The sequence below is a fragment of the Nerophis ophidion genome, linkage group LG02, assembly GCF_033978795.1.
Source record: "Nerophis ophidion isolate RoL-2023_Sa linkage group LG02, RoL_Noph_v1.0, whole genome shotgun sequence".
Classification (NCBI taxonomy): Eukaryota; Metazoa; Chordata; class Actinopteri; order Syngnathiformes; family Syngnathidae; genus Nerophis; species Nerophis ophidion.
The window spans coordinates 9,479,446-9,551,534 of NC_084612.1; the positions used below are offsets into that span (position 1 = coordinate 9,479,446).

Below are 72,089 nucleotides of genomic sequence, written 5' to 3' on the forward strand. Positions count from 1 at the left end.
GCCGTCGGAAACTGGCGGTGAAAGCGAACACGTGACCAGACGACCACAGGCGCTCCACAGCAGCCAAGCGGCCTCACTTCCTCAGAGAGCCGGCCTGCGGGGGAGAGAGCGAGCCGACTTATGGAGGGAATAAAGTGCAGAGAATACAAATACCTTTATCTTCAAAGGGCGCCATTATGAATTCCGATTATTTTCAGCAGGCTTATTTCTTTTGGCTGTAAGGAAATGGACTCTCTTTATGCCTAAATACACGGCTTTTCATTTCATAGATCATAAAGATTAGGCCCTACAACAGGGGTGTCAAACGTACGGCCCGAGGGCCGGATCAGACCCGCAAACAGGTTTTATCCGGCCTGAGGGATGAGTTTGCTAAGTTTAAAAAAATTACCTGACATTTTTTCATGGAAGAAACTGCTGTTCTACATGTGTCCACTGGATGTCGCCATAGCAATTCTTTGTATCTTTGTAGATGATGCTACATATTAGAGATGCGCGGTTTGCGGTCTCATCTGCGGAGTCCGCGGATGACATGACGAAAAAATTGATTTTAATTAATTTCGGGCGGGTGGCGGTTGAACCATCCAGTAATATTTGATATACATGGTTCTGGAATCGGTATCCTTTGCCATTCAAAGAGCCATATAAGACCCGTGTCACAAAGCAAAGAAGACAATAGGAGACGCTAATATTCTCTAGAATGACTGCAGGCAGTCACCCAGATAATAAGTATTAGGGCGTGCTATGAAGCCATTGGCTTTGTCACCTTCTACAACATGTACGATCTGCTTGTCAGTCCAGCATCATGTTGTGTGTGGCTTCCGCGGCGACACGCACACAACTGCAAGGCGGACTGGGTGACACAGAGTACACTAATGGTTGTGATATAAACAATTTTAACACTCTTAGTAATATGCGCAACGCTGTGAAGCCACACCAAACAAGATTGACAAACACATTTCTGGAGAACATCCTCCCAGTAACACAACATAAACGTAACACAACAAATACCCAGAATCCTTTGTATCCATGACAATTCTTGACTATTTTATACACCCCGCTAGCAGCAAACCCCGCCACTTCCTGAATATATTTGCGTCGGTAAGGTGGGCGGGGTTGGGGGAGCGGGGGTTATATCATGTATTCCGAAAATATTTTCGGAATACATGATAATGTAATATTTTGATAATTGTTTGTTAAAATAAAGATATGTACTGTACTTAAATATCTGCCTGAATTATGATTTCAAAATAAATTATCATTTAAATTGTAGACTGTAAAATTTACAATAGATTTTACGGTTAAATTTCGCCGACTGAGTTTTTTAAGTTTTTTACCGTACAATCAACTTTGGTACTGTTTTTTTTCCATATACAGTAAGACATCCATCCATCCATTTCCTACCGCTTATTCCCTTTCGGGGTCGCGGGGGGCGCTGGCGCCTATCTCAGCTACAATCGGGCGGAAGGCGGGGTACATCGTGGACAAGTCGCCACCTCATCGCAGGGCCTACAGTAAGACACTCAAACATTAAAAAACTAACAAAAAAAACATTAAAACAAGATTTCATGGTAAAAAAAAATAAAACTGGCAGCTTTGTTACTTGAATTTTACTGCTAAAAACAGTAGTATTATCTCTCCATTCCATTGCATTTATTGAAATTTTTATATGCTGTTAAAAAAAACACAGATTTTACTGTAAAATGATGATGACTGAGCTGGCAGTTATTAAAGTAAAATGTTAATATATTTTTTTCCGCATTTTATTTTATTTTATTTCATTTTTGTCATAAAAATTGAGTTTTTTGGGGGGTTGGTGCACTAATTGTAAGTGTATCTTGTGTTTTTTTATGTTGATTTAATAAAAAAAAAAAAAAAATAATAATAATAACAAAAAATTATTCTGCAGCCAGGTACCAATCAAGCCGCGGCCCGGTGGTTGGGGACCATTGACGTACAGGATTTTTGAATATCGTTATACGTGGCTCCTCAAAATCTTGTCGTATGAAAGATCTTTAATGCATGTTTATTCTTATAAGATCCTTAAAAACAGATTCCTAGCTGGCAACAGAAATACTAATCGCTAGCTGAAAAAAATAATTGCAAGCTGGCAAATAAGATGCCAATCGTTAACTGTCAACTAGAGCGTTATTCGTTAGCAGAAAACTAGTGTGCTAATCGCAAGCCGGCAACTAAAACGGCAATTGCTTTTTTATCGCTTGCTGACAACTACAGCGCTAATCAGTATCCAGCAACTGGGGTGCTAATAGCTAGCTGGAAACTAGAGCACTAGTTGCTAGCTGATAACTAGTACCCTATTTGCTAGCTGGCAAATAGTACCCTACTCGCTAGGTGGCAAATAAGGTGTCAATCGTGAGGTGACAGCTACTGTACGGTTGTATTCGCTAGTTGACAACTAGAATACTTATCGCTATCTGGAAACTAACGCGCTAATCGTTAGCTGACAACTACAGCACTATTTCTCGCTAAAAACTAGGACGTAAATCGTGAAATAACACTGACAAATAGCTAATATGAATATAATAATATAATGACCTATGTTATATGTTAGCATTTATTGGACTACATAATAATGTGATGGTTCAAATCTCATGCATATTTAAAGTTATTCATGGAAAAATATAAAAATATATTGTGACAGGTCTACAGCTGTCATCGTGTGGGTTGCAGTGGCGATCGATGCAAGACTTATGGTAGCAGGGTTGACTCTCATTTATTATTTCAATCAATGAGTTTTCTTGCCGGTCGGTCGCGCCCTCTCCTACTGCTCGTCGCAGCGCACCTTTCGGTGGCCGGTGGCTGTGTCTTTCGCGGGGGCTCATCTCGCTCTGGGTCGATCTAGTCGCTCTCGTGGTCTTCGTTGTCCGTAGTTTCATCTCCTACTTCTGCCCCGATTGTTCCTCCTTCTCCCCTTTTATGCTGCAGGAGAAGATGCAGGGATTGAGAGCAGGTGTGTAATCTATGCACCTGACTATAATGGCTGAAGTGTCGCTCCAGTTATGCCCCGCCTCTCCACTCTCCTGCATGCTCCGCCTCCTGGCCGCCATCTTGGGCAGGACCACTGTTTATCTTAGCCTGCTGTCGGCTCCGTCTCTCCACATATATATTTTTAAAAAAACATTTCAGTGCTCCCCTGCAGTACCTCTGCGGACCCCCTGTTGAAGACCTCTGCTGGGGAGGGTCTTTGGACAATTGCTCTTAGTGAAGTTAATTGTTTATATAGCGCTTTACATTGTGAAACCCAATATCTAAGTTACATTTAAACCAGTGTGGGTGGCACTTGGAGCAGGTGGGTAAAGTGAATTGCACAAGGACACAACGGCAGGGACTAGGAGGGCGGAAGCGGGAATCGAACCTGGAACCCTCAAGTCGCTGGCATGCCCACTCTACCAACCGAGCTATGCCTCCCCTATGCTCTTAACACAACAGTGCAGAGGAAGTGAGTACCAGGTGTCACTCACGTGTCACTTGGTCAATACCTAGGAAGTCAGAACAATCTGACATCTTAATAAAAGGGGGATCGAATCAAATATCGGATAAAAAGTGTCCTCGGACTTGCTTAACTTGGTGATGGAGTGAGTATAAGGGCGTTGGGAGGCTGCAACGTGTATGGATACATTTGGAGCCAAGTGCTGAGTTCCTGTCTGCAACCACGACCTGACACAGTAAAAAGCGGTTGCTGCTCAAAAAGCGTTCACGGTGTTACATAAACGCCAAACTTCCTACTGCTAATTAGATCGCCATGTTTGCCTGAGCTCAAGATGCACTTGTGTGAAGGTCACAGGGAGCGTGGCCCGAGAGAAGTTCCAAATCGGAGTTTTACTGACAGCTCACGGCGTGTCGTCCAGATGACTTTAAGTGCTATGGGCGCCGAGGGGCTGTGACAAACTGTCGCTATTTGACGACTCTGGCTCTGCCTCTTACTCCCGGGGACGCATGCGGTGCTGAGAAAGATCCAGTTCATGGCCCCGATTACTTTCAGCCTTTATAATTCCTAAAAACAATATTAATATATCACCGGGATAGCATTAAAGTGAGGGATGTGAGGGTGTTGGAGGCGCCAGCAAGTGTGAAGAAAAGTTCAAGAAGGGCAACACTGCCGGGTGTTGATGAGACACATCCTGACTTTTATCACATCAGGCCGCAATCTGTCAGCCCGCTGATGGCAGGTTTGACTTTTCTTTTTTACAATATAATAACTATTGCTAGGGTGAGATTTAATAATGATAATATTAATTTTAATAAATATATATAATACATGTATATATATATATATATATATATATATATATATATATATATATATATATATATACTGTATGTATAAGTGTATATGTCATAAAATACCTTTGATAAAAACATTTAAATATATATATATGTATGTATTTATATATGTATATTTAAATATATATATGTATTTATATATATACAGTATATATATGTATGTATATATATATATATATATATATATATATATATATATATATATATATATATACATAGCTATATATATATATATATATATACATATATATATATATAGACGGCGTGGTGCAGTTGGGAGAGTGGCCGTGCGCAACCCGAGGGTCCCTGGTTCAATCCCCACCTGGTACCAACCTCGTCACGTCCGTTGTGTCCTGAGCAAGACACTTCACCCTTGATCCTGATGGGTCCTGGTTAGCGTCTTGCATGGCAGCTCCCTCCATCAGTGTGTGAATGTGTGTGTGAATGGGTGAATGTGGAAATAGTGTCAAAGCGCTTTGAGTACCTTGAAGGTAGAAAAGCGCTATACAAGTACAACCCATTTACCATTATATATATATAAATCCATCCATCCATTTACTACCGCTTATTCCCTATATATATATATATATATATATATATATATATATATATTAGGGCTGGGCAACGATTAAAAATTTTAATCGAGGTTAATCGCACTATTTCTCAGATTAATCGCGATTAACTGTATTGTATACGCAAAGCCCAATAATGAATTCAAAAGTAGTGTGTTGTGCACCTTTATTGGAATATTCTCCCACATGAACAAAAGCGCCAAAACATTTGTTGTGCAAACACAATTCAAATCAGTCCTTGTTAAACAGTAGCAGTTAAATAGCATATTTTATGAAAATAAACTCAAAAAATGTGAATACAAACATTTAAGCTTATTGCCACTGCCAGGGTATTTAAGTTATCCTGTTTGTTATGGAAAATAAATATAATCTACATACAAATCTCTGAGCCACAATCATAACATCTGAACAGGCAATTTCTGAGGTAACAGCAGAAACATTTTTTTTATCAGGGATCTTATGTTTAAAAAACCTATATTACAAGTAGTGGGCTGTTTTAGGGAATTTTTGATCAAATTATCCGTAGTAGCAATATTAATAATGTTGTGTTTATTCTGCGTAGTGCACTTAAAACAATCATGACCATATCTAGGAATTGATATGATGGGAATTTTCCGATTGTTTGCTTGGTGCTTTGATAAACTGAACGCATATACATGGTACTATTTGTGATGTTATGAGCCAGGGAAAAAAAGAACTACCCTACCCAGCATGCAACAGGAGTGACGAGCATGCGCGGTAGTCCGGTATAGGTTGTGTCGCCATGACGGCATCTTGTATGTTGTGATATGCACGCTCTGAAAGCAAACGTTAAGAACTCAGCCAACACTCCTCGTCTGCAATATTCATAAATAGACAGACAACACATATACTCCGCTGCTTCACAGGCCGCTGGATGCACCCGACAAAGTAGTCCCATGCTAGCTAGCCGGTCTAGCAAGCACGCGTCATTCAGTCCAATACGGCCCGATTTATCCACATTCAGAATTGTCTGGCGGTCGTAAGTGATCCCGGAGTGACCACGCTGTATTTTTGCCAAATGTTCCATCTTTACCAAGAGCCCCTCGACGTCCGGGCGTCGCCATCTTGCTAAGAAAAAGCGTTAACAAAATAAAAGCATGTAAACAACATACGCAAATGTGCGATAAAATAATTGTCGGCGTTAATAGATTGATGAGTTAACTTGTAATTAACGCATTAATTTGCCCACCCCTAATATATATATATACATATATATATATATAGTATTTTTAATGAACTTGTAATTAACGCATTAATTTGCCCACCCCTAATATATATATATATATATATATATATACATACATACATACATATATATATATATATATATATATATATATACATATATATATATATATATATATATATATATATATATACATATATATATATACATATATATATAGTATTTTTAATGAATTGTACTCTTTCAAAATTTTACTAATCTGGATATATGTATATACTGTACTGTATATATATATATATATATATATATATATATATATATATATGTCTTAATTGGATTATCCAGAGAACCGTGCTTGATACCGTGGTAGAGCGCAATATGTATGTGTGGGAAAAATCACAAGACTACTTCATGTCTATAGAACTGTTTCATGAGGGTTTCCCGCAATCATCAGGAGAGTTTAATGGACGAATTCACATACAATGGTTTATATAGAACACAGAGTGGGTAGGTACAGGCAGGCATAGGGGCGTGATGATTGGCTCATGTGTTACCTAGAAGGTATTTCCGTCTGTGACGGCATGCTGATATGATTTCACTGCGCTTGTTGAGTGATGACAGGTCTGGGTGATATATAATAAACAGTTTCTCTTTTAAGCGTAGGTTGCATCTTTTATTACCACTGTTGTAAGGTGTGCTGGATGCAAGAATTTGCCATGTTATGGAATATTCAACATTATTGTCTTTGAGATTCCAAATGTGCTTACTGAGTTCTGTAGAATTCCGCAAGGTTTGGTTTCTAAAGGAGGCCTTGTGATTAATCCATCAGGCTTTAAACTCTCCTTCGGTTAATCCTACGTACGTATCGGATGTGTTAATGTCCTTGCGTGTTACCTTTGCTTGGTAAAACGACTGATGTTTGTAAGCATCCCCTGTTGCATATACAGTATTTTTAATGAATTGTACTCTTTTTCATAATTGTATTAGTCTGGATATATTGGATTTAATTTTGTTGTACAGTACTGTATATGATTAGTAAGAATAATTTTAATAAGTTTTAATTAATATTTCAATATCAACCTGTTTTTCTTAGATTTTGACAAAGTTATGACATTTTGTCCCCCATCCTTTCAGTATAATCATAAGAAAAGCATTTTTAATGTTGATTGTTTTGTTGTATAATGTTGTGTGGCAGTACTGTATACCTGATGATATATGTTGTGGTTGTCTACAACCCTGCATTCAACTTGCAGGGTTCTGTCGATTCTCCCAGCAAACTTTCCCAAGCCCGGACGAAAGAAAGCCGCACTGTGAATGTAATTCCTCCTATTTTACACACTTGGATCAATCATGCAATTTATTTTATCTGCAAGTTATTTTACCTAAACCGCTATACCAGGGGTCGGGAACCTTTTTTACTGAGAGAGCCATACAAGCCAAACATTCTGTCAATAAAAGTGTGTTTCTGTACATATGTTGGGGTCCTAATTAATTAATCATTATCTGGCAATTAATTAATTATGCAAGCGAGTAATCACTTGTGATTAATCATGATTAATCCAAATTCAAAAATTTTAAAATTAAATTAAAAAAAAAAACAATAATCTGGCATATATTATATATATATATATATACATATATATATACATATATATATACACACACACACATGTGTGAATGTGGAAATAGTGTGTATATATATATATATATATATATATATATATAGGCGTGGTTCGTTTGGTAGCGCGGCCGTGCCAGCAACTTAAAGGTTCTCGTTCGATCCCTGCCATCCAAGTCATGTCTATCGTAACCTTTAGCAAGACGCTTTACCCTTGCTCTTGATGGGTCAGGGTTAGGAATGGGTGAATGTGAATGGGTGAAGGTGAATGTAGAAATAGTGTCAAAACGCTTTGAGTACCTTGAAGGTATATAAATACATATATATATGTATACATACAGTACATATGTATATATATATATGTATATACATGTATATATACATATATATGTATATATATACATTTATTTTTCTTAATTTAGTTTTTTTGTTTGTTATTATTCAAATTACAATTTGAATAATTAAATACAATTATTGAAAACAAATACTAAAATAAAAGTGGCGATTGTAACACCCTATAATAAAATAGATATTTTTAAATGAGGTTTATTAAAGCTTACACATGTGAGTGTTTTCCCCCTGCAGTCCTGTGTTAGCAATGCATTTTGTGAGGAAAGAGCTAACCGAGTAGGGGAAGAGGGGTTTTGGGGTCTTCCGTGTGTAATGAGGAAACATGTGGTGTGTAAGTATTGGAAGTCATCAACAGCAGAAAATAATAATAAAAGTGCAGGAGGGTGTAAAAAGCAAAGCTGTCTTCTTGCGGCTGGGAGACCACTGCCATCATGTCTCAGGAATTAGGCAAACATATGCCGGTCTGCTGCTGTTGAAACCGAGGCGCCTCGCTCAGGCTGCGGTTTGGGAACATGAAAGACTTTGTGGGATGAGCAGGAGAACTGGCCCTCGTTCAGGGGGCCTCCTTGCCAGGGACGCTGGCAGCTCGCTCCCATTGTGGGACTGAGGAAAGGAATTTGGTTCCATGTTCCAGAAGAGGACCGCAGTTCCAAACAAAGGCAACAGGCTGCTGAGCAGACGCATTCAAAGCGCCCTCAGACCCCTCCGTCCTACCTGACTCGACCCCCAGAACTGGACCCGAGCCTGGTTGGGATCCCATCTACGTTCCTTAGGAATCTGCCAGACTTTGTTTTGGAATGTTTTGGTAAACAAAGCAGACGCTGGGTTTTTGCTAAATTTGACATCTCTATTTTGGAGGATGCACAGAGGTCAAGAACCTCCCAAGCTGCCGGCCTCAAGCACGACTGTCCCCATTTTGTGCTGCTTTCCCAGCCACTGCACACACGACCCAACCAGACCTCCGATGCGCTCCAGACATTTTTTTGGTGCGTCTTCGACAGGCAGGGATTAGCCTTGTCATGTCTGCGCGCAGGAGCACATGTGATTATGGTCGACTGTTTACAAGCTGCTCCTGCCAGGACACCATGGCAGAGCCCATATTCATTCTTCTTCGGGGGGGGGGAAACTCAGCTAAATCACTGGAAAAATCCTGGTGACAGAATAGTGGCACTTGCTTCAGAGTCATGTCGACTGACTCTTCAATAAATGTCTCATTTGTAGAACTTGGTGGAGCTGGGTGGAAGCGCCCGGCGTGGTACGGTCGATAAAACGAAGGGTATGTAGAAGGACCAGAGCACCCTGACACCAGTAGACATTCCAACAGCTTCGGAAACAGATAGCTTGCCGCTATATGGTATTTATAAATCTATATGTAGCAGCAAGTTATGTTTAATTTTCACTTTTGCATCTCATAGTACATAATTGTGGTGCATTCAAGGACCCTTCATTACAACCAGAAGCGTCACTAGGTTTTAAAGAGAGGGGAGGCTTAACCCCCAGTAGATGCACTAATAATAACAGATATTATTATAAATAATGATGTATCATTATCCACTGAAGAAAATCGCATATGACTCAAATCATCTCTCTTTTACTCTATGATGTAAAGAGGAACTTGACAGATTTATTAAATGTATTTAAAGGCCTACTTAAATGAGATTTTCTTATTCAAGCGGGGATAGCAGGTCCATTTTATGTGTCATACTTGATCATTTCGCGATATTGCCATATTTTTGCTGAAAGGATTTAGTAGAGAACATCTACGATAAAGTTTGCTACTTTCGGTGTTAAAGCCCTGCCTCTACCGGAAGTCGCAGACGATGACGTCACACGTGTGGGGGCTCCTCACATATTCACATTGTTTTTAATAGGAGCCTCCAACAAAAAGTGCTATTCGGACCGAGAAAACGACAATTTCCCCATTAATTTGAGCGATGATGAAAGATTCGCGTTTGGGGATATTGATAGCGACGGACTAGAAAAAAAAAATGATGAAAAAAAATAATTAAAAAAAATAAAAACGCAATTGTTTTTAGAGACATTTACTAGGATAATTCTGGGAAATCCCTTATCTTTCTATTGTGTTGCTAGTATTTTAGTGAGTTAAATAGTACCTGATAGTCAGAGGTGTACGTCTACGGGTGTGTTGACGCGCAGTGTCTCAGGGTAATCGACGGCAGCTGTACGGACGGCACAAGCTCAGCTGATATCCGGTAAGTGGTGACTTTTTAACCACAATTTTCTCACCAAAACCTGCTGGTTGACATTCGGTAGGGATCCATGTCCACTTGACCGCGCTCTGATCCATAGTAAATTTTCACCTCCAGGAATTTTAAACAAGGAATCACCATGTGTTTGTGTGGCTAAAGGCTAAAGATTCCCAACTCCATCTTTCTACTGTGACTTCTCCAATATTAATTGAACAAATTGCAAAAAATTCAGCAACACGGATCTCCAAAATACTGTGTAATTATGCCGTTAAAGCAGACGGCTTTTAGCTGTGTGTGTGTGCAGCGCTCATATTTCCTTAAAACCCGTGACGTCTTGCGTACACGTCATCATTACACGACGTTTTCAAGACAAAACTCCCTGGAAATTTAAAATTGTAATTAAGTAAACTAAAAAGGCCGTATTGGCATGTGTTGCAATGTTAATATTTCATCATTGATATATAAACTATCAGACTGCGTGGTGGGTGGTAGTGGGTTTCAGTAGGCCTTTAAGTGAATAAAGACAGGTTGTGTAATTATCAAAACTCACATTCTGACCACTTTTTTTCTAAAAATGAGACCAAAAAAGGTGAACTTTTGGAGAAAAAAAACCCAACACCAAGTAGTGCGGGTTTAGGCAAGAATATAAGACGGCAATGGTCTTAGTCCTAACATAAATAATAAATATAAATCGTTTGAGGTGCTTACTATGAGGTCTGTCACACCGCTGCCTCTACACCTGGCTGTTATCTACCGCCCCCCAGGGCCCTGTTCGGACTTTATCAATGAATTCTCAGAGTTCGTTGCTGATCTAGTGACACACGCCGATAATATAATCATAATGGGGGACTTTAATATCCATATGAATACCCCATGGGACCCACCGTGCGTAGCGCTCCAGACTATAATTGATAGCTGTGGTCTCACACAAATAATAAATGAACCCACGCATCGCAACGGTAATACGATAGACCTAGTGCTTGTCAGGGGTATCACCGCTTCCAAAGTTATGATACTCCCGTATACTAAAGTATTGTCCGATCATTACCTTATAAAATTCGAGGTTCAGACGCATGTTCGTCAAACTAATAATAATAATAACTGCTATAGCAGCCGCAACATTAATACGGCCACAACGACAACTCTTGCTGACCTACTGCCCTCGGTAATGGCACCATTCCCAAAGTATGTGGGCTCTATTGATAACCTCACTAACAACTTTAACGACGCCCTGCGCGAAACCATTGATAACATAGCACCGCTAAAGTTAAAAAAGGCTCCAAAAAAGCGCACCCCGTGGTTTACAGAAGAAACTAGAGCTCAGAAATTATTATGCAGAAAGCTGGAACGCAAATGGCGCACGACTAAACTTGAGGTGCACCATCAAGCATTTAATAACTTATAAACGCATGCTTACCTTAGCTAAAGCTAATTATTACTCAAATCTCATCCACCGTAATAAAAACGATCCTAAATTTTTGTTTAGTACGGTAGCATCGCTAACCCAACAAGGGACTCCTTCCAGTAGCTCCACCCACTCAGCTGATGACTTTATGCAATTCTTTAGTAAGAAAATTGAAGTCATTAGAAAGGAGATTAAAGACAATGCGTCCCAGCTACAACGGGGTTCTATTAACACTGACACGATTGTATATACGGCGGATACTGCCCTCCAAAATAGTTTCTCTCGTTTTGAGGAAATAACATTAGAGGAATTGTTACAACGTGTAAATGGAATAAAACAAACAACATGTTTACTTGACCCTCTTCCTGGGAAACTGATCAAGGAGCTCTTTGTATTATTAGGTCCATCAGTGCTAAATATTATAAACTTATCACTTTCCTCGGGCACTGTTCCCCTAGCATTCAAAAAAGCGGTTATTCATCCTCTTCTTAAAAGACCTAACCTCGATCCTGACCTCATGGTAAACTACCGACCGGTGTCTCACCTTCCCTTTATTTCAAAAATCCTCGAAAAAATTGTTGCGGAGCAGTTAAATGAACACTTAGCGTCTAACAATCTATGTGAAACCTTTCAATCCGGTTTCAGGGCAAATCACTCGACGGAGACAGCCCTCGCAAAAATGACTAATGATCTATTGCTAACGATGGATTCTGATGCGTCATCTATGTTGCTGCTCCTCGATCTTAGCGCTGCTTTCGATACCGTCGATTATAATATTTTATTAGAACGTATCAAAACACGAATTGGTATGTCAGACTTAGCCCTGTCTTGGTTTAACTCTTATCTTACTGATAGGATGCAGTGTGTCTCCCATAACAATGTGACCTCGGACTACGTTAAGGTAACGTGTGGAGTTCCCCAGGGTTCGGTCCTTGGCCCTGCACTCTTCAGCATCTACATGCTGCCGCTAGGTGACATCATACGCAAATACGGTGTTAGCTTTCACTGTTATGCTGATGACACCCAACTCTACATGCCCCTAAAGCTGACCAACACGCCGGATTGTAGTCAGCTGGAGGCGTGTCTTAATGAAATTAAACAATGGATGTCCGCTAACTTTTTGCAACTCAACGCCAAAAAAACGGAAATGCTGATTATCGATCCTGCTAGACACCGAACTCTATTTAATAATACAACTCTAACATTTGACAACCAAACAATTAAACAAGGCGACACGGTAAAGAATCTGGGTATTATCTTCGACCCAACTCTCTCCTTTGAGGCACACATTAAAAGCGTTACTAAAACGGCCTTCTTTCATCTCCGTAATATCGCTAAGATTCGCTCCATTCTGTCCACTAAAGACGCTGAGATCATTATCCATGCGTTTGTTACGTCTCGCCTCGACTACTGTAACGTATTATTTTCGGGTCTCCCCATGTCTAGCATTAAAAGATTACAGTTGGTACAAAATGCGGCTGCTAGACTTTTGACAAGAACAAGAAAGTTTGATCACATTACGCCTGTACTGGCTCACCTGCACTGGCTTCCTGTGCACTTAAGATGTGACTTTAAGGTTTTACTACTTACGTATAAAATACTACACGGTCTAGCTCCATCCTCTCTTGCCGATTGTATTGTACCATATGTCCCGGCAAGAAATCTGCGTTCAAAGGACTCCGGCTTGTTAGTGATTCCCAAAGCCCAAAAAAAGTCTGCGGGCTATAGAGCGTTTTCCGTTCGGGCTCCAGTACTCTGGAATGCCCTCCCGGTAACAGTTCGAGATGCCACCTCAGTAGAAGCATTTAAGTCTCACCTTAAAACTCATTTGTATACTGTAGCCTTTAAATAGACTCCCTTTTTAGACCAGTTGATCTGCTGTTTCTTTTCTTTTTCTTCTATGTCCCACTCTCCCCTGTGGAGGGGGTCCGGTCCGATCCGGTGGCCATGTACTGCTTGCCTGTGTATCGGCTGGGGACATCTCTGCGCTGCTGATCCGCCTCGACATCTCTGCGCTGCTGATCCGCCTCCGCTTGGGATGGTTTCCTGCTGGCTCCGCTGTGAACGGGACTCTCGCTGCTGAGTTGGACCCGCTTTGGACTGGACTCTCGCGACTGTGTTGGATCCATTGTGGATTGAACTTTCACAGTATCATGTTAGATCCGCTCGACATCCATTGCTTTCCTCCTCTCTAAGGTTCTCATAATCATTATTGTCACAGACGTCCCACTGGATCATCATTGTCACCGACGTCCCACTGGGTGTGAGTTTTCCTTGCCCTTATGTGGGCCTACCGAGGATGTCGTGGTGGTTTGTGCAGCCCTTTGAGACACTAGTGATTTAGGGCTATATAAGTAAACATTGATTGATTGATTGATTAACACTATAGGTATAGGTATCGTTGCAAATATTAAAATGACCCTGGCATTTGTTTTTGATGGCTCGTTTGTGCTGTTACAGTTTTAAAGTCATTCTAAAATATATTTTCTGGCTAGTGACGTCATCCAGCCCCCCCATTGTCAAAATCTGTGTCCCAATCATTTCTGCAGCAAAATATTTGGTTTGTAGGTGGAAATAGCCTCTATGTTTTTTCCTGACCTAAAGTATATTCCGCTTTACCCCGATATTGAGGACTATATAACGTATAAACCACAGTAACCGCGACAATATATATATATATATACATATTATATATATATATATATACATATATATATATACATACATAAATATATACATACATATATATATATGTACATATGAATTGTATATATATATATATATATATATATATGTATATATATATATATATATATATACACACATTTTCATACATATGAATTATATATGTATATGTGTGTATATATATATATATATATTAGGGCTGTGGATCTTTGGGTGTCCCACGATTCGATTCACTATCGATTCTTGGGGTCACGACTCGATAATATATCGATTTTTTTTATATATTATCGAAGGAAACATATGTTTAATGGACTGTAAGAATTTTTTGTTAAAATAAAGCCAATAATGCAATTTTTTGTGGTCCCGTTTATTTAGAAAAGTACAGAAAAGTATCGAAATCATTTTGGTATCGCTATCGGTACCAAAATATTGGTATCGGGACAACACTACTGACTTGTTTGGTGTGCTATTGGCTGAAAAATACTGAGCAATTATCAGACATTGTAGCTCCAGCTATAATGGTACTGAGATAAGATGGAGGCCTAAAAGGGAAACTGCACTTTTATTTTTTTATTTTCGTCGTTCACAATCCTTATGAGAGAAAAAAGACAAAAAGTTTTTCTTTTTGCATTCAAACTTGTTTTAGTCGGCTCGTTCTAGGTGGCTAGCAAGGCAGTCAATGAGAGGAATCTATTCCGTCTCTAAATCACTTTAAAAATGTTTCTAAGAATTGTAGAGAAACGTTTAAAAAATACATTTTGGTACCGGTACCCATACCAAAATATTGGTATCGGGAACAACACTAGAGCAGTGTCGTCTTTTTAAAAATAAAAATAAACAACGTAAAATACCTTAAAGGGGAACATTATCACAATTTCAGAAGGGTTAAAACCAATAAAAATCAGTTCCCAGTGGCTTATTTTATTTGTAGAAGTTTTTTTCAAAATTTTACTCATCATGGAATATCCCGAAAAAAGGCTTTAAAGTGCCTCATTTTCGCTATCTGTAAATCCACCCGTCCATTTTCCTGTGACGTCACATAGTGATGCCAATACAAACAAACATGGCGGATAGCACAGCAAGATATAGCGACATAAGCTCGGATTCAGACTCTGATTTCAGCAAGTTAAGCGATTCAACAGATTACGCATGTATTGAAACGGATGGTTGGAGTGTGGAGGCACATAGCGAAAACGAAATTGAAGAAGAAACTAAAGCTATTGAGCGACTAGCTATTGAAGCTATTTGGCGATCGCCTTCTAACCAACGATTGAGTGTCGCAGGGTATCCATACATCTCTGTGCCATGTCTGTCGTAGCAGACCAAACAAGGGACTTTCGCATCTTTTGACACTGGAACAACTTAAATCCGTCGATTGGTAAGTGTTTGTTTGGCATTAAATTTGGGTGGAGGGTAAGGCTGGATGCAAATATAGCTACAAATGTACAGCTATCCTAAATAGCATGTTAGCATTGATTAGCTGGCAGTCATGCCGTGACCAAATATGTTTGATTAGCACATAAGTCAATAACATCAACAAAACTCACCTTTGTGATTTCGTTGACTTTATCGTTGGAAATGCATCTGCTTTGAGTGTTGCAGGATATCCACACATTCTTGCCATTTCTGCCATGTTAGCATCGATTAGTATGCCGTGCTAATCGATGCACACTCCACGTAAAACTTAAATCCGTCCCTGATCGTGTTGTTACACCCTCCGACGACACACTGACGAAGCATGATGTCTCCAAGGTACCGGAAAACAGTCGAAAAAAAGGAAAATAACAGAGCTGATTTGACTTGTGTGTGTAATGTGTTTGAGAAAATGGTGGATTGCTTCCCATTGTAACGTCACGGGTGAAAGGTCATCGCTCCAACAGCGAACAATTGAAAGGCGTTTAAATCGCCAAATTCACCCATTTAGAGTTCGGAAATCGGTTAAAAAACATATGGTCTTTTTTCTGCAACATCAAGGTACATATTGACGCTTACATAGGTCTGGTAATAATGTTCCCCTTTAAGGGAGAATTATGCAGTATTTTTTGTCAATGTAACTCCAAATAATTCGTGTTAAGAGATAGCATTATTCTAATATATGTAACTGTTTTGGAATGACTGTAGATCGGGGGTCACCAACGCGGTGCCCGCGGGCACCAGGTAGCCCGTAATGACCAGATGAGTCGCCCGCTGGCCTGTTCTAAAAATAGCTCAAGTAGCAGCACTTACCAGTGAGCTGCCTCTATTTAATAAATTTTATTTATTTACTAGCAAGCTGGTCTCGCTTTGCTCAACATTTTTAATTCTAGGAGAGACAAAACTCAAATAGAATTTTAAAATCCAAGAAAATATTTTAAAGACTTGGTTTTCACTTGTTGAAATAAATGTATTTATTTTTTTACTTTGCTTCTTATTACTTTCAGAAAGACATTTTTTGAGAAAAAATACAACCTTAAAAATGATTTTAGGATTTTTAAACACATATACCTTTTTACCTTTTAAATTTCTTCCTCTTCGTTCCTGACAATTTAAATCAATGTTCAAGTATTTTTTATTTATTGTAAAGAATAATAAATACATTTTATTTTAATTCTTCATTTTAGCGTCTGTTTTTTCGACAAAGAATATTTTTGAAATATTTCTTCAAACTTATGATTAAAATAAAAAAAAAATATTCCGGCAAATCTAGAAAATCTTTGGAATCAAATTTAAATCTTGTTACAAAATCTTTGGAATTTATTTCAAAATTTTTGTTCTGGAAAATCTAGAAGAAATAATGATTTGTCTTTGTTAGAGATATAGCTTGGTCCAATTTGTTATATATTCTAACAAAATGCAGATTGGATTTTAACCTATTTAAAACATGTCATCAAAATTCTAAAATTAATCTTTATCAGGAAAAATTACTAATGATGTTCCATAAATTATTTTTTAATTTTTTTCAAAAAGATTCGAATTAGCTAGTTTTTCTCTTATTTTTTTTGGTTGAATTTTGAATTTTAAAGAGTCGGAATTGAAGATAAACTATGTTTCAAAATTTAATTTTCATTTTTTTCCTGTTTTCTCCTCTTTTAAACCATTCAATTAAGTGTTTTTTTCATCATTTATTCTCTACAAAAAACCTTCCGCAAAAGGAAAAAAAATGTACGATGGAATGACAGACAGAAATACCCATTTATATATATATATATATATATATATATATATATATATATATATATATATATATATACATATACATATATATATATACATATATATATATATATATACACATATGTAGATTTATTTATTACAGGTAAATTGAGCAAATTGGCAATTTCTGGCAATTTATTTAAGTGTGTATCAAACTGGTAGCCCTTCGCATTAATCAGTACCCAAGAAGTAGCTCTTGGTTTCAAAAAGGTTGGTGACCCCTGTTGTAGATATATTACTTCTTTGGAAGTAACTTGGCCAATACTGGAATACAAGAGGTCGTCACTAACATGCCCAGCCTGTGGGAGGCAGCACAGACTGCAGAATATGATCCTAACACACACACACACACACAAAACACATATACACACACACACACACACACACATACATAAATATACAGTACATATACAGGGTGACCATCTCACCCATCTGGGCTGCAGGGCCTAAGCAGCCCGTGGCGACGACAGCAACAATGGCTCGGCCAGAGAGGCGGGCCCCGCATGTGGCGCGCAGACGGCAGAGCAGACCGCACTCCCGCTCGCTGTCTGTAATCCTCCATCCAGAGAGAAATGTTTGGTTAAAGGCAGCCCTGTCCCACATTTTCATGCACTTAATTACAGCGTAGCGGAGTAAACTGTTGTTTTTCACTTCGCTGACACTCGCCGTTTTTTGTCAAAGCATTAGTGACATGACAGCGTGTGGACATACTTCCACTCACGCTGATGTCCACCGACCTCATAGAGCGACCCTTTTTAAACACCGATGGTTGCTCTTTGCTCACTAAAGCGGGTTTTACGCATGGAGCCAAGCCCCGTATGAAGACGTTTAAAAGCGAAGCCGCACGGAAAACCCCAAAAATGCGACACAGACATTTTAAGTGGAGCGGATATTACATCTTGTTTGTAGTGTTTGGTGCCGCACGCGAACTGCACAACGGCTAACATGTGCCACTTGTAAAGTGAACTAAGTGGCAAGTAAAACTATGTTACAACTGGGAGAACATGGACGATAAGCGTGATGTGTGGTACAAAGGATGGAGAACCTTTCCGCTATCGGAAGCTATTAAAAATGCCACTTTACATTTTCCAATCCGGTAGCCTTGCTCAGGGGTCCCCAAACTTTTTGACCCAGGGGCCGCATTGGGTTAAAAAAATGTGGCCATGGGCCAGACTAATATATATATATATATATATATATATATATATATATATATATATATATATATAAATAAACATGTGTGAATATATATATATATTAATATACTGTACGTATATACATATTCATAAATAAATAAATATATAGATAATATATATATATATATATATATAAATATACTGTACGTATATATATGTATAAATACATAAATATATATATATATACATATATATATCTATATATATATATATATATATACATAAACATGTGTGAATATATATATATATATTAATATACTGTACGTATATACATATTCATAAATAAATATATAGATAATATATATATATATATATTTATATATATAAATATACTGTACGTATATACATATTCATAAATAAATATATAGATAATATATATATATATTTATATATATAAATATACTGTACGCATATACATATTCATAAATAAATATATATATAAATACATATATATATATATATATATATATATATATATATATATATATATATATATATATATATATATATATATGTATTTATATACACATATATATATATAAGTTTTAATTAATTTAAAACCTCTTCTCACTCCTGCGCTTACCAAAGGAATGCGGTAAAAGTAAGCATGCGCTAACTATTTTAAAACCTCTTCTCACGCCGGCACTTACCAAATTTGAGAACCACGGACTTAACGGACGAGCACAAACACCAGCTGCTTCATAACGAGACTAGGCCATTAATGAAACAGCTTCACGAATGCAGCGAGACACGACCGAGCCAATGTCTGCTCGCCAACACCCCCCAATACCCGAGAGTTTCCCCAGCCTTGGCAGCTCCTGTTTTTTAGAACTCCCGAAAAAAAAAAGGAAAGGAGGGGGGTGGGGGGTGAAGGCGCTAAAACACTCCATTGAAACCCGAAAAATGAATCCGTCATGCGTTTATTTTGAAGGTCTTTTCACGGGAGTGTGGGGGAGCGCCGATGATTGGCGTTATCAATCACGCTCGTCTGCGTGTGATCTGCCACGGCGTGGATGAAGAAACCTGACAAGGTGACAAGCCGCCATTGATGTGTGTGTGTGTGTGTGTGTGTGCGTGTGTGTGTGTGTGTGTGTGTGTGTGTGTGTGTGTGTGTGTGTGTGTGTGGGGAACACCTGAGGTGACGGTGCCGGGTGACACCTATGGATCTCTATGGGGGTTGTTTAATGCCTCTGTTCATGATGAAGCAGCGAATTATGACGACAGGGTGTGTCATCTCATTCTCTGCCGCTTTCATCAGCATGCCGCCCCCCCCTCGATGTTGAGAAAAAGGCCCACTGGAGGCCTTCAGCCTCGATTGCAAAGCCCGGAAACGTCACACGGAGATGGCCTACTTCTCCTTCTACATCACACGTACTTTTAAAAATGTGATCTTTCAAGTCACAAGGATATCAGCAGCGACATTACAGAAGATGTGGTGCACACCTGTGTGCACATCCCAAACCATCTTCTTGGTGAAACAAATATGGCTTTATTTGTGCCCGACCGGCACATATTTGGAAGTATTCACCACTCCTAACTAGGGTTGGGTATCGAGTATCGATTGGAACCGGGACTAACTTTGCGATTCTCCCAGAATCGTTCAAAAGTTTAAATTTCGATTACTAGTTTCGCTACCCAGTCCGCCGACCGGAAGAAGAAGCCGCTGAACACCAACGAAGAAGCGCCCACTGCCGGAAGTGTTAGCATAGCCGAGCCTATGTAGCCGAGCGAGTCAGTCAAGCGGGCGACGGCGGTCGAAAGTGTGGCTTTATTTAACTAAAAAAAATGAAATATTGGCGAAATGTAAGACGTGCGACAGGACTGTTTCGTGCTTAGGAGGGTGCACGTCGAACATGATGAAGCACCTCCGAGTTCATGGAGTACAAATAAATGCGTGTCCCGTCTTCGACACGCTGCGCCGACCGTCCTCCTCTGCCTCTTCCTCTGGCTCCGGCTACGACGCCCAGCCTGGCACATCGGTGACTGCACTGCAGTCCGAATTCGGTAAGTAAAACAATATATATGCAATAAATCATGTGTTTTGCGCCAACGTTGAGGCAGCTAACAAATTAGCCCGCGTATTTTTTCATTTACAGCCTGCTAGCCAGGCTCCGCGATGTGCTCAGCGTACTCCGTTCACCGTAGCGGCAATGGGGAAGATGTCGGTGCCACAGACGGACGAGTGCCACAGAAAGGTCACTGCACGCATAGTCAAAAGACTGCATCCCTTTTCAGAGGTGGATTCTCCAACATTTAGGCTAGTTAAGCAATAACGTTAGAGCTAAGCTAATTGATACTGGGTTAAACAGTAACAGCAACATTACATGTTTGTTTATGTTTGCAGGGATATGGTGAAAACTCTCAACCCAAAATACTTACCACCTTCCAGGGACTACCTGGTACAAGAAGAATCGGAATTGAGAATCGTCAGGAGTCGGAATCGAAACAAAGAATCGGAATCGGAATCGTTCGAATTCAAACGATACCCAACCCTACTCCTAACTGGTGTTCGTAGAAAATGACGACTGGAGCAATGCCCTCTATGCAACTGGCTGCTTGACTTCCTCACAGACAGACCCCAGTCTGTGAGAGTGGGCAACAAAACCTTCAGTGCCATCTCCCTGAGCACCGACTCCCCCCTGGGCTGCGTCCTGAGTCCCTTTTGTTTGGTAATTTTTGAGTGATTAAGTAAAAGATGTCAGTACCTTCACGCCATGGGAAAACAAACCACACCATAGTCCACGCCTTGACAGAGAAATGCTATTCTTAAACAATTTGCTCACGCATTTGTTCACAAAGTGGTGACCCTCACCCCATCCTTGTTTGTGAATGACCGAGCATTTCATGGAAGCTGCTTTTATACCCAATCATGGCACCCACCTGTTCCCAATTAGCTTGTTCACCTGTGGGTTGTTCCAAACAAGCGTTTGGTGAGCATTCCTTAACTTTCTCAGTCTTTTGGATTAACTCGCTGGAATAAAAAAGACAATACAACATACATCCATAAACATGGACGCATGTAAAAAAACGCAATGTATTTATCTGTACAGTAATCAATTTATTTATATCTGCACCTTTTGCTATGTTTGCACTACCAAGAGATAATGCAACAAAATGTTGTTCTTATTTGTACTGTAAAGTTCAAATTTGAATTACAATAAAAAGGAAGTCTAAGTCTAAGTCTTTTTTGCCACTTGTGCCAGCTTTTTAAAAACATGTTGCAGGCATCAAATTCCAAATGAGCTAATATTCTCAAAAAATAACAAAGTTTTCTTAAGTACTTAAAATATCTTGTCTTTGCGGTCTATTCAATTGAATATAGGTTGAAAAGGATTAGCAAATCATTGTATTCTGTGTTTATTTACCATTTACACATCGTGCCAACTTCACTGGTTTTGGGTTTTGTATGAGTGCATTGACATCGAAAACAAATACTGTGCTCTCGGAGAATTTCCGTGCTAAAAACAATTGAACAAACCAACTCAAAAAAACACACAAAGTGCTGGCGCTGACTGACTTCCCTCATGTGGCCGTCACGCTGTCATCTGTGAGCTCACATGCCTGCAAACTGCCCACCACCCATTACCAGGCAATTATTGTCTGCCTTTAAAATAATTATGCTCCCCGCGCTTTGATTCCGCCCTCGGAATAATAAAACACTTCCAACCGCAAAAACCAGCACCCCTTCTGTGCCTGCACGACAATTAAACTTAAAAGTTGTTCCACAATAAGCGACCACCACCTGCTTCTGATTGGCTCCGTCGGATTTTACGTCCCACACACCCTTTCGCACATAACCCAGCATGCATCGGGGGTTTATTTATTAGGAATTACGCGGAGAAGTCACTTATCTGTGTTCGGTTCAGACGGAGGGCTCCCAGACACACACTAAAAGTACACACAGACACACACACACACACACGGACATCTGGGGACCAGCTGAGTCGGGAGCAGTCCCACTGTCAGGCTTTCACATATCAAAGACACTGGAGGGATTTCTGCAAGAGGATAGTTGTCTTATTTTTTTTTTTTTTTTTTTGAAAGACAAACAAGCACAGAGCTCAGGGATGCGGTCCAAAACGCTTCGGCACCGTGTTGAAACGGATCTGGCGAGCACATGTTGTACAGAAAAAATGGCCTTTATTAATTGTCTTTCAAACAAGAGCGGTACGCCTGGCTTCTACGTGTGTGGTTCTGCACGGGTGACATTGTGACATCACCAAAACACCGCTAATTACACAAACACTGCAGTAATACACCCAGATAGAAAGAGACTGTGCGACAATTGCGATGATGACGACGTTATCGAAAAGAAACGAAGGCCATTTAGTGGGAAAAAAATGATAAACGGGTTGTACTTGTATAGCGCTTTTCTACCTTCAAGGTACTCAAAGCGCTTTGACACTACTTCCACATTTACCCATTCACACACTGATGGAGGGAGCTGCCATGCAAGGCGCCAACCAGCACCCATCAGGAGCAAGGGTGAAGTGTCTTGCTCAGGACACAACGGACATGACGAGGTTGGTACTATGTTGGATTTGAACCAGGGACCCTCGGGTTGCGCATGGCCACTCTCCCACTGCGCCAAAAAAACGAGACATATAGACACAATAGTTCCCGTTAGCATGGAAACTAGAGTCAAGAAGCACTCTAGATAAATAAAAGCTTCTGTGGTTTCTTGGCAAAAGTAAACATGACATGTCAAAACACATCTTGTGCAAACTGGATCCAAAAAGATTTCATCTCTTTTAAGGATTTCAGCTAATCGGTTTCCCAAAAATCTGATAAAAACTGCATGACCGAAACTTATAAAACTTTGTGTTGAATGTCGAGCTTGCCTTGTTGTGTGTGATAAATTGGACAACGGTTACAGTGTAGGTCGGGGGTCAGCAACCAGCAGCTCTTCAGCTCCGACCTGGTGGCTCCCTCTCCCGTCCAAAGGCAATTTTGGTCAAAACTGAGCTGATAGTAATTTTGGAGTTCCTAGGTGATCTGCTTTACATTAGTGTATGCGATATTGTAATTTGTTCCGTAAGTAAGCTGTTACGCGCATGGCAGGACCTAGCAACTACCACATAACAGCGTAGATACAACAGAAAAACCTAGTATCTCAAGGGACCGATCGGAGCTTCTTTGTCAGTCGCCTTATTGTCTTTAATGAGACATTTGCACGGATGGGGGCCGACGGTCAACCTGATTATGTGATATTATGGCACGAGGGGATATTTGGAAGATTGGCCCAGGACGTTGCAAGCACCTTCATTAAATGTATTGTTCTTGATTCTTCCCCTTGCATACTCTTTTGGGCAGATAACTGTGGAGGTCAAAATAAAAACTGGACGCTGTACACGGCTCTTGCCCAATGTGCAAACGCAGAATGGGGCCCACCCGAGATTGTGATAAAATACCTGGAGAAAGGGCACACGTTCATGAGAGCAGATTCAGTCCATGGCTCAATCGGCAAGAAAATGAAAGCTCAAGAAAACATCTATACGTTTGATGACTTTGTAGATCTTTGTAAGAAAGCATCGAGATAGATTGCTTTTCCTTTGTTTTCTCAAAATCAGCTAGAAGTTAGTTACTAGGTTTTGCCTTTGGACGGGAGCCCTGTAGTGATGGGTCCGGCAACGCATCAGCGCATGCGCCGAGCTCATAGAGCGAAACCCTATGTCGGTGCGCGTACCGCTCTTAGAAAGTCACGTGACCGATCATGAGCTGTTTTGGTCACCTGACCGATACGCGAACTGTGTCGCACTGGCACCTGTGCGCCAAACTGTGTTTATAAGGGAGAGCATCTGTCAACGAGATGCTGCTGTCAACAGAATCGCCACACTTCTGTCATTTGTCATTTATCGTCGTCAGAGATCATTTCCACCGTGTGGGAATATTTTGATCATATATCCGAAAAAAAGGTATTTGTGTTAATTTCCTTGTCGTTTCATCCTGTTCTCTCAAAGGTTCTAACATTGTTCCACCCACACAAACATCCTATTGGTTACATTAAAAAGCAGCAACAAACAATCTATTCGATAGCTCAATTGGTAGAGCAGAGGACTGTAGTTGTTCATGCTGAGTTCCTTAGGGCACTTGTTCAAATCCAGCTCGAACCTTTTACCTTTTTTACCATGGATTGATTAACGTGGACCCCGATTTAAACACGTTGAAAAACTTATTGGGGTGCTAGATATCTCAAGATGTTTGTTGTAATATGTATATGTGATTTGCTATGGAGGTTTTTTCTCACTCCGAACTGGGCCCCCTTAGGAGCCCAGTCTGGATTGTATTTTTTTTACTCATCCTTCCCCAGCGTTTACCTTTTTCCCATCTTTTACGGGGCGCCTTATGGCGACCCATCAGTGTTCTTGTTCTGTAACCCTGTACACAGTTTGTTTGTCTAATCTTGAACAGGTTTGTGCTGAAAACAAAGTTTTGTTGTACTTGTTGCAATGACAATAAAGACCTACCTACCTACTAGAGATGCGCGGTTTGCGGTCTCATCCGCGGAGTCTGCGGATAAACCGCGGGTCGGCGGGGGACATGACGAAAAAATTGATTTTAATTAGATCCGGGCGGGTGGCGGTTGAACCATTCGGAAATATTTGATATACATGGTTCTGGGATCGGTATACTTTACCATTCGGAGAGCCATTTAGGACCCGTGTCACAAAGCGAAGAAGACAATAGGAGACGCGAACATTCTCTAGAATGACTGCTACCAGTCATCCAGTTAAAAAGTATTAGGGCGTGCTATGAAGCCATTGGCTTTGTCGCCTTCTACAACATGTACGATCTGCTTGTCAGTCTAGCAACATGTTGTGTGTGGCTTCTGCAGACACACGCACACGACTGCAAGGCATACTGGGTGACACAGAGTACACTAATGGTTGTGATATAAACAATTTTAACACTCTTAGTAATATGCGCCACGCTGTGAAGCCACACCAAACAAGAATGACAAACACATTTCGGGAGAACATCCTCCCAGTAACACAACATAAACGCAACACAACAAATACCCAGAATCCTTTGCATCCATGACAATTCCTGACTATTTTATACACCCCGCTAGCAGCAAACCCCCCCCACAAGTCCACAAGTATCCTCATTCACAACACGTTCTATTAGATTTCCATGTTATGACACATGTGCATACCATTTAGTGGTCAATTGTACGGAATATGTACTGAACTGTGCAATCTACTAATAAAAGTTTCAATCAATCATGTTCACATTATTTATTGACTATCTAAAAAAGATAAACATATATTTTTATTTAAATGAAAATATAAAATAATCCTAAATGAAATACAATGATTTGGTTTATATTATTGTATATACTAGGTCATAAATCAGTGTCAGTTGAGGTGGTCCATAGGTTGCCTGTAGGGATTTTTAATGTCCAGCAGATGTCAGTATTTAGTGACACAGTATCGATACAGTTTTGCAATGGGTCGAAACGATACATGAAGCCTCATCAACCCATCACTAGCTCCCTGGAATGCATACACTTTTTTGTTTTTATGTGGTTTCTTTAGAACAGGGGTTTTAAACTCAATTTGGATCGGGGGCCACATGGAGAAAAATCTACTCCCAAGTGGGCCGGACAGGTCAAATCACGGCACGATAACTTAAAAATAAAGGCAACTTCAGATGGTTTTCTTTTGTTCAAAAATAGAACAAGCACATTCGGATAATGTAGAAATCATAACGTTGTTGGGGGTTTTTTACACTTACCTTGTGCTGTTAGGGGTGCATGTCTGATGCAAGGGCTGTTTAACACCTTTCTTACGTTGTCAGCAGGATTATTGACATTCAAAAGGGTGAAACTAAAAAGAAAAACAATACAGTCAATATATTCATATGTTATGCAAATGCACTGCAAAAAGTCAGTGTTCCAAAACAAGAAAAAAAAAATACAAGAATGAGGGGTATTTTATTTGAACCAAGCAAAATTATCTTCCAATTGAACAAGAAAATTTGGCTGTCAAGACTTTCCAAAACAAGTAAAATTAGCTAACCTCAATGAACCCCAAAATACCTTAAATTAAGTATATACTAACTAATAACAAGTGCACTTTTCAAGGTAGAAAAAAAGGGACCTTTTTGCTCAATATGTTGAAAAATATTCTTAAATTAAGTCAATCCTAGTGCCATTATCTTGACATAATGATATGCGCGCGGCATTACATTTCATAAAACCAGCAAACTTATACTAAAATTGAATTTATTGTTCTAAATTGAAAGGCAACAAGGCAAACGCTTGTTACTCTCGGGGTCTCCTAGCCGCTCAGGCTAATCATATGGTCTAAAAATGCATTTTTTCATCAATAACATGACATCATCCACGCCAAGTGTGTGATCTTTCAGTCAATTAGTGCGCATATATACAGTCCGGCCCCAGGCCAACATTTTTTTAAATGTAATTTTGAGGAATTTGTCTGAATGTGCATGAACTATTTCTGTTCAAAATTGTTTGAAATGCCACATTTTAAATGACTAAATATGAACTGTCAGTTTCCTCTACTGTGCCAACTGTACTACTATAAGGGTATGTATTTTCTATTGTTTCATTGGAAATAAAACAGCAAAGTCCTTTTGGCTGTCATCTGTTTTGATTATGAGACACAATTGTGTCAAAATCATGATTTTTTTTCATGCTTGAAATAAGAAATTATTACTTAAAAAATGTAGTTTTATGCATGTGAGTGTTGATGACACAGCTCTGCATCAGTTGATATTCTAGTTTCAAGCATGTTTTACTCAAAATAGGTCATAAAATCTCAGCAACAAGCTGTAATATCTTACTGAGATCATTTAGGACCAAAACACTTAAAGGCCCACTGAAACCCACTACTAGAGGGGGTGCGGGGGACATCAACAAAGCTCAATTGTGTGCATTCACGCACAGTATAAAACTTTTGGTGGACAAAATGAGACAAAGGAGTGGGGCGTGGGGTGTTACCCACATCTGAGGTCCTCTCCAAGGTTTCTCATAGTCACATTGTCACTGGCGTCCCACTGGATGTGAATTCTCCCTGCCCACTGGGTGTGAGTTTTCCTTGCCCTTTTGTGGGTTCTTCAGAGGATGTTGTAGTCGTAATGATTTGTGCAGTCCTTTGAGACATTTGTGATTTGGGGCTATATAAATAAACATTGATTGATTAATTGATACTACCAACCACAAAGTCAGATAGTTTATATATTAATGATGAAATCTTAACATTGCAACACATGCCAATACGGCCGGTGTAGTTTACTAAATTGCAATTTTAAATTTTGCGCGAAGTATCCTGTGTATCGCGTGTGCGTGACGTCACGGATTATAGCTGACATTTTGATCCAGCACCGATCCCAGCTATAAGTCGTCTGCTTTAATGGCATAATTACACAGTATTCTGGACATCTGTGTTGCTGAATCTTTTGCAATTTGTTCAATTAATAATGGAGACGTCAAAGAAGAAAGATGTAGGTGAGAAGCGGTGTATTTCAGCTGCCTTTCCTGGTTTCTCTGTTTACATTCCCGAAAGATGACGGTGAAGCTTTACTACAGAACAGAGCGGTCAAGCGAACATGGTTACCTACCACATGTCAACCGGCAAGTTTCGGTAAGAAAATGGTGGTATTAAGTCGGCTCTTACCGTAGACATGAGCGGAGAGCTTGCGTCGTTCCTTCTGCAGCTGCGGATTCTTTTGCCTCCTCCCACCGGCCGCCCCCGACTGTTGGATGCTTACACCGTGGAGAGGAAAAAAAAAATAATCTCAGCCCGGCTGCCTGGACTCGTCGAGAAACGTCGCTTCCCTCGGAGACACTGGCGGTCACCACACCACACCTGGCGGTCACCACACTCTGTCGTTCCAACGTTTCAAAAAAATAAAAATAAAGTTTGCAGGGTAGTCTTGAGGAGGAGGTTTATGACGCACTAAATTCCAGAATAAGCACTCGCGGAGATATTTATAGATTCAAAATTTTAATTTATTTTCACAAACAAAAAATATTCACCATGGTTGACTTTCTATACAATCAAAAATAAACTTATTTAGTGGCAAAACATTATATCACTCCTCACTCCTTCAGTATGACAGACAGAAAAAGGCAGCGCCCAGCTGTGCTGTCTTCCTAATTATACGAGGAGGAAGTTGCCCACCAGGAGGAACGTGAGCAGCTGAAAACAATCAGTCAATATAATTTATTTGAAACATCATATAATCCATTAATATCATAATTGGCACGATTTGATTCCATTGTCAAAACAATTAATAAATAAATAATATAGATAGGCTCCACCAAACCCCTCCGACTTTCAGGTACGACCATATAATCTCACTAAAACACTAGTAACACAATAAGCGGATAAGGGATTATCCAGAATTATCCTAGTAAATGTGTCTAATAACATCTGATTCGCTCCCACTACCCTCGTCTTTTTTTTTTCTAGTCCTTCACTCTCACTTTCCTCATCCACAAATCTTTTATCCTCGTTCAAATCAATGGGGAAATCGTCGCTTTCTAGGTCCGAATCGCTCTCGCTGCTGGTGGCCATGATTGTAAACATAGTGAGGATGTGAGGACCTCCACAACCAATGACATCACGCACACATCGTCTGCTACTTCCGGTACAGGCAAGGCTTTTTTATTAGCGACCAAAAGTTGCGAACTTTATCGTCCATGTTCTCTACTAAATCATTTCAGCGAAAATATGGCAATATCGCGAAATGATCAAATATGACACGTAGAATGAACCTGCTATCCCCGTTTAAATAAGAAAATGTAATTTCAGTAGGCCTTTAACCTTACTTATATTTCAGTTTTTGCAGTGTGTATTCATATATATGCTGTAATGCTACCTTACAAGGCATGAGAAGGTAAACAAAAGTGAATTTGTACTACGACGCCATCCTAGATGACATCGCAAATTATCGCTAATGAGCATGACAAATATCTCATTACACAACACAAATCGTAAATTTAGCTCGAAATATATTAGACAAAAAACAAGTTTCAAAGTTCAACTTGTGATACATACCGGCGATGCAACCTTAAACGAAATATATATGCAGTTTTTCTTCGAAAATAACCACCACAAAGTACGTGCTGGTACAGTAGATTTCTCGGTTTGGGTTAGGCGACTTCCGGTTAATAAAGTTTGATTCAAAGTACACGCTTCTCAAAGATGTAGTACCTGCTCTGACCACATGATGGCGACAAATAGACATTTAATAATGTTAGTTAGATAACAAGCAATAAGAACAACACACTTCAACAACAGTTGTAATATAAGATACATGTTGCGGTTAAAGGCCTACTGAAACCCACTACAACCGACCACGCAGTCTGATAGTTTATATATCAATGATGAAATATTAACATTGCAACACATGCCAATACGGCCTTTTTAGTTTACTAAATTACAATTTTAAATTTCCCGCGGAGTTTACTGTTGAAAACGTCGCCGAATGATGATGCGATGATGACGTGTGTTTGTGACGTTATTGGTTGGAGGGGACATATTAGCCCAGCACCACTTACGGCTAAAAGTCATCTCTTTTCATCGCGCAATTACACAGTATTCTGGACATCTCTGTTGCTGAATCTTTTGCAATTTGTTCAATTAATAATGGAGAAGTCAAAGTAGAAAGATGGAGGTGGGAAGCTTTAGCCTTTCGCCAAACAAACACACGGTGTTTCCTTGTTTAAAATTCCCGAAATGAAGCTTTACTGTGGATCAGAGCGGTCAAACGAACATGGATCCCGACTACACCTCAATCGGCAGTTTTCGGTGAGAAAATTGTGGAAATAAGTCACCTCTTACCGGAGATCAGCGGAGCCAGCGTCCTCTTGCAGCTGCCGTGACTTCTCTCAGAGACTCTGGCGTCAAAACACCTGTGGCCATACCCCTCCGACTTTAAGGTACTATTTAACTCACTAAAACACTAGCAACACAATAGGCAGATAAGGGATTTCCCAGAATTATCCTAGTAAATGTGTCTAAAAACATCTGAATCGCACCCACTGCAATCGCCTTTTTTATTTTTTGTTTTATTTATTTTTTTAACTTTTTTTTTTTTTCTAGGCCTTCACTCTAAATTTCCTCATCCACAAATCTTTCATCCTAGCTCAAATTAATGGGGCAATTCTCACTTTCTCGGTCCGAATAGCTCTAGCTGCTTGTGGCTATGATTATAAACAATGTGAGGATGTGAGGAGCCCTACAACCCGTGATGTCACCGTCTGCTACTTCCGGTAAAGGCAAGGCTTTTTTATTAGTGACCTAAAGTTGCGAACTTTATCGTGGATGTTCTCTACTAAATCCTTTCAGCAAAAATATGGCAATATCGCGAAATGAACAAGTATGACACATAGAATGGACCTGCTATCCCCGTTTAAATAAGAAAATCTCATTTCAGTAGTGAAGTGAAGTGAATTATATTTATATAGCGCTTTTCTCAAGTGACTCAAAGCGCTTTACATAGTGACACCCAATATCTAAGTTACATTTAAACCAGTGTGGGTGGCACTGGGAGCAGGTGGGTAAAGTGTCTTGCCCAAGGACACAACGGCAGTGACTAGGATGGCACAAGTGGGAATCGAACCTGCAACCCTCAAGTTGCTGGCACGGCCACTCTACCAACCGAGCTATGCCGCCCCATATTTTATTATATCTCGGCTACAATTGGGCAGAAGGTGGTGTACACCCTGGACAAGTCGCCACCTCATATGAATCCAAAATGGTTTTATACCCTTTGAAAAATGGAAAAATTTAAATTTTGAATATGAAAGGGCCACGCGATCTGGGTTTGAATCTCTGTTTGGACATTTCTGTGTGGAGTTTGCATGTTCTCCCTGTACATGTGTGGGTTTTCTTCCTCCCACCTTCCAAAAATATACATGTTAAAGCAGAGGCGATCCTGGCTAGATTTACGCCCTGGGCGAACCATCCCCAACACACACAAACACACATCAATCAATCAATCAATGTTTACTTATATAGCCCTAAATCACTAGTGTCTCAAAGGGCTGCACAAACCACTACGACATCCTCGGTAGGCCCACATAAGGGCAAGGAAAACTCACACCCAGTGGGACATCGGTTACAATAATGACCCAGTGGGACGTCGGTGACAATGATGACTATGAGAACATGATACTGTGAAAGATCAATCCATAATGGATCCAACACAGTCGCGAGAGTCCAGTCCAAAGCGGATCCAACACAGCAGCGAGAGTCCCGTTCACAGCGGAGCCAGCAGGAAACCATCCCAAGAGGAGGCTGATCAGCAGCGCAGAGATGTCCCCAGCCGATACACAGGCGAGCAGTACATGGCCACCGGATCGGACCGGACTCCCTCCACAAAGGAGAGTGGGACATAGAAGAAAAAGAAAAGAAACGGCAGATCAACTAGACCTTTAATAGTATTCTGTTTCTAATTCTGAAACGCAAATCAAAAAACAAAGTCACGGCCGTTTTTTTATTCCTACTATATATGGCAGATTACACTACATATAACAGACTCCGATTTTCGGAGTAGGATATCCGGGAGGCGTTCCAGGATTTGTGAGACTTGTTGAAGACTGCTGAGTAATGTACTATGTACAGAAAAACATTGTTTCACGATCTCAATTTGTTCTGGAACACGGTTTGTAAATTGAAAAATTGTTTATATTGAAGCAAAATTCTCAATCAATCAATCAATCAATCAATCAATGTTTATTTATATAGCCCTAAATCACAAGTGTCTCAAAGGGCTGCACAAGCCACAACGACATCCGCGGTACAGAGCCCACATAAGGGCAAGGAAAAACTCACCCACGTGGGATGTCGCTGACAGTGACTATGAGAAACCTTGGAGAGGACCGCATATGTGGGCAACCATATGTGTCACAAGTTGTTGACAGAATCCTATCTAAGTAGCTTGATGTTAACGAGACTGTGATTGGATACTCACTTGTCAGTCCAAAGTGTGTATCCAATCACAAGTTTCAATTCAGCAGGAAGCAGGAAGTGTTGCGCCGAAGCCAGACCGGGATAGCAGAGAAGGAGAACAAAATGTTGATTAGGTGGCAGATATATATCTGCAAGGCCATTTTCAAGAAGGATATTTAAAGAGAAACTACATCTTGTGAGACGATGTCGGCCAACCCCGGAAGCTAGTTCGGATGCCCCGGCGATGAAATGGGGAAATGCTCACCATTATCACTCGAAATACCGACAACAAGCACTACCATTTGCTTATAGGGCGTTGAATGGGTGCTATAAATTGTAAGTTCAAATATTGTATTTTTTCACTTTTTATATGTTTTTTGCCATTTAAATTTTGACAGCACCACATAAGATATGTTTTATTTTCAATGAAACAATAGAAAATACGTTTTCCTGTAGTAGTACAGTTGGCACAGTACAGTAAACAGACAGTTAATATTTAAACATTTAACATGTGACATTTCAAATAATTTTTAACAGAAATAGTTCATGCACATTAAAATAAATCCTTGAAAATTACAATTAAAAAAAATTTGGTCGAGGGCCGGGCTGTATATATGCGAACTAATTGACTAAAAGAGCACGCACTTGGCGCGATGATGTCATGTTGTCGATGCAAAAATGCATTTTTAGACCATATGATTAGCCCTAGCGGCTAGAAGACCCCGAGAGTAACAATTAAGCGTTTGCCTTGTTGCCTTTCAATTTAGAACAATAAATTCAATTTTAGTATAAGTTTGCTGGTTTTAAGAACTGTAATGCCGCGCGCATATCATTATGTCAAGATAATGGCTCTAGCATTTACTTAATTTAAGAATATTTTTCAACATATTGAGCAAAAAGGTGTCTTTTTTTTTTTTTTTTAACCAAGAAAAGTGGTGCACTTGATATCATTGAGAACATACCTTTGTAGTTTCCTCAGTTCCCAAACGTTTATTGAGTGTTGTTAAAAGGAAAGGTGATGTAACACAGTGGTGAACATGCCCTTTCCCAATTACTTTGGCACATGTTGCAGCCATGAAATTGTAAGTTAATTATTATTTGCAAAAAAATAAATAAAGTTTACGAGTTTGAACCTCAAATATCTTGTCTTTGTAGTGCATTCAACTGAATATAGGTTGAAAAGGATTTGCAAATCATTGTATTACGTTTATATTTACATCTAACACAATTTCCCAACTCATATGGATACGGGGTTTATTTTAAGGTATTTTTGGGTTCATTGAGGTTAGTGAAGTGAAGTGAAGTGAATTATATTTATATAGCGCTTTTCTCTAGTGACTCAAAGCGCTTTACATAGCGAACCCCAATATCTAAGTTACATTTAAACCAGTGTGGGCGGCACTGGGAGCAGGTGGGTTAAGTGTCTTGCCCAAGGACACAACGGCAGTGACTAGGATGGCGGAAGTGGGAATCGAACCTGCAACCGAGCTATACCTAATATAGCTAATTTTACTTGTTTTGGAAAGTCTTGACAATGTTGTGATCCGCTTCCCGGATCACATCCTTAGTTTGGTTTTTTGAGTCCTTTTCGGTTTTTTGATTGTTTTAACATTTTTCCGGTGCTGAGTTTGTGTGTGCACTTCCTTGTTTGTTGTTGTCACCACGGCTACTTGATTTGTTCACCTGTTACTTGTTTCCTTACGCACACCTGTTGGTAATTGTTTACTTTAGTATTTTAACCTGTCTTCGACCTTTGTTCGTTCTTGGTTCGTTGTTTTCTATATGCAACATTCACGTTGGCATTTATTAGTCTTTGTATCTGTGCTAAGTTTTGCCTTAACTTCGCGTGTGCTCGGCAAGTTACTGCTAGACTCTTTGAACTCGATGCTTCTTAGCATTTGCTTCTCGTGCGTTCAGGCACACCTTTTCTTTGCTGTTTTGTACCAGTGTTCTTTCACTTTTTGTATATTAAACCAAGATCCTACGTGCAATTCCGGCTTGTCCTTGGTCCTCGTGCATCTTGGGCCGACACCACGCGCTTCACACAATGCACTCCAAACGTGACAGACAAGCAGAATTTTCTTGTTCTATTAGCAAAGGGGTAGAGAACCTATGGCTCTCGAGCCAGATGTGGCTCTTTTGATGACTGCATCTGGCTCTCAAGAAATATCTTAGCTGACATTGCTTAACACGATAAGTAATGAATAATTTATCCAACGCCCTTGACGCGAATCCCTGAGGGGTGATGGGCGGCTGGGCAGTGCCTGAAGAGCTGCAGCCCGCCACCGTAGCCCCCACTCCCTCCCCTATGTTGCAAGTCTGGAGTTGTATGTTGTGATACGTATATATGCTTTGCTCTATAGTTTTTTTTCCCATAGCTGTTCTGTGAACCGAACACTGTGTGTTTGTCTAATCAAATCAATCAGTCAATTAACAAAGTTTTGTTGTTCTTGGAAAATAATAATACCTACTTACCTACCTAATTATGTTGGTAATCACAGTGTCAAAATATCCGTTTTCTACCACACCTGTTCAAGAAGTTGCATTCATGGTAAGAAGTATTTTATTTATTATTGGTTAGCTTCAGAATAACAATGTTAATTAAAAATAATAAGAGACCTACAATAGTCTAAAAATGTGGGTCTTACTAAAAAAAAATGCAGGCATTTAGTTATATTCAGTGTCAAAAAACTATTCTATGGCTCTCACGGAAATACATTTTAAAATATTTGGCTTTAATGGCTCTCTCAGCAAAAAAGGTTCCCGACTCCTGTATTAGCAGATAATTTTGCTTAGTTCAAATAAAACACCCCTATTTTTTTTATTTAAAAAAAAATAATTTTTGAACACTGACTTTTTGCAGTGCATATTGTCCCAGTTTTCAACAGGCCGGTGATATCCCAGCGAGCTTTCCAAATTAGCCTTCATAAATGGGGGCCGAGGGGTGGAAGTGGAGTCCCATTGACAGACATGACATACGCTCCACACTCACTTGAAAGGTAAAGAAGCAGCCCGTCAGTCAGTGGGGAGGCCGGGCTGATTGGAAGCGAAGGCGGCCCCAGCGAGAACTTTCTGTGCATGGCAAGTTCATTTATGTCTTACAGCGTGTGTTAAACATACTTGTCACCATCAGCACACTCCCCAACGTCAACTCATTTGCTCGGCACCACAAGTGTGCCTGGATAAATAAACCCCGGCTCTGGGCTTTTTTTGGGCACAGTCTGGCTTCGTCGGACGGATGAATTCTTGATCGCTCGCCAAAGTCGTACACCCCCCCCCACACACACACACACACAAACACACACACACTCACGCTCCCCCCTCTCGCTCCATGCAAAGGTGGTCACGCGACATGGCCCGGTAACACCGAGTCAGCAAGGAAATTGTGCACTTTGAAAAAGAAAAAGAGCAGAAAATCCCCAATAAAAAGTCGCTAATGTGAAACAGTCGCCATCAAAGCAAAGCTTGACGACGTTTGCTGAACTAGTACATTTCACATTAATGCCACTTTAGGCCTTGTTCACTCGGGGCTGTCTTTGATTTGTCAACCACTACGCTACCAATGACCCCTAATTGCATTATAAACGTGCATGAATATACTGTAGTAATAATATGTTGTATATATACACAGTGGGGCAAAAAAGTATTTAGTCAGCCACCGATTGTGCAAGTTCTCCCACTTAAAATGATGACAGGGGTCTGTAATTTTCATCATAGGTACACTTCAACTGTGAGAGACAGAATGTGAAAAAAAAATCCAGGAATTCACAGTGTAGGAATTTTAAAAAATGATGTCGGAAAATAAGTATTTGGTCAACCATTCACAGCTCTCACTGATGGAAGGAGGTTTTGGCTCAAAATCTCACGATACATGGCCCCATTCATTCTTTCCTTAACACGAATCAATCGTCCTCTCCCCTTCGCAGAAAAACAGCCCCAAAGCATGATGTTTCCACCCCCATGCTTCGCAGTAGGTATGGTGTTCTTGGGATGCAACTCAGTATTCTTCTTCCTTCAAACACGACAAGTTGAGTTTATAACAAAAAGTTCTATTTTGGTTTCATCTGACCACATGACATTCTCCCAATCCTCTGCTGTATCATCCATGTATCCATTTTGGTATAAACTCAACTCGTCATGTTTGGAGGAAGAAAAATACTGAGTTGCATCCCAAGAACACCATACCTACTGTGAAGCATGGCGGTGGAAACATCATGCTTTGGGGCTGTTTTTCTGCTAAGGGGACAGGACGAATGATCCGTGTCAAGGAAAGAATGAATGGGGCCATGTATCGTGAGATTTTGAGCCAAAACCTCCTTCCATCAATGAGAGCTTTGAATGGTTGACCAAATACTTATTTTCCACCATAATTTACAAATAAATTCTTTAAAATTCCTACGATGTGAATTCCTGGATTTTTTTTTCACATTCTGTCTCTCACAGTTGAAGTGTATCTATGATGAAAATTACAGACCTCTGTCATCATTTTAAGTGGGAGAACTTGCACAATCCGTGGCTGACTAAATACTTTTTGCCCCACTGTATGTATATATATATATATATATACACAAATCCTTAACTTTAACAACCATATTGTTATAATAACAAAGATTTTAAAAAGTAAAATCCACTTACAGCACATTAACACATCGGCACACACACAGAAGCACCCTTTTGTGCCCTCACAAATGACCAGAAATCCCCCAAATTCTTAACTTTAAGCACCTTAATGCTAGAATAATAAACATTTTAAACGGCAAAATCCTCTTAGAGTACATGAACACATCGGCACACACACAGAAACCCCCGCGACCCCGAACAGAACAAGCGGTAGAAAAATGAATGGATGGAGGGATTACTGAGGAATAGTGCAGTGTTCTTAGATGAACTGTCAAGTCAGTGATAGTCCTCAAAATGAGGACACACAAAAAGTGTGCTCCTCCATCTGGTTCTCTAGCCTTTCTCGGTCCGACATTATGTGCGAGACTCAGACAAGAGGTTCTTTTGTGTGTCAAAAAAAAAACTGTTATAAAAGTGCTGAAGGATCATGGTATTCAAATCAGGGAGAGGGCAAATCAGCGCTTCCTGGTCCCGGCGTCTGGAAGTGATCCCGAGGAAGGAGGTGTACCACATCTTACAATAAGACCGCACGCTCTTTGTGTTCGCTAAGCAAAGGGACTATTTCCTGCGGCGCTATACGGTCATTTATTGCAGCCTCATCGAGGTGTATTGAACCGTGTACTCGCACTCCGACGCTTCTTTAAAAGCCCTTCCGTGCGCTTGAAGTCTCGGCCGTGCGGTTGCGAAGGTTTTAAACAATATTCCAGCTCAGGGCAAGGAGCTTTTTCAACGCGGTTTAAGACTCCGTGTCTTATATAAACGAGACAGCAGGTGCTCGGCAGTTGTGGGACTTTGCAGGCTTCGGGAAAAGCAAACCGGAGAGCGCGGCCGTGCACTTTTGTCCGGTGTGCGACTTCCCGTCGAAGGAGAACACAGAAAACACAGGAAGCACGTGTGCTGTGTAAGTCCACTTTTCAACCACACTGCAAACAAAACAAGTGTCAGAATTCCAAACCCACCTATTTATATTTTCAACTTTTTATATGGTTTTGCAGGAAAAAAACAAAACACAAATAATGTGACACCTGGTTTGTGGTGTTTTAAACATGACTAAAGCTGAAAAAAAAATTTGCAAAAGCCAAAACCAGTGAAGTTGGCACGTTGTATAATTCGTGAATAAAAGCAGAATACAATGATTTGCAAATACTTTTTCAACTTATATTTAATTGAATACACTGCAAAGACAAGATACCGTATTTCCTTGAATTGCAGCCGGGGCGCTAATTAATTTAAAACCTCTTCTCACTCCTGCGCTTACCAAAAGCATGCGGTAAAAGTAAGCATCCGCTAATTATTTTAAAACCTCTTCTCACTCCGGCACTTACCAAAGGCATGCAGTACAAATTTGAGTTTGATGTAAGCTTGGACCTTAAATCCAACTGAATAGCTCTTAATCTTTTTCCCTTTATGCGATTTCAAATTATCCATCCATCCATCCATCCATAAAATATAAAAATAACAAGATTTCTCAGTTCGATCATTAAGTATCTTGTTTTTGCAGTTGAGTTGTGATAACTTAATGTTGGGTTTTTCCCAACCAAACTATTGGGTTGAATTATTTAACCCAAATGTTGAGTTATGCTAACTCAATGTTGGTTGATTCATAACCCAAATATTGGGTTTGATTTTTTTAACACAATAGCTGAGTTATGCTCACTAAAATGTTGGGTTATTCCCAACCCAACTATTGGGTTGCGCAATTTAGCGCTCATTGACCCAATAGTTGGTTAGAAATTACATGTTTTACTGTTGGTTTGTCCTCCCCCTTCCCAACTACTGATCAACATTATTTTTATTACTTTAAAATATACTCAAAAGCAAGATATAAGTGACATTTTTTTTTACAAGAATTGCTGTGTATGATCATAGTTGTCCTATACAGCATGCTCAAATATTTTCATGTGCATAAGATATGTGATTGTAAATAATGTTAATGAGATTAATCCATGATACAAACCCCGTTTCCATATGAGTTGGGAAATTGTGTTAGATGTAAATATAAACGGCATACAATTATTTGCAAATCATTTTCAACCCATATTCAGTTGAATATGCTATAAAGACAACATATTTGATGTTCAAACTGATAAACTTTTTTTTCTTTGCAAATAATCATTAACTTTAGAATTTGATGCCAGCAACACGTGACACTTCAGAAAACCACTGTCACTAAGTACAGTTTGTAGCTACATCTGTAAGTGCAAGTTAAACCTTTACTATGCAAAGCGAAATCCATTTATCCACAACATCCAGAAACGCCGCCGGCTTCTCTGGGCCCGAGATCCTCTAAGATGGACTGACGCAAAGTGGAAAAGTGTTCTGTGGTCTGACGAGTCCACATTTCAAATTGTTTTTTGAAATATTCCACATTGTGTCATCCGGACCAAAGGGGAAGCGAACCATCCAGACTGTTATCGACGCAAAGTTCAAAAGCCAGCATCTGTGATGGTATGGGGGTGCATTAGTGCCCAAGGCATGGGTCACTTACACATCTGTGAAGGCACCATTAATGCTGAAAAGTACGCACAGGTTTTGGAACAACATTTGCTGCCATTTAAGTGCCGTCTTTTTCATGGACGCCTCTGCTTATTTCAGCAAGACAATGCCAAGCCACATTCAGCACGTGTTGCAACAGCGTGGCTTCGTAAAAAAAAGAATGCGGGTAATTTCCTAGCCCGCCTGCAGTCCAGAACTGTTTCCTTTTGAAAATGTGTGCCGCATTATGAAGCGTAAAAAACGACTGAAGCTCTACATAAAACAAGAATGGGAAAGAATTCCACTTTTAAAGCTTCAACAATTAGTTTCCTCAGTTCCCAAACGTTTATTGAGTGTTGTTAAAAGAAAAGGTGATGTAACACAGGGTGAACATGCCTTTTCCCAACTACTTTGGCACGTGGTGCAGCCATGAAATTCTAAGTTAATTATTATTTGCAAAAAAAAAGATTTGCAAATCATTGTATTCCATTTATATTTACATCTCACACAATTTCCCAACTCATATGGAAACGGGGTTTGTAAAATTCTGTTCAAGAAAAAAATAACTTTTTATTTAAAAAAGCCTTTTCTCCAAAAATGCGTTACTCATTGAAAAACAACCCAAACATAGTTCATACTTTTGAAAACCCAGAAATTAAGTTAAAATAATACCCTTATATCCCAAAAAGTGCATTGCTCTTCATAAAGATAACTCCAGAAATTCAACCCAACACTAGCAACTCATAAATTGGGTTATCAAAATTAACCCAGCATTTTTTAGTGCGTAGGTGCTCTTCAAAGACACCAGGCGGAGAAAAGTCCGAAACAAAAGAACAAAAACCTCCTAATTGTTTCGTGGCGTCCAACGCATTACCTTGAAATAATACATTTCGGCTTTTGATACGTCGACATTACTGCCTTCGACATGCGCTTTGATGTTAATGGAAGCCAGCGGACGGCGATCTGCTTTATGGCACTGACAAATAACAGTTTCCTTAAGGCCTTGCAGAGTGAAGGTTAGCATGAACATGCACATACTGGCTGCATGAGGTCATTCCTTTTGGATCGACTAAAAAAAAAAATATATATATATATATATATATATATATATATATATATATATATATATATATATATATATATATATGTATATATATATATATATATATGCGGTTTGTACAGCCCTTTGAGACACTTGTGATTTAGGGCTATATAAATAAACATTGATTGATTGATTGATATATATATATATATATATATATATATATATATATATATATATATACATATATAAATATACATGTATATATATATATGTATATATATATACATATATATATATATATATATATATATATATGTATATATATATATATATATATATATATATATATATATATATATATATATATATATATATATATATATATATATAATGGGTAGTCCTGATCTGAGACGAGAGTGATGCTTGACATCGGAGTTGCTGTTTTTGATGCCCAAATGACATGCTATTTTAATGAGTTTTTTAATTTGTTTGTTTTGTGCACTATTTGTCAAAGAAAACTTTTCTTTTTTTACAATATGGCAAACACACATAATATGAAAGTTTTTCCCAAAAGTGATGTCAAAGTGGAATATTTGAGGTGAAGCAGGGTCGTACGGTATAGTACTGTGATACTAAGGAATCATATTCGGGAGTATACTGCCTCTAAAAAGTACCGGTCCCCCAACCCCAACCCTCCATCGCTCACCCCCCCCCCCCCCCACCCCCCCCGACCCTCCCTCCTCGTCATCACGTCGTGTCATTGTTGTTTTACGAGCAGACGAGCATGTTCGGCAGCGCACAGTCACAGAGTACATACAAGCAAAGAGAGTGTAGACAGAAAAGGGAAAACGGATCAATTTTTCCATAGAAATAACGGTAGAGGTGAAATTATAACACTGAAACGCCCTCAGGAAGAGGTGCTTTAAGACATGGCTAACTAGCTAAACAGCTACCTACTCAGTGGACTAGTGGTTTGAGTGTACGCCCTGAGATCGGTAGGTCGTGAGTCCAAACCCCGGCCGAGTCATATCCAAGACTATAAAAATGGGACCCATTGCCTCCCTGCTTGGTACTCAGCATCAAGGGTTGGAATTGGGGGTTAAATCACCAAAAAATGATTTCCGGGCGGGGCCACCCTTGCTGCTCACTGCTCCCCTCATCTTCTAGGGGATGATCAAGGGTGATGGGTCAAATGCAGATAATAATTTCGCCACACCTCGTGTGTGTGTGACAATTGTTGGTACTTTAACTTTAAAATGCATCCGCAGTATGCTGTGTTTTAGCTACTTCTAAATCACTAATCCTCACCTCCATGGCGACAAATAAAGTAAGTTTCTTACAAGTATCATCTCTGCAGGACGAGGAATAGCTAAACATGCTTCACTGCACACCGTAGCTCACTGGTGTCACCGCTAATGATGTCGTTCCTGAATGTAAACAAATGCCATTGGTGGAATTATACCTAACATCCACTGTAATGATACCAAGTACAGGAGCGTATCTGCTCGATACCACTATGCTTACATCAATATTTTTTACCATCAAACGATCTACTTTTGTATTTTTTTTTTATATATATAGTATATAATTTGAATGTAACAGTACATGAACAAGTAGATTAATCATTCCTTAATAACTTTGACAAAATAATAGAATGGAAAATGACACAATATGTTACTGCATACGTCAGCAGACTAATTAGGAGTCCTTGTTTCTTTACTTACTAATAAAAAGACAAGTTGTCTAGTATATTCCCTTTTTTTATTTAAGGACAGAATTGCAATAAGAAACATATGTTTAACATACCGTAAGATTTTTTGTTAAAATAAAGCTAATAAAGCAATTTTTTGTGATCCCCTTTATTTAGAAAATTATCGAAAAGCACCCAAGACCGGTACTTGTACCAAAATATTAGTATCGGGAGAACACAAAAGTGAAGGTTTTGAAAAATAGCTTAATTAATAACATTGATTTTAAAGGCCTACTGAAATGAGATTTTCTTATTTAAACGGGGATAGCAGGTCAATTCTATGTGTCATACTTGATCATTTCGCGAAATTGCCATATTTTTGCTGAAAGGATTTAGTTGAGAACATCGACATAAAGTTTGCAACTTTTGGTCGCTAATAAAAAAGCCTTGCCTGTACTGGAAGTAGCAGACGATGTGTGCGTGACGTCACTGGTTGTAGAGCTCCTCATATCCTCACATTGTTTACAATCATAGCCACCAGCAGCGAGAGCGATTCGAACTGAGAAAGCGACGATTTCCCCATTAATTTGAGCGAGGATGAAAGATTCGTGGATAAGAATAGTGAGAGTGAAGGACTAGAAAAAAAAAAGGCGAAGGCAGTGGGAGCGATTCAGATGTTATTAGACACATTTACTAGGATAATTCTGGAAAATCCCTTATCTGCTTATTGTGTTACTAGTGTTTTAGTGAAATTATATGGTCGTACCTGAAAGTCGGAGGGGTGTGGCCACGGGTGTGGTGACCCCCGGTGTCTCCGGTGGGAGGAGGTAAGAGAGTCCGCTACTGCAGGAAGACGCAAGCTCCGCTCATGTCTACGGTAAGAGCCGACTTATTACAACAATTTCCGAAACTTGGCGTTTGACATGTGGTCGGGAAACATGTTCGCTTGACCGCTCTGTTCCATAGTAAAGCTTCACCTTCGGGAATGTAAACAAGGAAACACCGGCTGTGTTTGTTTTGCTAAAGGTAGCTGCAATACACCGCTTCCCACCTACATCTTTCTTCTTTGACGTCTCCATTATTAATTGAACAAATTGCAAAAGATTCAGCAACACAGATGTCCAGAATACTGTGTAATTATGCAATTAAAGCAGACTACATATAGCTTGGATCGGCCTGGAAGAACATGTCCGCTACCACCGGTGACGTCACGCACACACGTCATCATTCCGTGACGTTTTCAACAGGATACTTCGTGGGAAATTAAAAATTGCAGGGGAAGCGATTCAGATGTTATTAGACACTTTTACTAGGATAATTCAGGAAAATCCCTTATCTGCTTATTGTGTTACTATTGTTTTAGTGAGATTATATGGTCGTACCTGAAAGTCGGAGTGGTGTGGCCACGGGTGTGGTGACCGCCGGTGTCTCCGGTGGGAGGAGGCAAGAGAGTCCGCTACTGCAGGAGGACGCAGTAAGAGCCGACTTATTACCACAATTTCCGAAACTTGCCGTTTGACATGTGGTCGGGAACCATGTTCGCTTGACCGCTCTGTTCCATAGTAAAGCTTCACCTTCGGGAATGTAAACAAGGAAACACTGGCTGTGTTTGTTTTGCTAAAGGTAGCTGCAATACACTGCTTCCCACCTACATCTTTCTTCTTTGACGTCTCCATTATTAATTGAACAAATTGCAAAAGATTCAGCAACACAGATGTCCAGAATACTGTGTAATTATGCGATTAAAGCAGACAACATATAGCTTGGATCGGGCTGGAAGAACATGTCCGCTACCACCGGTGACGTCACGCCCCGCGTCATCATTCCGCGACGTTTTCAACAGGATACTTCGTGGGAAATTAAAAATTGCAATTTAGTCAACTAAACCGGCCGTATTGGCATGTGTTGGAATGTTATTATTTCATCATTGATATATAAACTATCAGACTGCGTGGTCGGTAGTAGTGGGTTGCAGTAGGCCTTTAATTCAATATCATTTTTTAAGCAATGACAGCACTGAAGAAAAACCAGCCTGCATGGCAGATTTGTGTTATTTGAGTCCACATTGCAACTTCTTGTTGTTACGTTTCAGCTGCATGCTCTTTTATTCATTTTGTTATGTTTATTTTATAAATATTTAGCTGTGGGCTGCAAATGGCCCCCGGGCCACACTTTGGACCCCAGTAGTCTAATTGATGCAGTTTTCACTTTGGCAGAAAAGCCTACTTAGCACATTCTGGCCCATGTTTTGCTGTTTTCGACGTCCATTAAATCAGGATCCGTGTCAAAGGGTGATCCGGCGATGATGCAATGCACAATAACACAAAACACAGCCCGATGGTAAGCGCAAACACATTGGCCGCACTTTCAAAGAAGTTCTTCTTTTAACAACACATGTTGGCGTGCTCAGCAGTGACCTGGCCTTGCAGTGAACCCCGACACGGAGAGAGGGTGATGACTGACTGCAGGACAAATTACAGCAGGTTCTTCTGCCTTGTAAATGCAGTCCTAATTACTCGCAGGGCCTCCGATCTGATAAAAACTTCTCCTTGCGCACGTTGATTGACAGACATTTTCACATAAAATAGTGAACAGAAAGTGTTGTGTCTTCAACTCTTCACTAAAAAAAACTAACACATTGACGACTGTGATGAAAATCAATATTTTTTCTCTCATGCGTGAACTTGCCAATGCACTGTAAAATGCTCGCATGCTTAGTTTAGCACAACACGTTTAAAAAAAAAAAAAACACTTCCGTATTTTTCAGACGGTAAGCCACTAGTTTTTTCCTACGCTTTGTATCCTGCGGTTTATAATACGGTGCGGCTAAAGTATGGATTTCTCTTTCTATAATGTTTTGTATTTATCAACATTTTTTTCAACACCAACAGTGAGACTGAAAAGGTGCGATATTGTTTGTGTTTTGCTCACTTCAAAATGTACTTCCTATTTTGTGCCTTGAACCGGAAGTTTTTCCCGTTTTATCTGCTATTCGTGTGCATGTTGATTGGCAGCCAGTTTCACATAAAATAGTGAATAGAAAGTGTTGTGTCTTCAACTCTTCACTAAAAAAAACAACACCTTGACGACTGTAATGAAAATCAATTATTTTCCTCTCATGCATTAACTTGCCAATAAACTGTAAAATGCTCGCATGCTTAATTTTAGCACAACACGGTTAAAAAAACAAAACACTTCCGTATTTTTCAGACGGTAACCCACTGGTTTTTTCCTACGCTTTGTATCCTGCGGTTTATAATACGGTGCGGCTAAAGTATGGATTTCTCTTTCTATAATGTTTTGTATTTATCAACATTTTTTTCAACACCAACAATGAGACTGAAAAGGTGCGATATTGTTTGTGTTTTGCTCACTTCAAAATGTACTTCCTGTTTTGTGCCTTGAACCGGAAGTTTTTCCCGTTTCGTCTGCTATTCGTGTGCATGTTGATTGGCAGCCAGTTTCACATAAAATAGTGAATAGAAAGTGTTGTGTCTTCAACTCTTCACTAAAAAAAAACAACACATTGACGACTGTAATGAAAATCAATTATTTTCCTCTCATGCATTAACTTGCCAATAAACTGTAAAATGCTCGCATGCTTAATTTTAGCACAACACGGTTAAAAAAAAACACTTCCGTATTTTTCAGACGGTAAGCCACTAGTTTTTTCCTACGCTTTGTATCCTGCAGTTTATAATACGGTGCGGCTAAAGTATGGATTTCTCTTTCTATAATGTTTTGTATTTATCAAATTTTTTTTCAACACCAACAGTGAGACTGAAAAGGTGCGTTATTGTTTGTGTTTTGCTCACTTCAAAATGTACTTCCTGTTTTGTGCCTTGAACCGGAAGTTTTTCCCGTTTCGTCTGCTATTCGTGGCCATGTTGATTGGCAGCCAGTTTCACATAAAATAGTGAATAGAAAGTGTTGTGTCTTCAACTCTTCACTAAAAAAAAAAAACACATTGACAACTGTAATGAAAATCAATTATTTTCCTCTCATGTGTTAACTTGCCAATGCACTGTAAAATGCTCGCATGCTTAGTTTAGCACAACACGTTTAAAAAAAAACAAAACACTTCCGTATTTTTCAGACGCTAAGCCACTAGTTTTTTCCTACGCTTTGTACCCTGCGGTTGATATATATATATATATATATATATATATATATATATATATATATCCATCCATCCATCCATCATCTTCCGCTTATCCGAGGTCGGGTCGCGGGGGCAGCAGCCTAAGCAGGGAAGCCCAGACTTCCCTATCTCCAGCCACTTCGTCTAGCTCTTCCCGGGGGATCCCGAGGCGTTCCCAGGCCAGCCGGGAGACATAGTCTTCCCAACGTGTCCTGGGTCTTCCCCGTGGCCTCCTACCAGCTGGACGTGCCCTAAACACATCCCTAGGGAGGCGTTCGGGTGGCATCCTGACCAGATGCCCGAACCACTTCATCTGGCTCCTCTCGATGTGGAGGAGCAGCGGCTTCACGTTGAGCTCCTCCCGGATGGCAGAGCTTCTCACCCTATCTCTAAGGGAGAGCCCCGCCACCCGGCGGAGGAAACTCATTTCGGCCGCTTGTACCCGTGATCTTATCCTTTCGGTCATGACCCAAAGCTCATGACCATAGGTGAGGATGGGAACGTAGATCGACCGGTAAATTGAGAGCTTTGCCTTCCGGCTCAGCTCCTTCTTCACCACAACGGATCGATACAACGTCCGCATTACTGAAGACGCCGCACCGATCCGCCTGTCGATCTCACGATCCACTCTTCCCCCACTCGTGAACAAGACTCCTAGGTACTTGAACTCCTCCACTTGGGGCAGGGTCTCCTCCCCAACCCAGAGATGGCACTCCACCCTTTTCCGGGCGAGAACCATGGACTCGGACTTGGAGGTGCTGATTCTCATTCCGGTCGCTTCACACTCGGCTGCGAACCGATCCAGTGAGAGCTGAAGATCCCGGTCAGATGAAGCCATCAGGACTACATCATCTGCAAAAAGCAGAGACCTAATCCCGTGGCCACAAAACCGGAACCCCTCAACGCCTTGACTGCGCCTAGAAGTTCTGTCCATAAAAGTTATGAACAGAATCGGTGACAAAGGACAGCCTTGGCGGAGTCCAACCCTCACTGGAAATGTGTCCGACTTACTGCCAGCAATGCGGACCAAGCTCTGACACTGATCATACAGGGAGCGTACTGCCACAATAAGACAGTCCGATACCCCATACTCTCTGAGCACTCCCCACAGGACTTCCCGAGGGACACGGTCGAATGCCTTCTCCAAGTCCACAAAGCACATGTAGATTGGTTGGGCAAACTCCCATGCACCCTCAAGAACCCTGCCGAGAGTATAGAGCTGGTCCACAGTTCCACGACCAGGACGAAAACCACACTGTTCCTCCTGAATCCGAGGTTCGACTATCCGGCGAAGCCTCCTCTCCAGTACACCTGAATAAACCTATATATATATATATATATATATATATATATATATATATATATATATATATATATAAATCAAATACAACAATAAACATTTATTAAATGTATTGATTATTGCAAACAATTCCTTGGAGGCAGCCACCGCAGTTGACATACTTTACACAAAAGTCACAATTTCTCCGTGATTGTTGGTCCAAAGCTCATGATGATTTGGCAAAATGAGGGTAATACGTTATTGTGGTAGTTATCTTGTGTGACCACCATTTGCCTCACGCAGTGCAACACACCTGCCCAAACCATAACACCATCTTTACCAAGGGGCTCTTGATTCACAACGTTGACATCAGCAAACCAAACCACTCCTCCAGACGCCACCCCACACACTGCTAGCCTTCTGCCCTGAACAGTGAAAACCGGGATTCAAACGTGAAGAGAACACCCCTCCAACGTGTAAGACGCCATCCGAAGTCGGTTACGACGACGAACTGCAGTCAGGTCGAGACCCGATTAGGATGACGAGCATGCAGATGAGCTTTTCCGAGACGGTTTTTCACAGTTTGTGCAGAAATTCTTTGGTTATGCAAACCAACTGTTGCAAGAGCTGTCCGGGTGGCTGGTTGTGCACCTGCTGGATGTGGAAGTCCTGAGGTTGTGTAGCTACATGTGGTCTGCGCTTGTGAGGCCGGTTGGATGTACTGCCAAATTCTCTGAAACGCCTTTTGAGATGGCGTATGGCAGAGAAATGAACATTTATTCATGAACAACAACTATGGTGGACATTCCTGCAGTCGGCAAGCCAACTGGACGCTCCCTCAAAACTTGCGACATCTGTGGCATTGTGCTGTGTGATAAAACTGCACATTTCAGAGTGGCTTTTTTATGGTGGACAGCCTAAGGCACACCCATGCAATAATTATGCTGTTTAATCAGCATCTTCATGGGCCACACCTGTGAGATGGGACTGAATATCTTGGCAAAGAAATGCTCGCAAACACAGATTTAGACTGATTTGTGAACAATATTTGAGAGGAGCAGGTCTTTTGTGTGTATCGTAAAAGTTTTCGATCTTTGAGTTCAACTCATGAAAAATTTGAGCAAAAAGTGTTTATATTTTTGTTTAGTGCAGGGGTGTCAAACGTACGGCTCAAGGGCCGGATCAGGCCCGAGGACAGATTTTATCCGGCCCGCGGGATGAGTTTGCTAGTATAAAAATGTACACAAAATTTTTGAATGAAAGAAACAGCTGTTCTAAATGTGTCCACTGGATGTCGCAATAGCACTTATTTGTATCTTTGTAGATGATGCTACATATGTACAAAATACCCTATTTCCTTGAATTGCCGCAGGGCATATAGTATGCGCCTGCCTTCAATTAATGCCGGGTCAAACTCTCTTTGGGGCGGTTTAGCTCAGTTGGTAGAGTGGCCGTGCCAGCAACTTGAGGGTTGCAGGTTCGATTCCCGCTTCTGCCATCCTAGTCACTGCCGTTGTGTCCTTGGGCAAGACACTTTACCCACCTGCTCCCAGTGCCACCCACACTGGTTTGAATCTAACTTAGATATTGGGTTTCACTATGTAAAGCGCTTTGAGTCACTAGAGAAAAAGCGCTATATAAATATAATTCACTTCACTTCTTTGCAAAAATAATTAGCGCATGCTTAGTATTACCGCCTTGTCAAACTCGTGACGTCACGAGTGACACTTCCCCTGTCATCATTTTCAAAATGGAGGAGGCTGATTTCAATACCGGTAATTTGAAATTGCATAAAGGGAAGAAGATTAAGAGGTATTCAGTAGGATTTAAGGTCCAAGCTTACATCACACTCCAATTTTACTGCATACATTTGGTAAGTGTCGGAGTGATAAGAGGTTTTAAAATAATTAACGCATATTTACTTTTACCGCATGCCTTTGGTAAGCGCAGGAGTGAAAAGAGGTTTTAAATTAATTAGCGCCCCGGCGACAATTCAAGGAAATACGGTAAACCACATTATATTAGTACAGTGGTTCTCAACCTTTTTTCAGTGATGTACCCACTCTGAACATTTTTTTTTTATTCAAGTACCCTCAAATCAGAGCAAAGCATTTTTGGTTGAAAAAAAGAGATAAAGAAGTAAAATACAGCACTATGTCATCAGTTTCTGATTTATTAAATTGTATAACAGTGCAGAAATATTGCTTATTTGTAGTGGTCTATAAAAATAACTAAAAACTTGTTGAAAAATAAACAAGTGATTCGAATATAAATATTTCAACACATAGAAGTAATCATCAACTTAAAGTGCCCTCCTTGGGGATTGCAATAGAAATCCATCTGGATTCATGAACTTAATTCTAAACATTTCTTCACAAAAAAAATAAATCTTTAACATCAATATTTATGGAACATGTCAATGGAACATGGAATATTACATTGTTGCATTTCTTTTCACAGTTTATGAACTTACAATCATATTTTGTTGAAGTATTATTCAATACATATATTTATAAAATATTCTTGAATTGTTGCTATTTCTAGAATATTTTAAAACAAATCTCACGTACCCTTTGGCATACCTTCAAGTACCCCCAGGGGTACGCTTACCCCCATTTGAGAACCACTGTATCAGTACATCATTTGAGGGAAGTGATCAAACTACATAAATAACATACTATAATTTGATTATGATGTATTTTTTCAATGTTGATAGATTGAAAATGAACACCAATAAGTTGACTGATGAACATTATCACATAATGTATTCAGAAAATATAAGTAGCGACAAATAAAATATATGTAGTATTAACTGCAACAGTTAATTGTAAAAAAACAACAACAACAGCAACATAATGATTTGTACATTTAAAAACTTGCTCTTTTTTTAAACAAAGAAATCAATCTGAAGTTGTCTTTATTTTTAAGTTATCGTGCCGTGATTTTACCAGTCCGGCCCACTTGTGAGTAGATTTTTCTCCGTGTGGCCCCCCCGATCTAAAATGAGTTTGACACCCCTGGTTTAGTGTGTTATGGTTTATTTTGTCAGGAAAACTTTCGTCAGAACGACTGCAATGCATGCTTCCGAGCACAGCCCTTGGTAGCAAACATGGCGCCTGTTGTTTAATTGGTCATACTCTCTTATATGCGACTCTGAGTAGGGGTGCGTATTTTGCAAATCAGAGTATTATGGCGCTAATAGTTTTTACACAGCTAACTGAACCGTCACATTTGGAGAACCACATGAACCCCAAAACTGTGAAATAGTCAAGCTGTTCCTTGAAAATTGCTCCATAAAAATGATTGAAGGCGGCGTTACTTGAATGATAGTTTGACACATAAAAGGAACACAGTGTCGGGATGGATCGGGGCTAAAAAGGTTGTACAAAAAGGCCAAAAATCCTATTGACAACCGCACGAGAGTTTTTCAACTCTTACCTGCTGTTCCTGCAAAAACATGTGGTTTTAGTTAGCGTCCATGAAATATATGTTTCTAATGCATTGTACTGACCAGGAAAGAGGGGAGGAAATGTAGTTTATAAATAGGAGTCAAAAAAGAAAGAACCCCCTCTCCGTTTATTAGTAAAGGATGCCGGGGACATCTTTGAACGTTGAGCATTTTACGAGACAGGTGAAAAAAACATGTGCGTTAAATCACGGAGGCCGCAACTGGCTTTGGTCACCATGAAAGAAGAGAGATCACAAAGGAAGCGAATAATGAAGACACTGATCAAAGTATGTTGTGGTAATGCATCGCAGCTTTGCACCACCTGTGAAAGCCCTCTCATGTGTAGTTGACGGGTGTCGGGGTACACCAACAATGGACACAGCACGTTGCAGGACTATTAGAAACATGTTAGGAGCAATCTGGATGACCTCTGGAGCGGTAATACGCCGAAAAGGACGGCAACTCGATGTGAGATGCGTGCAGAAGTTTAAACAAAGTTGGCGAGCATGTTCAAAGCAAGGATTTGCTTCGTTTTTTGAGGGGATGCTGATACTGATCACCGGCGCCGTCGGACGGGGAGGGTAGGTGGGGATGTTGTAGCAGGGACCTAAAGCACGTGGGGACCCCTGGGATTTTGTAAAGTTTGAAACAATAAGACATCGTAAATGTTAATTTGAAATAAGACTACCTACAACTCCAGTCAACAATGCAAACTGGTTTGTTCCACCTGCATAGCACAAACCTAAATTGGAACACTTGACTCAACACAGACGTCATAAAGTCATCAAAGCTCACCTTTAAGCATTGGCACACAGCACATTGGAGAATTTTGGAACTAAAAGGAGGTGATGAACGAAAGGTAAAACTGTAATAACTCTATCTGTGGCTGCATAGGAGAATGTTATGTACAGGTTTGATTTTTTTCATCTCATTGCACATAACTGTGGTGCATTCAAGAGCCCATGATTAAAGTTGAAAACAGAGGTGTGGAGAGGTGGAGCCGACGAGCCGACAGCGGGACAGGGCAAATGGTTGTCCTGACCAAGATGGCGGCCAGGAGGCGGGGCATGCAGCAGAGCGTAGAGGCGGGGCACGCCTGGAGCGACACTGCGGCCATCAGCGTCAGGTGCATACACAACGCACCTTCGCTCAATCGTTACATCTTCTGCTGCAGCATAAAAAGGGCGAGGGAGGAACAATCGGGGCAGAAGTAGGGGAGGAATAACCCGACAACAACGACCACGAGAGCGACGAGATTGACCGAGAGAAAGATGAGCCCCCGCAGCAGACGCAGCCCCCGGACACCGAAAGGTGCGCCGCGACGAGAAGGAAGAGCCAGAGAGCCAGAAATTGGCACGACAGACTGGCAAGACATGATGTTTATTGAAATAATAAACTCGAGTCAAACCTGCTATGATGCGTCCTGTAACCATCGTCACTGCACCCCACACGAGGACGGCTGGAAACCCGTCACAAGGGGCATATCTTTTGATGATAATCCTTTGTGTATCAGTTAATATCTACTTTACACTCTGAAGTAAAGGGAAACGTGGCATATTTATAATCATATTTAGATGAATAATGCAATTTGATATGATAATTTGAATTCATATTTCGGCCACTTTATTTTTAATTTGCTGGCACTATATACTATATGTTAGCATACTTGCCAACCCTCCCGATTTTCCCTGGAGATTCCCGAAATTCACTGCCCCTCCCGAAAATCTCCCAGGGCAACCATACTCCCGAATTTCTCCCTATTTCCACCCGGACAACAATATTGGGGGCGTGCCTTAAAGGCACTGTTTTTGGCGTCCTCTACAATCTGTCGTCACGTACGCTTTTCCTCCACACAAACAGCTTGCCGGCCAAGTCACATAATAAACGCGGCTTTAACACACACACAAGTGAATGCAAGGCATACTTGGTCAACAGCCATACAGGTCACACTGAGGGTGGCCGTATAGACAACTTTAACACTGTTACAAATATGCGCCACACTGTGAACCCACACCAAACGAGAATGACAAACACATTTTGGGAGAATATCCGCACTGTAACACAACATAAACGCAAGAAAACAAATACCCAGAACCCCTTGTAGCACTAACTCTTCCAGGACGCTACAAAACACCCACACACACACCAACACACCCACCCACACAGCCACACACACATGTAAACACAGGTATATACATATACTGTACACACACACACACACATACAGTATATATATATATATATATATATATATATATATATATATATATATATATATATATATATATATATATATATATATATATATATATATATATATATATAACAGCCCCAAAGCATGATGTTTCCACCCCCATGCTTCACAGTAGGTATGGTGTTCTTGGGATGCAACTCAGTATTCTTCTTCCTCCAAACACGACGAGTTGAGTTTATACCAAAATGGATACATGGATGATACGGCAGAGAATTGGGAGAATGTCATGTGGTCAGATTAAACCAAAATAGAACTTTTTGGTATAAACTCAACTCGTCGTGTTTGGAGGAAGAAGAATACTGAGTTGCATCCCAAGAACACCAGAACTACTGTGAAGCATGGGGGTGGAAACATTATGCTTTGGGGCTGTTTTTCTGCTAAGGAGACAGGACGATTGATCCGTGTTAAGGAAAGAATGAATGGGGCCATGTATTGTAAGATTTTGAGCCAAAACCTCCTTCCATCAGTGAGAGCTTTGAATGGTTGACCAAACACTTATTTTCCCCCATAATTTACAAATAAATTCTTTAAAATTCCAACAATGTGAATTTCTGGATTTTTTTTTCACTTTCTGTCTCTCACAGTTAAAGTGTACCTATGATAAAAACCTCTGTCATCATTTTAAGTGGGAGAACTTGCACAATAGGTGGCTGACTAAATACTTTTTTGCCCACAGTATGTATGTATATATATATATATATATATATATATATATATATATATATGTGTATATATATATATATATATATATATGTATGTATATATATATGTATGTATATATATATATATATATATATATATATATATATATATATATATATATATATATTTGCACTAGGGTTTTCTAATTAGTTAGTTAGGAACATGGCTATAAAAGTTATAGGCTGATTTTGATTAAACTTTCAGGAAATGTCAGAAATGAGATGAGGGAGAAGGGATTAGATATTTTAAGAGGTGTGCTGGATCATTTCCATTTCTACTACATTTCCCTCCTCCACCCACAGAAATGAAGTGAGTGGATGACTGACAAGAGTGTTCATTCTATTTCATTATACTGTAAAACAAACATGCTCATGACCTACTGAAGGAGTAAACCCTCTTTCAGCCAAAAATCAAACACACACAGACTTTGCTATTTAATTTATTGTTTGATTTTGCTCTGATTAGGGAGTACTTGAATTTAAAAAAAGGTTCACAGGGGGCACATCACTGAAAAAAGGTTGAGAACCACCGATGTATGTAAATATGACGTAATGGATAGGGATGTCTGATGCTGGATGTCAATATAAATTAAATGAAAAAATAAATAAATAAATATATATATATATATATATATATATATATATATATATATATATATATATATATATATATATATATATATATATATATATGTATGTATATGTATATTTCACAGTTGTATAATCATATAGACAAGCTGGAGGCTTGTTTGCTAATCAGTCCATTAGATCCACCGGTGCTGAGCAACATCTGCTGCTGCCGAAGCTACTTCCGCCTTGAGCCCCGGTGCATTCTGGGACTCGCTGTCTTCACAGCTTTGTAATTAACCTTCTTTTTTCGCCAACACGGCACAAAAGGTGACTGCGCTCGTGTAACACCGACGAAGAGGTGACAACACACACAGCCAAAGACGATTGTTGTCGGTGCAGGTCGGTTAAAGTGTATAAATAGCACGCACGTGAGTGTGCGCGGACTCCAAAGACCGTCGGCGCCCTCGGGACGGAGGCATCACGAACGTCAACACAAGTCCAGGAACATGAAAAGATCGGGTGACAGTGAGGGGGAGAAGAGAAGAAAGGTACTGATAGCGTTTTATCTCCGTCCTATCTTGCGTGTTTCTCAGGCCTGTCTGCTCGGTGAATGTCTAACGCTCCGAATGTCACGCTGCTGGCTGCTTGTTTGAGACTAGAGAGACGCGAAGACCAGCGCATACCTCACATTGCTTCTTTGCTTAATTATGGTTTGTTTTCCTCCTCACTTCCCCCCAAAGCCTCCTCTCTCCTTTTTGTTTTGTTTTTTTTGCACACAAACACAACCACTGTCGCCAACCAACTACCAACAAACGCCTTTAAGTGTCACTGGCCAGTGGACGTACTGTACGTGCGCATCAAGCCTCATCCTCCGCCTCATCACCATCAACATCATCATCCTGACTGGAAATATGACACCAGCCTCAGTCAGATGACAAGTGTAGCTGGGATATATGGCGTTAAAACACCCTCTAGGTCAGTGGTCCCCAACCAACGGTCCGGGGACCAGTACCGGGCCGCACAGAAACATTAATTAATTTGTAAACTACCGCATTTTCTCTGACTTAACTTTTGCCTGTCCTACCAAACACACCAATAAGCTTGTTAATAGTTGCGGACGTTGTATTGATCCGTTGCGGTGAAGGAGCTGAGCCGGAAGGCAAAGCTCTCAATTTACCGGCTGATCTACGTTCCCATCCTCACCTGTGGTCATGAGCTTTGGGTCATAACCGAAAGGATAAGATCACGGGTACAAGCGGCCGAAATGAGTTTCCTCCGCCGGGTGGCGGGGCTCTCCCTTTAGAGATAGGGTGAGAAGCTCTGCCATCCGGGAGGAACTCAAAGTAAAGCCGCTGCTCCTTCACATCGAGAGGAGCCAGATGAGGTGGTTCGGGCATCTGGTCAGGATGCCACCCGAACGCCTCCCTAGGGAGGTGTTTAGGGCACGTCCAACCGGTAGGAGGCCACGGGGATGACCCAGGACACTTTGGGAAGACTGTCTCCCGGCTGGCCCGGGAACGCCTCGGGATCCCCCGGGAAGAGCTAGACCATGGGTGTCAAACTGAATTATATTTACATAGCGCTTTTCTCTAGTGACTCAAAGCGCTTTACATAGTGAAACCCAATATCTAAGTTACAGTTAAACCAGTGTGGTTGGCACTGGGAGCAGGTGGGTAAAGTGTCTTGCCCAAGGACACAACGGCAGTGACTAGGATGGCGGAAGCGGGAAACGAACCCGCAACCCTCAAGTTGCCGGCACGGCCACTCTACCAACCGAGCTATACCGCCCCCTAAACTCTGGCCCGCGGGCCAAATTTGGCCCGCGGGCCAAATTTGGCCTTTGAGGCAATATCAAATTACAATTAGATCTGGCCCGCCGGTATTAATCCACGGCAGTGCCGCTGTAACACCGCATTCACCCCTTATACTCATACTTGCCAACCTTCCTGATTTTCCAGGGAGACTTCCAAAGTTCACTGCCCCTCCCGAAAATTACCCAGGGCAACCATTCTCCTGAATTTCTCCCCGGACAACAATATTTGGGTCGTGCCTTAAAGGCACTGCCTTTAGCGTTCTCCACAAACTGTCGTTACGTCCGCTTTTCCTCTATACACACAGCATGCTGGCCAAGTCACATAGTATATGCGGCTTGTACACACACACACAAAAGTGAATGCAATGCATATTTGATCAACAGCCATACAGGTCACACTGAGAGTGGCTGTATAAACAACTTCAACACTGTTACAAATATGCGCCACACTGTGAACCCTGACCAGACAAAAATGACAAGCACAATTTGGGAGAACAACAGCACCAAAACACAACATGAACACAACAGAACAAATACCCAGAACCCTTGCAGGACTAACTCTTCCGGGACGCTACAATATCCACCCCCGCTACCACCGAACCCCGCCACCCCCCAACCCCAACCACCTCATTATTTTATTTTCAAATTTATTAGCTAGTGGGAAAAGTCAATGTTGATATTTACTTCAGAAGGCTGCAAATACAAAAGAGGCATCACATTTTTTATTTAAATGTTATTTCTGTGATGTTTTTTCGTTTGTTTTTTGAAAGTTGATTTTGCACTATGAGGTTGTATAAACGTTGTTAAAGCAAATCAGTGTAGCAAACTGAGCAATAATTAAAGTTTTATTCATTCACTTTCTCTTGCTACTTCAAGGCTTGAATGTTTGATTCATTCCTTATTGTTATTTTACTTTCAATATTTTACTTTATTGGCCTTTGGAAAAATGTTATTTTGATATTTACTTCAGAAGGCTGCAAATAGAAAAGAGGCATTCAAATTTTATTTAAATTTTACATGATATGCCATTGATATTTTTTAAATATTATTATTATTTGAAACTCAATTTTGCATGTCACCGTAAAGTTATATAAGCCTTGCTTGTTCAATATTCAATGCAAAACTTGTTTGGGTCCCTATTAAAATGTTAATTTGTTCAACCTTGGCCCGCGGCTTTGTCCGGTTTAAAATTCTGGCCCACTCTGTATTTGAGTTTGACACCCCTGAGCTAGACTAAGTGGCTGGGGAGAGGGAAGTCTGGGCTTCCCCTGCTTAGGTTGCTGCCCCCGCTACCCGACCTCGGATAAGCGGAAGATGATGGATGGATAGTTGTATATTACTACTCCTTTGTTATAGTTCAGTGGTTCTCAACTTTTTTTTTTTTTTAGTGAACATTTTTTCAATTCAAGTATCCCCTAATTAGAGCAAAGCATTTTTGGTTGAAAAAAAGAGATAAAGAAGTAAAATACAGCACTATGTAATCCGTTTCTGATTTATTAAACTGTATAACAGTGCAAAATAGTGCTAATTTGTAGTGTTTTTTCTTGAACTATTTGGAAAAAAAGATGTAAAAATAACTAAAAACTTTTTGAAAAATAAACAAGTGATTCAATTATAAATACAGATTTCTACACGTAGAAGTATTCATCAACTTAAAGTGCCCTCTTTGGTGATTGTAATAGAGATCCATCTGGATTCATGAACTTAATTCGAAACATTTCTTCACAAAAAATAAATCTTTAACATTAATTTTTATGGAACATGTCCACAAAAAATCTAGCTGTCAACACTGAATATTGCATTGTTGCATTTCTTTTCACACTTTATGAACTTACATTCATATCTTGTTGTAGTATTATTCAATAAATATATTTATAAAGGAATTTTTAATTGTTGCTATTTTTAGAATATTTAAAAAAAATCTCACGTACCCCTTAGCATATATACCTTCAATTACCCCCAGGGGAAAATGTACCCCCATTTGGGAACCACTGACATACATCATATCATCATCATTATCAATCTTTATTGCAGACTTTAAGATCCATTAAACATATAAAAACACAATAAAAAACATTGAAAAAAAACACTAAAACATTCATCAACTTAAAGTGCCCTCTTTGGGGATTGCAGTGGAGATCCATCTGAATTCATGAACTTAATTCTAAACATTTATTCACAAAAAATAAATCTTTAACATCAATATTTATGGAACATGTCCACAATAAATCTAGCTGTCAACACTGAATATTGCATTGTTGTATTTTTCTTCCACAGTTTATGAACTTACCTTCATATTAGGTTGAAGTATTATTCAATAAATAAGTTTATAAAGGATTTTTGAATCATTGCTATTTTTATCCATCCATCCATTTTCTACCGCTTATTCCCTTTCGGGGTCGCGGGGGGCGCTGGCGCCTATCTCAGCTCCAATCGGGCGGAAGGCGGGGTACACCCTGGACAAGTCGCCACCTCATCGCAGGGCCAACACAGATAGACAGACAACATTCACACTCACATTCACACACTAGGGCCAATTTAGTGTTGCCAATCAACCTATCCCCAGGTGCATGTCTTTGGAAGTGGGAGGAAGCCGGAGTACCCGGAGGGAACCCACGCATTCACGGGGAGAACATGCAAACTCCACACAGAAAGATCCCGAGCCTGGATTTGAACCCAGGACTGCAGGAACTTCGTATTGTGAGGCAGACGCACTAACCCCTCTGCCACCGTGAAGCCTTGCTATTTTTAGAATATTTGAAAAAAAATCTCATGTACCCCTTGGCATACCTTCAAGAACCCCCAGGGGTACGCATACCCCCAATTGAGAACCACTGTTATAGTTCATGGGACAGTGCACATTAATAGACTTGATTGATTGATTGATTTAGACTTGTATTAGTAGATTGCACAGTACAGTACATCCATCCATCCATTCATTTCTACCGCTTGTCCTGTTCGGGGTCGCTGGAGCCTATCTCAGCTGCATTCGGGCGGAAGGCGGCGTACACCCTGGACAAATCGCCATCTCACCGCAGGGCCAACACAAATAGACAACATTCACACTCAAATTCACACACTAGGGCCAATTTAGTGTATCCAATCAACCACGGTGGAACAGGGGTTAGTGCATGTGCCTCACAATACAAAGGTCCTGAGTTTTCCTGGGTTCAATCCTGGGCTCGGAATCTTTCTGTTTAGAGTTGGCCTGTTCTCCCCATGACTGCGTGGGTTCCCTCCGGGTACTCCGGCTTCGTCCCACCGCCAAAGACATACACCTGGGGATACGTTGATTGGCAACATTAAATTGACCCTAGTGTGTGAATGCGAGTGTGAATGTTGTCTATCTGTGTTGGCCCTGCGATGAGGTGGCGACTTGTCCAGAGTGTACACCGCCTTTCACCCGAATGCAGCTGAGATAGGCTCCGTGCTGCCCAGTACAGTACATGTTCCGCACAATTGAACACTAAATGTAACACCCGAATACGTTTAACTTGTTTAGCTCGGGGTCCACGTTAATCAATTCATGGTATCCATCCATCCATCTTCTACCAAGATGTTAATGTGCCAGATTGGAGCCAAAGGCTAATTAGTTGGCTGTTTGTATCTGCCACACGTAGAAAATAATGCATATATTAAACCGATCCTTGGTGGGAAAAAAGGTTGGGGAACCCCGCTCTAGGTGACATAAAATGACAGCAAACCAACAGTAAATCGTAAATTGTAGTTTATAACAGGTGCTAGTATGTAAAAACTAACAGTGTTGGCGCTAGGAATTTTCAAAATTGGGTCCCAGGGACCATAGGCATCGGTCCTTTGGGTGCTTTGCGGCCCGAGCACCTACGTGGAATTAGTTTAGTAGGGATGATGTTTGTTAAGAAATTAGCGATTTCGATGCCATTATCGAATCATCTTATCGAACCGATTCCTTATCGATTCTCTTATCGAATCCAGATAGGTTGTTGTGTTTGGAAAAAACACATTACTTGTTTAACAAAAGCTCACTTATTTTTTAAGAATAAAATAAATTAAAAAGAGCAAACACTGCCCAGGTCACTCTGGCTGTCATGAATGTCATCATCTGAAATAGGGTAACATTAACATTATCTTAATTCACATCTTGCAAACACTAGTTTATTAGACAGACCTGCAAACTCTGGAGTGGTGTAGGCTACAAGATACCGTTAACATTATCAGACACATACAAAAAGGCTAACGTTAACGTTACCATTAGCCACTGACTATGCTTAGGTAACGTTAGTCTAGCTAACATTACTGCAGTCCTGGTTGACATTAAGACGTAACATTATTTTAGCCTAAAGGCTACAAGTGTGCAGATAACGTTACTTACCGGCACTATCACTGGGACTGCAGGTTGAAGCAGAGGAAGAGGGGCGGTCTTCGTCATCTCTGTCGCTAAATCTCTATTTGTCGAAGACATGACACGTTTCTCTAACCTTCAGGTTATGTACGGCCTGAACATGTTTCAACATGTTTGTTGCACTGCTCCCCTTACAGGAAAGCAAAGCCTACAATAATTGCAGATAGCCGTTTCCTCGTCGTATTTCTTAGTAAAGTGAAGCTATGCCTTTGAGCATTTTTTCCGGTCCATTGTTGTTGCTGCTTCTATATCTGCCGCCGAATGACTGAGCTACGTAATTTCCTATGACACGGGATTCATTCCCAGGGTTTTCGAATAAAGAACCAAATCTTTTTCTTTACTATAGTGGCTTCGATAACGGGAACCGTTTCTCCAAAAGGTGTTTGAATCCATAGAATTGGTTCTTTTCTTATTGAACAATTAGGAGAACCGGTTTTCGAACATCATCCCTTTAGTTTAGTTTAGTCTTTATTCAAATGGATAATGCACAGAAACATTAAGCTCAAAGACCGATATGTTCTGCACCAAACTATTAACCTGACTCGCCAGGTCGCTGAGCTCCACATAAGGATCTGGGAGTTTTCAATAGGAGATGTATTTCAGAAGACGGGGCCATGTAAATAAAAATAAAATAATTATATGTGATTGAATAAACCACTTGTCCGTTATCTTGAATGACGGGCTAGTTCTAGCACTCACATCGAAATCAACCCGTGTTGCTGATGAAAGCGACGCTGGGAAATCCAAACCCGGTCGGAAGAAGAGCCAAAACATCCTTGTCACCATTAAATGCCTTCAAAACTGTTCTCCGTTCATCTTTTAAAGAATTATTATTCGATAGATTCGACAAAACAGTTGCAATAGCAGAACCAGTGTCAGCACACAACGTAGTGAGGGCTGCATGCCGCCTTTGTTGTTGTAATCAAACAGTCGCGTCGGCGCTACGTCACATCTCTGAAATCCCGACCGGCGATCCTGATTGTTTAATTGTTTTTTTGCTATCTGGAAGGAGTTTCCAATGCCTTCGAGCCAAGATCCTTGTGTGGAGCTCAGCGAACTACACAATCTGGCGAGAGTCAAGTTACCAGATTAAAGCTAAATGGGTTATTTCCATCTGCAGTCCATGGCGACCTGAATTAAAGGTATACAAAAATCATGCAATACAATTTTATAACAATAAAATCATACGATAGCATGTAATCAAATTAAGAAAAGTCATACAATGCCCTTTCATTGACACATACTTATACAATAGAACCACACCTTATTTACATAACACATAGACGATACATGCTCTTGTGCACATCTGTCATCATTTGTAAAACACAACCATGATTTTAACACACACCTCAGAGTTTACAACAAAATTCTCTCATGGATAAATATAATGTGTCAATCATAGTGCCCACCTCAGTGACCGTGTGAGCAACTTTGATTGCTCCAAAGCTACTTTTTAACTTCAATTGTGAATGAAAAGTAATCTGTTATACTTTTCAAGTTTGTTGTGAGGTTGTTCCATTCCTTTATCGCTTTATATGAAAAGGCTGATTGTGCAAAACATGTTTTACATCTGGGTACGCTACGCTGCCCCCCGGTGGAGGCTCGTGTGTTTCTAGTTGTCACAGCAGTTGTAAACTGGACAAAGTGCTTAAGTGGCGCTGGTGCAGTGTTATTTAGGATTCGATGGGCCATTCGTATTGATGCTAATCTTCGAATGTTAGCAAAATTTAACACTATATTATTTGGAGAACTAAACAGTGATGGTGGTGTTGTGATTTTCGGTCAAAGATTTTGAGTAATTGTGCAAAGTTTCCAGTTGCCTCAGTCTCATTTTGCTTGTCTTAGACCATCAAGTTATACGATAATAAAAATGAGCCATAAACATTGCATTAAAATAAGTTTGAGCTGCCTCCAGTGTTAACGAATTCCTGATACATTTAAACATTTTTATGTTTTATTTAAAACTCTGACACATATGTTTGTTTTTTTTAAAGCCCAGTGTTGGGTCTAAAATGACACCCAGGTAACAATCTTCCCTAACATTTTGTATTTCCTTATTAAGTTATAATTGAATAGGATGACATTTTATATTTGTTTACAAAATTCATTCTGTCTCACCACGATGCAAAAACGGTGCATGTTTTGTGTTTTGTACTTAAGTCCTGTTATTCTAAAGTAACACTACTCTTACAATGTTTGGGTACTCTACCCAGCTCTGCTCATAATTATACTTTTTTTTTTTTTTTTTTTTTTCTGTTGGAAGAATCAGTCCCATTCAGTTTGCAACTGATTAATTTCATAGTTACAATATAAACATTATATATCATAACAACTATTACATTTTTTAGTATATCGATTAGCCATTGTTTGCCCTTTTTCTGAGTTAAGTATCAACAGCTGATGATAATAAATAATACCGTATTTTTCGGACTATAAGTCGCAGTTTTTTTCATAGTTTGGCCGGGGGTGCGACTTATACTCAGGAGTGACTTATGTGTGGAATTATTAACACATTACCGTAAAATATCAAATATTATTTGGCTCATTCACGTAAGAGACTACACGTTTAAGATTTCATTGGATTTAGCAATTAGGAGTGACAGATTGTTTGGTAAACGTATAGCATGTTCTATATGTTATAGTTATTTGAATGACTCTTACTATAATATGTTACGTTAACATACCAGACACTTTCTCTGTTCGTTATTTATGCGTCATATAACGTACACTTATTCAGCCTGTTGTTCACTATTCTTTATTTATTTTAAATTTTCTTTCAAATGTCTATTCTTGGTGTTGGGTTTTATCAAATAAATTTACCCCCAAAATGCGACTTATACTCCAGTGCGACTTATATGTTTTTTTCCTTCTTTATTATGCATTTTCGGCATAATAAACAAATGTATGCATTATCTTGTTATATCTCACATTCTGTATTGCGTTTTGGAAAAAGGTTGTCATAAATGTTACTTGATTCATATAAAAAAATAATAAAAAACAAAACAAATTTATTCAGTTATAAACTTTATTTATTCACTTTCTGCTTTCCTTCATGGATCCAAACTTTACTGCTAGTTTTTTGTATTCTTGAATTGAATAAGTTCTAGGTGTCTCTATTTCAGTATAAAAGTGTAGTTTTTTTCTTCGGTCATGAAATTATTATGGTGTGCCAGGGCATACATACATTTCATTTAACGTTTGAATCTCTAGAGTCGACATCAGTTGTCCCCAAACTACGGCCCGCGAGCCAGATCCGGCCCGCCAGCGTTCGAGATCTGGCCCGCGGGAAGTCCCAAGTTAAATTTATTTATTAATTTGTTTTTTTAAATCTGTCCTTTCTAATCCATTTTATACCGCTTTTTGCTTGTTACTCTGAGTCTCCTAGCCGTTCAGGCAAATCACTAGGGGTGTAACGGTATTTGTATTGAACCGTTTCGGTACGGGGGTTCGGTTCAGAGATGTACCGAACGAGTTCCACACGGACATTAAGTAGCGCACCGCATGTTGTGTAAACAATGCACACCGAGGTACCATGAATTGATTTACGTGGACCCCGACTTAAACAAGTTGAAAAACTTATTCGGATGTTACCATTTAGTGGTCACTTGTACGGAATATGTACTGTACTGTGCAATCTACTGATAAGTTTCAATCGATAAAAAAACAAACACCTGGCATGCTAGCAGCGACTGGGCTACGATAGACTGACCATACCTCCTGTTTTCACCGGATATGTCATCTTTTGCGGGGCTGTCCAAGTGGAGTTTTTTTAAATGCTTCAAATGTCCGGCATTTTAAGTTAGGATTGTGTGTATTTTCAATGTATGTTCAGGGTTAAGAAGGGGTTAAAAAGAAAACAAAAAGTTCTGCGCGCAGCAGCATTCGTGAGGGAAGGGCAGAGACAGAGAGCGAGAGAGTTATGATAAACGCGCATGCGTCTCCAGGCTCTGCTTTTTTACCCAGATTTATCAGATTTTATTTTTTGTTATTTATAGCAGGGGTGTCAAAAGTGTGCCCCGGAGGCTATTTGCGGCCCACAGCTAATGTTTTAAAGGCCCACGGCACATTTCATCAATACTAGTGAAATAAAAAAGCTTAAAGGCTAAATGTAATTTAGAAAAAGTTGCAAGGTTGACAAATAAAACAAAGCTGCTTTTTTTCTTTCAAACTGTCATTGCTCAAAACATAATATTGAATCAAAGTCAATGTTATTATGAATTATTGACCTTTCCAAGTTTCCGATTACTTCACATCAAATATTCCACTAAGAAAAATATTTTTGGTTGAAGATTTAGCAAATGTGTTTAATACTCAATTCAAAATTTTTTTTGTTCCTTTAGTTTGGTTTCTGCTCTTTTTGTTGAAGAAAACTTTTTTTTTTACGGTAAACACACAAAATATGCAAAATCTTCCACAATAAATATTTTTCAAAGTGGAATATTTGATGTGACGTAATCAGAGCTTTGGATAAGTCAATTCATCATTTTTTTTAATTTTTATTCAATATTATGTTTTGAGCATGTTTCTTTATTCTTGATTTACTTCTACGCTCTGCACAAGTTCTTCTTGGGCGGTCCAATGTGAGAGTGGGTCTTTGTCATTTTATTTGATTATTGATGAAGTATTTAAAATTTACGTTTTATTTTAAAACTAAAGCCACATTCACATACTGTTTGATTAAAATAGAAAGTGCAACGAAATATATTTTACACAACTGTAAAGAATCGTGATTTCAATATTGATAAAAATAATTGTGATTATAATTTTGGCCATAACCTTGTAGCCCTAGTCTGCAGTTATGGCAGGGTATGGCTGCAGCTTTAATAACCATTTAGGACTGACTGTGGTAGTGTGTGTGCTTGGCTGTGTATTTAACAAGCAGTGAAGCCTGTGGTTTGAAGAAGACTGTAAAAAGTAAAATTCCACGCATCGTCTTGCCTCTTATCTCCTCATGACTTGGAATCAACTCTGCCACATGTGTTCGGATCATGTTGGACAACCTATGGTAGGACGTGCGTCCTCCTGTCTGCGACCGAAACCATGGCGGCCAGATGAGCTGAGATGGGTCATTCAGAATCAGCAAGAACTGGTTCCAGCTGGCCCCCGTGCAGACCTTCTGGCTTCACTTCCTGCTTCTATAGTTGAAACAGCCCTAAAACGACAGTATGACAGAGAGACAACAAGGGAATCTGCGTGCTCCTTTATGCTATCAGTAGTTGTTAAATGATGACATTCTTCAATAACTGTGGTTGTTGTGGCGGGGAAAGTGATGAAATATTATGGTCTTGTTGTCATTGTGAGTTAGAGAATGGACACACAATCCTCGAAAATCCCCCAGTCAGACCAGACATCCTGTCTACGTTTTCATTTTTTAATTTAAAAATGCTTACAGATAAGCCAAGTAGAGTCTGACTGCACTCAATATCAATATGGAGTTAAAGACTAACACAATGCGTCCCAGGCGTCATCACCATATTTTTTTTTTTTTTTTTTTGATACCCACTGTTCAGATCTTCCCTTTTTTAAAGAGCGAAGTCCTCACAGGTTGTTTAGTTTTAATGGCTTGTCTGAAAAAGGTAGGAGACTGGAATTGAAGATGAACACATTATTGTACAAATAGAGTAAGTACGATCAGTAGAAGTACCAGGGCTGCAGTGAAGACCGTGCCCTACAAAGTCTGGCGCGTTCTCTCTCGATTGTCTCTCTGCTCATGTCCTTTTGTTCTCCTTACGGTCGGCGTTGTTTGGGTGTCGTCCAATGAAACCAAAAGATAACCTACCCGTGTGTTTTGGACGAACAAACATTTATCCTGGAGGGGTCGAAAAATAGCTAGAAATTGACGCGTTTAATATCCCAGATGACTACTATGAATGACATACATTGTCTTGATTGGTTTTGTCAAGACACTGTCGAGAGGGCGCTAATTTTCCAAAGTACTGTTGGCATTATATTCCACCCGCTTATGGCATTTGTCACGTAAAGACGTAAACTACAAGCGCACACACACACACACACGCATTAGTTTTGTGTGTGGTCTGCTCATAATTTGGCAAAGTTCAGCTACTGGTGTCGGCTATCATTGAATGTGTAGCCTATCGTGGCAACAACATGTCTGCTAATTGTTAGTTTCTTCTCCAAAACTAATTTTGTATGCACAAGCTCAGTGGCAAATGATAGCAATTTTTCATTAATTATAGTAATCATTGGGAAAAAATTTGACATTTAATAAAAAAAATATGCTATGAAAAGGAAATGGGAACATAAGCTAGCTAGTGGCTTTCTTGTTATGTTTTTTTAGCTTTGAAACATGTACGGTAATTGAGTTGATTAAAACAGCCCATTTAACTGTTTCCTAGACTTGGCTTTCGCTATAATTTTTAATATTACAGTATACACTGTTTCCTCGATTATCATTCCATGAATTTCTGCAAAGTAGAGACTATTTATTTTATGATTTTTATTAAAGGCCTACTGGAATGAGATTTTGTTATTTAAAGGTGGATAGCTGGTCCATTCTATGTGTCATACTTAATTATTTCGCAATATTGCCATATTTTTGCTGAAAGGATTTGGAAGAGAACATCGACGATAAAGTTCGCAACTTTAGGTCGCTAATAAAAAAGCCTTGCCTTCACCGGAAGTAGCAGACAATGTACGCGTGACGTCACGGGTTGTAGGGCTCCTCACATCCTCACATTGTTTATAATGTGAGCCTCCAGCAGCAAGAGCTATTCGGACTGAGAAAGCGACAATTTCCCCACTAATTTGAGCGAGGATGAAAGATTCGTGGATGAGGAAATTTAGAGTGAAGGCCTAGAAAAAAATAAAATAAATAAAAGGCGAGGGCAAGTGAGAGCCATTCAGATGTTTTTAGACACATTTACTAGGATAATTCTGGGAAATCCCTTATCTGCCTATTGTGTTGCTAGTGTTTTAGTGAGTTAAAGAGTACCTTAAAGTCGGAGGGGTTTGGCCACGGGTGTTTTGACGCCAGTCTCTGAGAGAAGTCACGGCAGCTGCAGGAGGATGCTGGCTCCGTTGATCTCCGGTAAGAGGCGACTTATTTCCACAAGTTTCTCACAGAAAACTGCCGGTTGACATGTAGTTCGCTTGACCGCTCTGATCCATAGTAAAGCTTCACCTCCGGGAATTTTAAACAAGGAAACACTGTGTGTTTGTGTGGCTAAAGGCTAAAAGCTTCCCAGCTACATCTTTCTACTTTGACGTCTCCATTATTAATTGAACAAATTGCAAAAGATTCAGCAACACAGATGTCCAAAATACTGTGTAATTGCGCGATGAAAAGAGACGACTTTTAGCCGTAAGTGGTGCTGGGCTAATATGTCCCCTCCAACCTATAACTCACAAACACGCGTCATCATTCCGCGACGTTTTCAACAGGAAACTATGCGGGAAATTTAAAATTCTAGTTTAGTAAACCAAACCGGCCGTATTGGCATGTGTTGCAATGTTAATATTTCATCATTGATATATAAACTATCAGACGGTGTGGTCGGTAGTAGTGGGTTTCAGTAGGCCTTAAATATTATGGTTGTTGTGGCGTAAGATGTGATCAAATATAATGGTCTTGTTGTCATTGTGAGTTGGAGAACTCGCAGGAGGGTTACCATATCCCAGTTATTGTGCAGAAATATGGGGAAGTACACTTCATACATTAACCGTTTTACAAAAAAATCAGTTATAATAATACATATTGTTGGATATAGGGATCCTTCAAACTATTTATTGAATCAAAACTATTGAAATCCCACAACATAGTGAATTTACAAACAGCTCAAATTTTGCACACAGCAAATTTATAATTTTTTACCCAAGAGCACACAACAATTCTTCACAAAATAGAAGAAATATAACGTTAGAGAAAAATGTAATTTAAAACATTTGTATGCATGTATAACACCTAAACCCGTTAGTATATCAGTATGTGAAATTAAATGATGGAATGGATTAAGCAAATAAATCAAACAATGTACTAATTAGATCCAATTCAAGGAACTGTTCAAACTTTCCGTGTTTATAAAGTACAAAGAAGAACCAAGATAAACATTCAGAATTTTTTGATAGTCTTATTTATCTCACCAAATGAAGTACAACTTACTTCACTAATTATCCATTATTTATTTTTTAATGTAACTACTTACGCAGTATATAGTGAATAACATAAACAGGAAGTGAATAAAAGTGTTAGCAACTGCTATGTAAAGGAATAGGGTTAGGATTAAATGAGCTCTGCTTCTTCCTACTCCCTTTTTCGAGCATTCTGAAAAAAAAACTGGAAATTGTGATGTATCATGTTCGAAATAAACTCAAACTTGACTCATATGCATTCAAGGCCTTTTTGAGCCCTGGAAACACTCCACACAGCTTTTACACTCACTTATATACACACTTGCTATGTTCAACAAATATCATTGTAGTCGATGGTGCTTCAAAATCTACAATGCCCAGTAAGTGAACTGTTGAGTGGCCAGGAAACACTGTTTGGCGGTAGACTTTATTCTCTTACGAAACCCATTTTTTGTCTCATTGTTACACATATATACATCCATTGTGCATTAGAGTTGCCTGATATAAACAATATACGATATGAATTACATACATTTAGCCGACAATAGTTTTTGATACTATAGTCATATCGTGATAATGCATTTAAATGACATTCTAACGGCCGCGTCCAGCTCGCGGCTAACGTCCATCCTCATTGCCAGTCACTAATCATTGCTTCCATGGCGGCAAATAAACTGTTTATTGCAATTCTCATTAACACTGGAGTACCAGGAATAGCTAAATATGCTTCACTTCACACCAGTGGAGGATACAAGAAGCCATGCCAATCGCTAAGCGAGAGCTTTTGATTGGAAACGGGGGATCGATAAATATATCAACATCGATACAAAGTAGTTTCAGTATTTCAAGCATGTAAAATGTCAGTGTTTTTAAATGTTGATTTTAGCGTCAAAATATCACTTCCGTGTTTTTTAAATGGAATATCAATAGAAATACGGTCTAAATAAAGTTTTTAACGCTCGCTTCTTGCCTAAACCCCGGGCTTAGTTGCAGGACAGGGAGAAAATCAGGAGCACCGAAACAAGCTCGCTACTTAGCTAATCATCTAGCTAGCGTTGTCGGATGTCTACTTAGCAGCTAATCCTGTTTGGATGATTACGATCTGAAAAGTGTTAGTTCCGAACCACTTGTAGTTTTAGAGTATATATTAGTAGCCAGCAAGAAGGTATATTTTTGATTTGACGGATTGTCAAGAGGTCACTACACAGGATGTATAGTACCTGAGTAAGCGTGGCTACAGAATATAGTTGCTAAATGGGAAACGTTTTCCGAAGTTCTTTGCAAGCATGTAATGGACTTTTATGTTACATTTTCGATGATTGTAATGTTAGTTAATTATCTACAAAAAATTACATCACATGGGATCATGTAAGTGTCATAAAGACAGACAAAAGAGGTTGGTGGATGAGAATAAAGCTAAAGTCAAAATATTGTATAGAAATGCATCCAATTGCAGGAAATGTAGTCTTGGTTTTCGAAATTTTCTTTCGGGGTTCTCATTGCAGCACTCTGTGCTTATACATTTTTTTCTTAATTGTTCTTTTTTGTTTTTTTTTTACTCAAGATGCTCACGTCCCTGGTATATATGTCAATATTACAGTTGTTAGATCTGTTTTTTATTATTATTGCAAGGTCTTACTTTCTTTGGTCGTTTTTGTTACCGTTTAAAAATTTTGTGTTAAAATAAAAAGAGCCAATAGAAGTTGTTGCTTATGTTTAAATATTTTTGCACTACTGCGTTGATTTAGCTCAAAATACTGTACATAATAAAAGGGAATATGAAAATAACTTTTAATATTTATTGGTATTGGTCCAACACCATCCTGTGTTTCCATTATAATTATGATTAAAAATGTAATTGTTCAAGGATCTTAACAATTTTAGGTATGGGAATCACTAGTAAGGAATAACCCAGAGTAAGCCTGTATCCAAACCAAAATGTTTAAAAAAATATGGCACTTAAGTGGAACGAAGCATAGTAGTTCTAAATGCCCCAATGGATTGTATCACCTTAGCACTCAAGAAGTCTTCCCAAATGTTTGGCATTTTCTTTGTCTGTTTTGCCAAATGTTTGTTCTTATTGTGTTTATAGTACAAAGGGTTGCGTATGTAGTTTCTTGATAACGTGTGATACAATTTCACACATTATCGTACACAATCTTTACAGAAATGACTGTACTTATTGTAATCATACTTGATCGATTGCAACTGGACTGTTCAGTTCGTCTTTGAAGTCATTTAGCCCCTCATCTTTCTTATACATTCAAGGTTTTAATGTGTTGATTATGCTACATGTGACAAATTGTTTTATTGACTATTGATTTAAAATGACCACACATTACTGGCACAGTAACACGTTATAGAGGAGTTCAAGCATCTCATTGCTTCTTATTATCATTACCATCACACAAAGAGGGCTGACCTTGTCCTTTAACCCTGATGTTCTAACATTAGTTTTTTTTTCAATGCAAGTTGGCCATTCAGGGCCCTCGATGACACGCATAATGTGCAGCGTCAAAACAGGAAATGTGTGGCTAAGTAATGATCGCACAGGGTCACCAGATGTTTTGGAGGGCCGGTCTTCAGTGCGGCTCCCTGCTTAGCTCAGCCTCATTGGTTCTCTCCTTGTTGCGGAAAGCAGTTGAGGCTTTTTTTCCACCTTTTTTTTTTTTTTTTTTTTTTTTGTTCGACTCCCAAACACTCATTAAAAAGGTTTGTGCTTCCCTGTGCACTTCTGTTAAATTAACAACTAGCGAGGTAAAAGCTGATTATGTGGCCGCACGTCCTGACACGGTTAATCAATTCTCGCCTGCCGGTGAATTAGTGTAACGCCAACGATTTACGGCGACTAATGCTGACGTCCTGTCATGTCGGACCTGGTGTTTTAGCAAGCGGAGTACGGGGCGTCCGATTCGGCACAT

The 72,089-nt window shown here is 39.8% G+C and overlaps 1 protein-coding gene and 1 long non-coding RNA gene across 6 annotated transcripts in view; one reads left to right on the forward strand and one right to left on the reverse strand.

Moving 5' to 3' along the window:
* Window positions 1–2,715: 2,715 nt before the first annotated feature.
* On the reverse strand, window positions 2,716–29,867 carry LOC133569666 (uncharacterized). 4 transcript variants are annotated; one of them, XR_009809845.1, is made up of 5 exons: window positions 29,766–29,852; window positions 28,380–28,468; window positions 26,476–26,567; window positions 17,971–18,098; window positions 2,716–2,937 (listed from the first exon to the last, which is right to left on the reverse strand). It is a non-coding gene; the product is annotated as an uncharacterized LOC133569666 (long non-coding RNA). The 4 variants fall into 4 exon arrangements; XR_009809848.1 differs by lacking the exon at window positions 28,380–28,468 and having other exon boundaries at window positions 29,766–29,867; XR_009809846.1 differs by lacking the exon at window positions 17,971–18,098.
* Window positions 29,868–55,101: 25,234 nt separating this feature from the next.
* The window catches only part of fto (FTO alpha-ketoglutarate dependent dioxygenase), a 425,397-nt gene continuing 408,409 nt past the window's right edge, over window positions 55,102–72,089 (forward strand). For both annotated transcript variants that reach the window (XM_061877187.1, XM_061877194.1), the window contains exon 1: window positions 55,102–55,434. In XM_061877187.1, coding sequence (XP_061733171.1) covers window positions 55,393–55,434 — 42 coding nt within the window. In that variant the 5' untranslated portion in view covers window positions 55,102–55,392. The remainder of the gene's footprint in view (window positions 55,435–72,089) is intronic.